At 37.8% G+C, this 58,430-nt stretch overlaps 2 protein-coding genes and 1 long non-coding RNA gene across 3 annotated transcripts; 1 reads left to right on the forward strand and 2 right to left on the reverse strand.

The window, feature by feature from the left end:
* Window positions 1–15,955: 15,955 nt before the first annotated feature.
* Window positions 15,956–16,651, forward strand: LOC132054593 (uncharacterized). The gene is made up of 2 exons (XR_009414330.1): window positions 15,956–16,093; window positions 16,190–16,651. It is a non-coding gene; the product is annotated as an uncharacterized LOC132054593 (long non-coding RNA).
* A 4,434-nt stretch (window positions 16,652–21,085) lies between these two features.
* Window positions 21,086–24,642, reverse strand: LOC132052304 (ethylene-responsive transcription factor ERF113-like). Its single transcript, XM_059443794.1, has 3 exons — window positions 24,123–24,642; window positions 22,950–23,370; window positions 21,086–21,483 (listed from the first exon to the last, which is right to left on the reverse strand). The coding sequence occupies exons 1-3, from the start codon at window positions 24,310–24,312 to the stop codon at window positions 21,288–21,290; spliced, it is 807 nt and encodes a 268-aa protein (XP_059299777.1). The 5' UTR covers window positions 24,313–24,642; the 3' UTR covers window positions 21,086–21,287.
* A 2,250-nt stretch (window positions 24,643–26,892) lies between these two features.
* On the reverse strand, window positions 26,893–44,926 carry LOC132053935 (uncharacterized). Its single transcript, XM_059446028.1, has 23 exons — window positions 44,401–44,926; window positions 43,625–43,738; window positions 43,289–43,516; window positions 42,915–43,151; window positions 41,495–41,608; window positions 40,899–41,386; window positions 40,114–40,549; window positions 38,479–38,790; window positions 34,787–34,834; window positions 33,734–33,882; window positions 33,604–33,652; window positions 32,357–32,413; window positions 31,710–31,898; window positions 31,490–31,624; window positions 30,749–30,810; window positions 30,561–30,663; window positions 30,368–30,482; window positions 29,764–29,840; window positions 29,545–29,682; window positions 29,268–29,432; window positions 27,606–27,719; window positions 27,426–27,519; window positions 26,893–27,292 (listed from the first exon to the last, which is right to left on the reverse strand). Exons 1-23 carry the CDS (start codon window positions 44,869–44,871, stop codon window positions 27,201–27,203), a joined length of 3,987 nt encoding a protein of 1,328 aa, XP_059302011.1. The 5' UTR covers window positions 44,872–44,926; the 3' UTR covers window positions 26,893–27,200.
* Window positions 44,927–58,430: the final 13,504 nt, after the last annotated feature.

A 58,430-nucleotide genomic window follows, 5' to 3' on the forward strand; every position in this document is an offset into this window, starting at 1 on the left:
TTCAACAAATGGTATAGAGATGAGTCAATTTTGACGCTTGCAGCTCCAACTCGAGGATTAACAATAGCAGATGCATAGTCCTCCTTCGGAATAAGATCAGCGAAAACATTCTCTTCATCTGATTCATTCGCCTGATTATTCAATCGATTCCCCTGGTTACCAGCATGTTGATTTTGCTGTTTTTGATTCATGTTCACTTGGTTTACAAGGAATAGCAAACAAGGTGTGATGGAATAAGCAAAAGACTTCAATCAAAGCAAACACTATTTAGTAATTTCAATACCGTATTCCCCGGCAATGGCGCCAAAATTTTATTCGCTAAAATTACACCTTTTAATGGCATAATGCGGACGTTATCAAATATAGTAACCCAACAAGGTTGGGATCGAATCCCAAAAAGGATGGTGAAAGTTCATATACGACATGAAAGGGTCATTGAACAAGAGTTGGCATACGAATGGAAAGCAGAATAATGTGGTAAGTGCCTCCAAATTGGGCATAATTGTGCAAACACACAGAAACCACAAGTGAGCAGACAACCACCACCTGCAAGGCTAACAAATAGAGAGCAGCAGGTCGACAAGAATGCTATGCAAAACAGAACACAGTACCAGAAGAATAAGCAATATGAAGGGAAGAATTATCCAAAGTACCAAAAGAGGAGAGGATAGAGATACTACAATAATAGAGGGACTAATACTCAACTGAGTGATTGGATAGCAGTAAGGGGAGGATCTCCAACCAAAGTCCCACCTAAAACACAGAGCAAAAAGCAAAGTGTGAATACAAGTAACTCCTTTCAAGTTTTAAATCCTGTTGGTTTGCAACTAATGGGTAGTCAAATTGGGCAAGGAAATAATACTACAGTAGAATTGGGTAGCACAAGTGGTAAAGAGTACCATGAAGAATTTCCCTCTCTCCCTAAATGAGAATTGTCACTTGGAATGTAAGGGGGATAAATAAGGTATATAAGCAAAAGGAGCTAAAGGAGTATATTAGAATAAATAAAGTGAGTATCCTGGCCATACTAGAGCACAAGACTCACGAAAATAAAGCAAAAAAAGTTATCTCAAAAATAGTCCCGAGGTGGGAGTGGATATCAAATGTAACACCAAGAATAAGAGGAAGAATTTGGGTAATATGGGACCCCAGACAAGTACAAGTCACAAAATTACAGAACCACACTCAGTTTATCCCGATAGAAGCTGCAAAATTGAATTAGGTAAAGGTGCAAATGGCTGCTATATATGGCTTACACACAATTCATGATAGACAGGACCTATGGGAAGAATTAAGAGAGATTGATAATAGAACCAATCAGCCATTACTCATAATGGGGGACTACAATGCAGTGTTAAATATTGATTATAGAAGTCAAGGCAGTGCAGTCCAAGATAGTGAGATAAAAGATTTCAGGGATTTCATACATGACACTGGCATGACAGAGCTTACATATGTGGAAAGGTAATACACATGGACTAACAACCATGTAAGAAGCAAGATTGATAGGGCACTAGTGAACACAACATGGATGATGAACATGCCATCTGTAATTGCTAAAGTCCTAGAACCCCTGTTCTCAGATCACTCATCACTGAGCATTGAAGTGGGGAATCCTGCTAAACACCACTCTAAACCTTTCAGGTTTCTAAACTGCCTAGCTGAGCATCCCAGGTTTGAGGAGATAGTGCAATAGAGACGGGGCCTTGTCACAACCCTTTGGGGATATGAAGACAATATGGAACAAACTTAAAGAGGCCAAACTGGATCTGAAAGCACTAAACAAGCAGGAATTCAAAGGAGTTACTGATAGAGTTAAAGACATTAGGAAGGAATTGCAGGAACTGCAAGAACAGATGAGAAGGATAGATCACACGAATGCCCTAGTTGATGCAGAGAGAGAACTGAAACAAAATCTAGAAAAATGGAGTAATATTGAAGAAAGCATCTATAGACAGAAGTCAAGTGTCCAGTGGCTGAAAGCAGGTGATTCAAACACAGCCTATTTCTTTGCTAATGTCAAAAATAGAGCAGCCCAAAACCATATACCTAGCCTGATAAAGAAAATGGCAGTATTGTACACCAGGAGGCTGATATTGAAGAAGAGATTTTGGGTTTCTACAAGACCTTACTTGGTACTAGCAGCCCAAACTTGCCAGCTATCCAACCAGCAATGCTGAACAAAGGCCCAAAGCTGAACAGAGAACAGCAGATGCAATTGATCAACCCTTTACAACTGATGATGTACTCTAAGCTCTGAAAGATATTGATGATATGAGAGAACCAGGGACAAATGGCCTCAACTCACATTTTTTCAAGAAGGCATGGGCAACAATAGGCCAAGAGGTAACTCACTCTATCTTATATTTTTTTGATACAAATGAAATGCATAAGGCCATAAACTGCACATCAGTCACTCTTAACCCCAAATTCAAAAATCCTACATCCATAAAACAATATAGACCAATCTCTTGTTGCACAACCATTTATAAAATCATTTCCAAGATGCTAACTTCTAGACTACAAAGGGTGATGGATAGTGTCACGACCCGTCTAGGGGCCGTGACGAGTACCCGATGCGGTACCGAGCACCCTTACCCGTCATTTTGCCTCTTAGCAAGTCGTGTGAACAAGGCCGTATTTTTTTTTGAACCGAACATTAACATTAGCGGCGTCATTATAAACATAGACAGCTTAGCTTCGCATTATCGCTTCATACAACAGCATTAAGATGCCAAAATACCACACACTTAACCGTACATAACCGATCGTACATATCCGTCTACGAGCCTCTAGACATAGTACACTTATACATAGAAAGGGCCGAAAGTACCGCCGTGCCCGAAAATATACACAAAAGAGTACCACGGAAGTGAGGCTCCGAACAACTAGAAGCGCTGTCACGTACGGCCGGTAGAGCTCCTAATGATCAAATCCGCCCTGTCCGCCGACCGCGCGCATGAAACGCGACCGTCCACAAGCAGGACGTCGGCACGAATAGTGTACCGAGTATGTAAGGCATGGATAGTAATATGCGAAGAACATAAATCATGTATAACGGTATAAAGAATTACTGAAGTACATGTCCCGGGATAGAAACATAACTCCGTACATATAAGTGCCCTTGGGCCGACGCCGTGCTTTCTTAGCTTTCCTTACTCATATATATATACATATATACATAAAAATAGAATATATTATATTGTCGAGCGTCGGCGCCCCCGATCCATTTAGCCATAAATATGCACATCCCGCGTCCGGGCATCCCGCGTCCGGGGACGATATCAAGTCATGTAATGCCAACCGATCGGGTGGATATGCGTATATAACGCTCGCCATTATCTCCATTTTCCCGTAAATATATGAAAATTTCATGTATAAATATCGGCGTCTATAGCGCCCTGGCTCTTTCATTATATACATATGCTCATATCGTATATATATATATATATATATATCAGCGTCTATAGCGCTCTGATTCTTCTGGTCACATGCACATACTTATATCATAGATATATATTTACCAGCGTCTATAGCGCTCTGATTCTGCTATCATATACATATACTTATCATGTTCATTTATCAGCGCGTATATAGCGCTCTAATTCAGTTATCATTATCGTCGTAGAAGTATTCTCATTAAAGTAGTTACAACACTTATCGTTTAATAATCAAGGCACTAAAGAAAATCCGGGAACCGTGGGCCCACCTCGAGTCAAATGAGGTGGCGTACACAACTTACATATAATACGTGTCATGACGTTACTTATGAAGATCTTAGGGTAATCGGGTCTCATCCTTGCAAGTTCTAGGATATGTAGACATTTCTTTCACAATTCAGGCACTTTTGGTTCAATCTTACTGAATGAATAGTAACTATTTTCATTCGCGGATTTCTAGAGTTAGGAAAGTCCCCGAGGCGCGAAATCAAGCCTATACGTCTAAGACATGCCAAGAAAGGAAGGGGAGCCTTACATACCTCGTTCCACTCCTTTTGCTATCCCAAATTCACGTCGCAATCTCGTCAAAATCGCAAATTGGTCATGTTTACCAAAACTCTTATTAGGATTCTTAGAGTTAGAATCTTAAGGAAACGCTTGGCCACCGAAATTTCGGCGAAGACTTCCTCCGTAAATATACCATCCTCAACATTCCATATAGCCAAATTTCTCATCAATCACAATCCGGGAATTCAAACCCGGCCAAACTATTAACCACAATTCCAACAACAATACTAACAATTCCATACTCAATCAATTTACTACTTCTTCCAAGACTTTCCAACTTCAATGAAAATAATAACAACCTCATAATCTACATTCCAACAACACCATACTAATCATATTGTCTTTCATGCATACAAGAACATTACACTCCATTCATATAACTTCTAAAACAAGTCTCCATTACTACAAATTCATTAAGGTTCCTAGACATTCATTAACAACATAGAGTCCACAACATAACGACAAGCAAAACACTAAATAAAATTGACTCATTTTCTTCCATATTTCACCACCACCACCACGGCCAACACCAACATGCACACTACAACCTCTCCAAATTCATTCAACTTTCATTATCAACATAGTATCCACAACAATAACAACCAAGCCCTAGATAAAATAAGTAAAACATAATTTCCACACACACATGTTTATACTACACCTCACGGCCACAACCAAAATTTTCCCCTTCCATGAGTTGCATCCATTTTTAACATGCTACAACACACAAACCATCCATAGGGGGGGAAAGTGAATTCTTACCCTTCTTCCTTAGTTCTTCAACTTGCTTGAATTTCCAACTTGCATGAACTTGTACTTTTCTTGCTCTAATGAACCCTCCACCTTGTTAAGCACCCTTTACTTGGTAGGAAATGATTTTTGAAAAATTTTTGCAAATTTTCTTGGAAATTTTCTCTGGCCGAATGGCCTTGGGAGTTTGCTCCTCTCTCTTGTTCTTGCTTTCTCTTGAAAATTCTAGAGAAATTATGAAAATTTGATGACTTTCTACATAAATATATACAAGTCTTCCACCAAATTTTTCCCATATTTATAAATAGGTCCTTCCACATAAAATTATAGCTACATGATCCCTTTCTTTCCTTTCTTGAAATTTCTAGAAAATCTATCAAATAAGATGACTTATTTGTCATCCATGCCCCTTTTTTCTTCACATGGCCAACATGGCCCCTTTGGAACTTTCATGAACTTTTCTGTAAAATTCCCGTTTTGCCCCTCGACTTTTCTTAATATTACCATCTTACCCCTAGCCTACCACATTATTTCCGCGGCCCCTTTTGCGACTTTCTCTCTTTGCCCTTAACCTTTCACAATATTTCCATACTAATAATAGTCATAAATAATTTTCAAAACCAACTTGTACATTAAAATAATTTTTGGAACTCAGTCTTGTCCTTAACTTCTCACCACTATCTCGCAATATCCGAACGTATGAAATACGGGCTATAACATCCTCCCCCCCTTTGGAACATTCGTCCTCGAATGTTAAACTGGCCTCATAACGTATCATTATACTTCGGGAGGTCTCCTTGTAGACATCTAGTATATTGTTTAACATATCCATCGTCGGAGCTTAGGTTGCCTTCAAGTCATAGGCCAATTGATTTAACTCCGAATGCTGGCCCTGCGTTAACAAGTCCCTCTTGTTGGTCCTTGAATCGTCATAGTCCATTTTTGGTCCAACATGTCCGCCCTTAGTCTAGTCCGTCTCCGCCTACATGACCTTATAGGATTCCTAACCACTCCACACACTGTAATTTACACTGGGCTACCTAATTTTACATTCGTCTCTTGTTCCCACATTTATGGAATTTTCAGCATATTTCCCAGGGGGTCACCCATCGTGAAATTGCTCTCACCCTAGCACGCTTAACCTTGAAACTTTAATGCATTTCAGCGTCTTAGCGTTAGTAATTTCGCTGTCGCTCCCTCGCACTACTTATGTCACATAATATGGGACGAGCCGGGGTCTTAGTAGTTTTCAAAACGCCCGCGTAACACATCTTCTCTTTTATTTACAATTCTACCCTCCGCAGTCTCTAATATTCCTTTGTTACCTGTACGTATGGTTACTTTTTGTCCTAATTTCCGAATTCTTAATATGGTCAGCATTACAAAAGACAGCGTAGGATAAGATGAAATCCGAATCAACTGACACGCATGTCATAGAAGGTCGAAAAAGTACTGTGGCCGCGTGCGGGAAGGCCGGGGGTCCCGTCGCCCGTCAATGCATATAGGCGGTGCGGAGGGCCTACCGAATTAGGTGTCCCTCCTACTACCTCGGACGCGTCCCGGCGGAGCTTGGGAAGTACGTCCCGGGACGGCGTACGGTTGACGATGAACCAACCGCGGACCTACGGCCGGGCTTGGTCTCCTCGTACCTCGTGGGCAATCACGCATCGGATGGCCAACCCGCCCCAAGTATAACAACCACACGTACCGCGCGACACTCTCCCGAGTGTGGCCTACCGCATCGCGCGCACCGTGGCGGGGGTGGCATCATTCTGCTAGAATCGGCTCGTCTCGGGACTGCAAGCTGTTAGCAAGGCGGGGGTGCGCTGTAGCCGCCGATTGACCTGAATACCTAGATTGCTCTGCGCTTTGTTCCCTCATACTCGACACAGCCGAAAAATGCGCCCTTTTTTCGGGAGCCCCTGTCTGGATGGGCTCTCTCTCCTCCCCGTAGCTGGTATTGTTCCTCCAGGTTTTGAGCATGAGCACCGGATACGGGCATAGTCATTCCATCCGGAGTGAAGTTGTCGGACATTTCTTAATTATATGTGGCCCCCAACCCACTCACAAATCGGTATACATGGTCCCCCATATCGGCTATCATGGCCGGGGCATACACGGTTAACGAGTTAAATCGAAGATCGTATTCTCGAACGCTCATATTTCACCCTGTTTAAGATTTAGGAACATGTCGGCCGAGCTCGTCGAACCTCCGGGTGGTAAGAAATGTCGCAAAAATGCCTCCGTAAACTGCGCCAAGCGGGGAGGGCATTTGCTCCCCTCGAAATTATCCAGCTATTATACCACAAAATCGCTACATCCCGCAATCTGTACGATGCCAATTCCACTGACTCCGTGTCCGAAGCATGTATAATCCTCAGTGTCCTCAGCGTCTCGTCTATGAAATTCTGCGGGTCCTCCTCTGGTTTTGACCCATAAAACTCCGGAGGTTTTAGAGCAATGAAGTCTCTGGCCCTTGCGCTTACCGTCTTATCTCCCGGGTCTGTATCTTGCCGCTGAACCTGTGCGGCAACTAGCTGGGTCAGTCTGGATGGCCTCTGCCACCCGCGGCCGGAGGCGCCGGGCGGTGGGGACCGGAGGTCTTTGCGGGGCGGGGGCCGGAACTTTCTTCCTGGCCGGGCGGGAGCTTCATTATGAGATTCCCCTTCTTCTAGCTCTCCCGTTCAACTCTCCTTCTAGCATTTGTCTCGCCCGCTTGGCCGGCCCCTCGCTTTCTTCTTCGGCGGCATTACCGAAACCATAACATAGAATCGGGAAAGGAATATGGGAACTCCGGTAGCATAGCTCTATCGCACGATCTTAGAATACAAAGAAGGTCATACTTCCTAAATGCCCTGTAGCCTCCTGTTTATAAGTGTGGCGCGCTACACACCCATAAACAAGACTCTCGGACACGGCTCGTAGACAAAACCCTAGGACCATTGCTCCGATACCACTGTCGCCGACCCGTCTAGGGGCCGTGACGAGTACTCGATACTGGTACCGAGCACCCCTTACCTGTCATTTTACCTGTACCTCTTAGCAAGTCGTGTGAACAGTGCCGTATTTTTTTTTGAACTGAACATTAACATTAGCGGCGTCATTATAAACATAGACTAGTTAGCTTCGCTTATCGCTTCATACAACAAAGACATTAAGATGCCAAAATACCACACACTTAATCGTACATAACCGTCGTACATATCTCGTCTACGAGCCTCTAGACATAGTACACTTATACATAGAAAGGGCCGAGTGCGCCGTGCCCGAAAATATACACAAAAGAGTACCACGGAAGTGAGGCTCGGAACAACTAGAGCGCCGTCACGTACGGCCGGTAGAGCTCCTAAGGATCAAATCCGCCCGTCCGCCGACACAACGCGGCATGAAACGCGAGCGTCCACAAGAAGGGACGTCGCATACGAATAGTGTACCGAGTATGTAAGGCATGGATAGTAATATGCGAAGAACATAAATCATGTATAACGGTATAAAGAATTACGGTACATGTCCCGGGATAGAAACATAACTTTGTACATATAAGTGCCCTTGGCCGACGCCGTGCTTTCTTAGCTTTCCTTACTCATATATATATACATATATACATAAAAATAGAATATATTATATTGCGAGGCGTCGGCGTACCGATCCATTTAGCCATAAATATGCACATCCCGCGTCCGGGCATCCCGCGTCCGGGACGATATCAAGTCATGTAATGCCAACTGATCAGGTGGATATGCGTATATAACGCTCTGCCATTATCTCCATTTTCCCCGTAAATATATGAAAATTTCATGTATAAATATCGGCGTCTATAGCGCCCTGGCTCTTTCATTATATACATATGCTCATATCGTATATATATATATATATATATATATATATATATATATATATATATCGTCGTCTATAGCGCTCGATTCTTCCGGTCACATGCACATACTTATATCATATATATATTTACCGTCCGTCTATAGCGTCGATTTCGCTTATCATATACATATACTTATATCATGTTCATTTATCGCCGCGTATATAGCGCTCGATTCTCGTTATCATTATCGTCGTAGAAGTATTCTCATTAAAGTAGTTACAACACTTATCGTTTAATAATCAAGGCACTAAAGAAAATCCGGGAACCGTGGGCCCACCTCGAGTCAAATGAGGTGGCGTACACAACTTACATATAATACGTGTCATGACGTTACTTATGAAGATCTTAGGGTAATCGGGTCTCATCCTTGCAAGTTCTAGGATATGTAGACATTTCTTTCACAATTCGCACTTTTGGTTCAATCTTACTGAATGAATAGTAACTATTTTCAATCGCGGATTTCTAGAGTTAGGAAAGTCCCCGAGGCGCGAAATCAAGCCTATACGTCTAAGACATGCCAAGAAAGGAAGGGGAAGCCTTACATACCTCGTTCCACTCCTTTTGCTATCCCAAATTCACGTCGCAATCTCGTCAAAATCTGCAAATTGGTCATGTTTACCAAAACTCTTATTAGGATTCTTAGAGTTAGAATCTTAAGGAAACGCTTGGCCACCGAAATTTCGGCAAAGACTTCCTCCGTAAATATACCATCCTCAACATTCCATATAGCCAAATTTCTCATCAATCACAATCCGGGAATTCAAACCCCGGCCAAACTATTAACCACAATTCCAACAACAATACTAACAATTCCATACTCAATCAATTTACTACTTCTTCCAAGACTTTCCAACTTCAATGAAAATAATAACAACCTCATAATCTACATTCCAACAACACCATACTAATCATATTGTCTTTCATGCATACAAGAACATTACACTCCATTCATATAACTTCTAAAACAAGTCTCCATTACTACAAATTCATTAAGGTTCCTAGACATTCATTAACAACATAGAGTCCACAACATAACGACAAGCAAAACACTAAATAAAATTGACTCATTTTCTTCCATATTTCACCACCACCACACTACCAACACCAAATACGCACACTACAACCTCTCCAAATTCATTCAACTTTCATTATCAACATAGTATCCACAACAATAACAACCAAGCACTAGATAAAATAAGTAAAACATAATTTCCACACACACATGTTTATACTACACCTCACGGCCACAACCAAAATTTTCCCTTCCATGAGTTGCATCCATTTTTAACATGCTACAACACACAAACCATCCATAGCATAAAAAGAAAGTGAATTCTTACCTTCTTCCTTAGTTCTTCAACTTGCTTGAATTTCCAACTTGCATGAACTTGTACTTTTCTTGCTCTAATGAACCCTCCACCTTGTTAAGCACCCTTTACTTGGTAGGAAATGATTTTTGAAAAATTTTTGCAAATTTTCTTGGAAATTTTCTCTGGCCGAATGGCCTTGGGAGTTTGCTCCTCTCTCTCTTGTTCTTGCTTTCTCTTGAAAATTCTAGAGAAATTATGAAAATTTGATGACTTTCTACATAAATATATACAAGTCTTCCACCAAATTTTTCCCATATTTATAAATAGGTCCTTCCACATAAAATTATAGCTACATGATCCCTTTCTCTTTCCTTTCTTGAAATTTCTAGAAAATCTATCAAATAAGATGACTTATTTGTCATCCATGCCCCTTTTTTTCTTCACATGGCCAACATGGCCCCTTTGGAACTTTCATGAACTTTTCTCAGTAAAATTCCGTTTTGCCCCTCGACTTTTCTTAATATTACCATCTTACCCCTAGCCTACCACATTATTTCCGCGGCCCTTTTGCGACTTTCTCTCTTTGCCCTTAACCTTTCACAATATTTCCATACTAATAATAGTCATAAATAATTTTCAAAACCAACTTGTACATTAAAATAATTTTTGGAACCCAGTCTTGTCCTTAACTTCTCACCACTATCTCGCAATATCCGAACGTATGAAATACGGGCTATAACAGATAGTCTCATAGATAGTGGAAAAGTAGCTTTTGTCCCAGGGATGGTCATACATGATAACATCATCCTTAGTCATGAACTAGTAAAAGGGTATGGGAGGAAAGGGGTATCACCTAGGTGCATGGTCAAAATTGACATGTAAAAAGCATATGAATCAGTAAAATGGGCTTTTTCAGAACAAATCCTAAATGGACTGCACTTCCCTAACACTTTTACCAATTGGATTATGTCATGTGTCAAAACAGTTTCCTATTCTATACTAGTCAATGGTAACCCAACTCCACCTTTTGAGGCAAAGAGAGGGGTAAGGCGGGGAGACCCTTTATCCCCCTTCTTATTTGTTCTTGCCATAGAGTATGACTAAGATCTTAAATAACTTAAAAAATAATCCTGATTTCAACTTCCACCCTAGGTGTGACAAACTTAACCTTATCCAACTAGGATTTGCAGATAACCTGCTCTTGTTCTGTAGAGGAGACCGAGGATCTGCTAGATTGTTATTTGATGCATTTCAGCTATTCTCTATGGCTTCTGGGTTGATTGCAAACCAAGGAAAGAGCTGTATATTTTTTTTTTTGGGGGGGGGGGGGGGGGAGGGGGGTAACACCAACTGACCAGCGTGAAATTACACAAGCCTTGGGGTTCAACACTGGCACCTTACCATTTAGATATTTAGGAGTGCCTCTGAGCTCCAAAAGATTGACTATTGGGCAATGGTAAACTCTCATGGACAAAATGATAAGCTAAATTGCTACACTGGCAAATTGCAACTGATAAAGAGTGTCTTAATAGCCATACTAAATTTTTGGTCCCAATCTTTGTCCTCCCTCAGAAAATTATCCAACAAATAGAAACTATATGCAGAAAATTCCAGTGGACTGGACGTGTGGAACCATCTAAAAGAGCACTGATTGCATGGGACACACTGTGCTTGCCCAAAATAGCTGGGGGACTCAATATAACTGATCTATATGTGTGGAATAGAGCTACAATACTTAAACATTTATGGAACCTGTGCAAGAAAAAAGATAAACACTGGATGTTGTGGGTGCACTCTTACTACATTACGGGGAATGGAATATGGGATACAGAGGCCAAGCAGGACTCATGGTTAATAAGGAAGATTCTCAAAGCAAGGAAGTACCTAGAAAAAGCTGGCATCACCAAAGAAACATTTATACAGACACAAGTGTACTCAATCAGAGAAATGTACAACAACCTGAAAGGAGAATATCCAAAGGCAAGATGGAAAAAGACTTTATGCAACAATCAGGGATGCCCAAGATAGGTATTCATACACTACTTAGCACTTCATGGCAGACTAGCGACTAAGGAGAGGCTGATCAAATAGAATATCAACTGCACCCCAACATGCCCTCTATGTGAAACTAACCTAGAGAACTTACAGCACCTGTTGTTTCAATGTCCAATAGCAAATATTGTTTTGGGGGAAACTCTTAAAATGGAAGAAAATTCATAGACAGATACTCAGTTGGGAGCAGGAGAAAAATTGGGCCACAAACCATGCTAATGGGAACAATGCAAAAGGCGAGATTTATAGAATGACTTTTCGGGCGCTATATATTACATTTGGCAAGAAAGAAATCAAAGGGACTTCGAACAAGAAAAGAACGACAAAATGTCACGCCCTAAATACGGAGCGGCGTGGCCAGGCACTCGGTGCCAAACAAGGCGAGCGAACCACTCAAATACGATACTCCGCTAGGGACTACTGCGCACGGATAATACCAACAATGGCGAGGTTGTAATCTAGATGGAATATATATATATATATATATATATATATATATATATATATATATATATATATATATATATATGAACATAAATCGCACGACTATCTCGTCGGCCCGGCCACGCGCACACACCCGAAATATACACATACACGGGCGAAGCGCGACGGGGGGGTGTATGGGTTGAACAACAAAACTAAAGCTCCCAACTACATCTGTTGTCCTACGGACACTCTTGGGAACACGAGTTGCGGAAAGGACGGAGACTCCGCTTGTCTTCCCCGCTATATATACACATGTCCAAATAACATACCAAAAAAGAGTGCCGCGACTCAAGACCAAGTAAACGCATTTGTACGCCAGAGCGAGTGAGCCCTGCGGGCGGATGGTACGTCTGCACACCGAACTGCGGGCGTGAACGCGGGCGCCCACAGACAAAGGGGGGACGTCGGTCCCCGAATAGTGTAATGCCCCGAATATGTGGGCAAGATAACAAGCGGAAATGAAATAACAAGCTATACGGATATTTCGAGAGTATCTAGAGGTACTACACCTAAGGGTTTGCCTTGCCTTTCATACGAGGCAAATAACATGACTCATAAATATAACCTAGTGTGCGAAGGTCGGCCATAAATAACTCAACGACTCATAGGTCGAGGTAATAACTCTATGGCTCATAGGCTAGGTATGTCATGGCTTATAGGCCGGGGTATAATCGGCTTTCAGCGACCGTAGGTCGGGGTAGCCTTTCTGTGGCTCGTAAGCCGGGTAATAACTACAGCGGCTCGGCGGCCGAGGTATAATCGCTCCATGACATTAGGTCGGTGTAAATATCCATAACCCGTAGGTGGGTATAATCAACTCGGCGGCCGTGGAGTCGGGCAATAACTCCATGGCTCATGGGCCAGGCCGCTGACTCCCGGCTCATGGGCCGAGCGTGTACAAACATATAATGATAACTTAAAGGCAACATAATAGCCTGTAAACAACATGTACACTAGTTATTCCTTTGTCGTTCTATCATCTTATATAACCCAACTAAAAGCTACAACTTTATCGGAGTGACGTAAGGTCGGTAACCTCCGATTTATGTTATGGAATAATCATCATCGCTATATTTCACCTCGAAGGAACAATTCATAAGGTGAGATCAACAACAATGAGCAATTCAAGAAAATCATAAAATAAACTCAATAATCTCATAATAGCATTAAAATCATAAGCTTTGGAATTTCTAGAAATGGAATCATCATCATCATCATTATCATCATGGAACATACTTATCTTTAGCATCATAAGAAACTCTAAGAATCATGAACTTCTAACTTTTGGGAATAAGAATGTTATGGAAAACATATATAGGTTCATAAGGAAGGAATCATGCCTTTAGAAAGAAAGAGTTTAGCCTTAACATACCTTTTTGGCCTCCTACTATTTATGTTTATTCTCCCGAGCTCATAAATCTACATTCAAGAGAATTCATACTATTGTTATTCTTATCGTTACATGCTTGTTTCAAGCCTTTAATTAAACGCTTTTAGAATGCGCGAAATTCAGAGCAAGATCTCCCGTTTATATACCTAGCCGAAATCATAATACGTGACCAACAACAATACCAATATCAACCACAATATTATCAATACCAATATATTTCCATAAAATATCCCACACGACATTTGTCCAATTTTTCCACCAACAAATCCACTATACAATTATTCAACAACTACCTTCCGTAAATAAACATATATCCATATCAATAAGGAGAGATTCATACCTTATTCTCGCTAGTACCATGATATCTCCAATATTTGCCTTGAATTCCAACCAAGATTCACCGCAATACGATAGTATAATCGCAACCACGCGCTGTCCGAACTTAAATCCGAAGATTATATTTAATTACGTTAAATTCTTTTAGGAAAGGTTCAGAGAATTTTCAGAGAGTTTTGGATAATTTGAGAGGTGTTTTTGGATGAAAAATGAGGGGTAGAACCTCTTTTATTAGGTCCCAAAGTCGGTGCACTCCAGAAAGGCTATTTAAAGAAATGCGAAGCGATCCTAAACTCGTAGCTCTGTGGGTACCGTAAAGACATTTATATTCTGTCGACCTAAATTGTAACGTCCATAATTCTCTACTCTGATGTCGTATCAACAAGCGGTTTATTATGTTGGAAACTAGACTCGACGAACTTCATTTTAGGATTTTGAAACACCTTAAAACTCCTAATACACTAGGAGATATACCCCTCCAAAGTTGACCCAAAATTCTGTCTAGCTTTTCTCAAATTTTTAACAAACTTATTTTCTTCGATTTGCTTGGTCCCGGAATCTTCCGAAACTCTCCATACATAATAGTTATCATTAATCATACTTGATAATGGCCATGTCCTTTGATTCCAAGGTTGTCCTTTCCGGTTACGACTTACAAGATCATAATTCATCATTTACTTAAACAATATACTTAATAATGCTTCGTTTCTCATAATCCAAAGTTGTTTCACCTAGCCATAGCTCGACATACTTACGTTCAAATTTAACAAGTGCTTCTCCGAAAGTACGGGGTGTAGCACAAAAACACTGGTGAAGTTGATCAGGGGCGGAACCAGAACATTTGATAAGGGGGTTCAAGAAAATTAAAAAAAGTGTCATTGCCGAGATTCGAGACCGACCGGGCTCAATCCTGCACCTCATCCACTGATCCGAAATCTCCATTTGTTAAGGGGATGCAAAAATAATATTTGTACATGAATAAAAAAATTCACCGTATATATATAGTGCAATTTTCCGACGAAGGGGGTTCGATTGCCACCCCTTGCACCCCTGTAGCTCCGCCCCTGAAGTTGATCATCCAAGATGTGCAGGAGGGAAGAAACCAAGACTGGCAAAAATACTTCAATTACTGAATTTCTACCCTTAGGTGATCTGTGTTTTAAGTTTGAGTGATAATGTACTGTAGCTAAGGTGTGTACTAGAAGTTGGGGCTTATGTCCAACTCTAGTTGGGATTATGATCCTAAAACTGATGTAAATTATATGAAATATTGATACCTACCCAAAAAAAAATAAAAAATTATAATAATAATAATAATAATAATAATAATATTGAGTGCAAATATTCAATGCCTTGGGCCAACAATGGATTTATAGAAAACATTAAATAATAATAATATTGAAGCAGTATTACCATGAATTACATCACGTGAAAATATTTGTCATTCACATTACCAAACTCTAATGATTAAGGAACAAACATTGGAAAGCACATCGCGGTCATGCAAACCGGTAGCAGATAGAGATAACTGCAAGTGAATTGAATAGTTTAAACCAAAAAGTACAGTAAAAGGAATATTTAAACCAGTTTGCCTCAAGTACATTTTGCCCTAGGCTAATAGCCAAGAACTAGGACTGATACATAGTTTGCAAATAATGATGGGCTTGCAAAATGATTTTAAATGTAGACGCGTCAAAAAATGGTGTCGCAACCTTGCTTGGGTTGATGATCAATTCATGCTTTGTTAATTGTAGACGCGTCAAAAAAAGGTGTTGCACAAGAAGCAGTACAGAACATTAAAAGTGCAGGCAAAAATATGACCGAGTCGGAGGCTAGGCAGATTCTTGGGGCTGCAGAGCATCCATCATGGGAAGAAGTGTTGCAGGTTTGTCACTGGTGATTTTGCGCGATTGTTTTCCCCATGGTTTTTAATGCATTGACATTTGAAGTGTTTAATATGTTTATTCATCATGCCGTGCAGAAATATGATAAGTTGTTTGAGAGTAACGCTAAAAATGGAAGTTTTTATCTTCAATCAAAACTTCATAGAGCGAAGGAATGTTTAGAATCACTTCACCAAAGTAAAGCAGAGGGCCCAAATTAGTTCTTTGAAGTTCCCCCAGCATTGCAGCCAGACATTCTGGGTTCTTTTAGGAGTATTTGAGCAGAAGAGAATTGCGCCTGAGCACCAGATGTTTCCTGCAATGTTACATTTGTATTCGATCCTTAATTTTGGTAATTATGGCCCGTGGGAGAGAAGCATTTTAATTTATCATTGGTGTAGTTAGCATAACTCTGATTTTGCTTAGAAGCGCGCTTCATGCGTTTGGTTCCCGCAATATGACGGAAGAGTAGCGTGAAATCAAAAATTTGGAATGCAAATTGCAATCTCCATGTCTTACGAAATGAAATAAATTGTGTGTAATTCGGCTGTGCTGTATAATTTTCTTCAGGCTGGGAAGTGGGAACTCCTCCACAGGCATAACTTCAATAGTCCCTCCGTTCCATTTTGTTTGTCATTCTTTACTTGATACCATGTTTAATGGAGAAAGGAAGCTGTTTCAAACCAACTTAAACTGATCTTCTCAAAGTATTCAATAATATCTGTGGGGCTATTCAAACAAATTTTTAAATTTGTGGTCTTAATTTTCTGTCTGTATGACATTATGAAAGCTTTTTTGTTAAGAAGATATTGAAATTATTTACATCTTCTTATGGATCAACGAGGAGAGATAAATAGTGTCAAAGTGTCAATAAATGGAATAGGGAAAGGTTGAATAATTTTTTGGTCAGTATGTCAATTGTCTGTCTCATACGGATGCATTAGAATTTATTTTATTCATTATGTCATATATTTTTTTAAAATTTTTTTACGTGACTTTAAAAAAATAAGTCTATTAAAAAAATGGTAAGACTTACTTTTTTAAAGCTAAGTGACATTTTTTAATAAAAAAACAAGCTAAGCGATTTTAAAAAAAAAAATCTGTAGGTAAAAAGGGTATATTACACCATCGACTCACAAAAAAAAATTACCACGTGACTTCAAAAAATAAGTCTACTAAAAAAATGGTAAGACTTATTTTTTTAAAAGCTACGTGACATTTTTTAATCAAAAAATAAGCTAAAAGATTTTTAAAAAATATTAAAAGCAGATATTTCCTTTAATATGCATATATACACCACTTTTTGAGGACATGAGAGGATATATTTCCTTTTTTTGCAAGGAATTAAAAAAAAAAAAATCACTTTATGGTGTTTGGCCATAAAATTTCAAATACAACTTCTATGTGAAAAACAATCAAAATCTTGTTTTTCACTTTTTTCATTTTTTGTTTTGGACCTTTACTTTTATTTTTCTGTTTTCAATTTTTAACCCAAAATTTTTTATGTTGCTCAATTTTTACCCCAAAAGTTCATACAACTTTTTTCACTAGTCAAGGGCAACTTATGTTGCTCTCCTCTCCAACAAACATTGAACATCATGTGCTAAAAAGCTTTAAAAGAAAAAAGCATGTGAGAATTTTGGCAATAAAGCAATAGTTAGAGATCTTATATTTTTACTCGTATCTCTTTGATGGAAAGAAGCTTTTGAGCACTCCATAACCAATTTCGGGTATAGTTGTTATATTTCGCACACGGTTATGTTTATTAATGCTTTGATAGCTTTTAAAAAGATAAAATCATATTTCATTTTTTTTTTTAAGAAAAAAATACATTTCAACAACCAAATATTATTTACAAAAACTATGATCAAACACAACTCTAACTTCAACTCCAAATTCAAAAATTCCAGAAAAAGTGATTTTTTTTTTATTTCTATGGCCAAACACCTACTTAATATGTTTAAAAAGTTACTTCTAGCTTTGGATGGTTTTGTTAGTTTTTTAGTAAAATGAGGAGGTACAAATTATATTTCATATTTTGAAAAAATATCTGGTTTTTTTTTTTTTTTTTTTTTTCAATCAAAACCAAATATTATTTATAAAAATTATGACCAATCACAACTTCAACTCCAACTCAAACTTCAAAAATTTCAAAAAAAGTGATTTTTTTTTTTTTTGTGGTTTCTATGGCCAAACGCCTACTTAATGAATGCGTCACACCCTTAAAAGTTACTTCTAGCTGTCTGGCGGGAATAATACTACCAAAAAAATGGCATTCGTTTTAAATTTGTAAAACCTGAGAACTGAGATTGTAAACTCTTAAGTCCTATTTTTTCCTTTTTGTAACAAGTGTACGTCTGATCTGTTTTTGTTAACAAAATTCAAAGAATTTCAAACTTAGTTTTTCTTTCTAAAATTTTCAAAAACTCCAAAAAAATTCGGCCGCTTTTGACTTTGCAAGTTCGTTCGTTTGTCACAAAAACTATCAACGTTGGTTGGTGGAAAAGCCGTAAAGTTTGACATGTTGCGGGGCTTTCTAGTTACCTCTAATCTTAGCGTGTGGACCTTCACTTCCATTATTCACATTTTCCGTTTTGTTTGTTTTTCGACACTGTTTAATCGAGCTTTGGCCTTTGGGACCATATACTATATGGGATTTGAGGCTTTAAAATGCCAGTTTAAAGAATATTACGTAGGAGTATTTATTTACTCGCAACTTGGTGCTGATATTGATATTACTATATTAGTTTTTCATGTTGATATTACTATATTAGTTTATCATGGTTAAGTATGTGATATATCAAGGTAAAATATATGTGTTAATTAAATAGTTTATTCATTAGATTAGCGTGAGCTAATAGTGTGTCTTATCAAGAAATGCATGTAGATCTTCTTACATGTAGAGTTAGTAAATTATGAGAAAGTGAAAGAAAGAAGTGATCGCCCACAATGTTAAGAAAAAGGAAAGAGGAAAGTCAAAGATTCATGAAGGGTCAACCGTAAACTTGGTACGTGTTTTGTCCAGTGGTGAATAGATGATAACTTTCTTCCAATATGAGGCAGGTGTGTTTGTATTTTTGCAAGTTGACATCGTCAATAAAAGCCGAATTCCATGACTCTAGATTTATATTAGCTCTAGACTAGAATCAATTCATTTCACATTTGCTCTCTGTCAATGCTTAATTTGGAGATTTAATGTCCAAAACTATAAATTACAAGCAAGCAAAAGCACAAGCCCTACTCATTCTAGTTCAGCTTTTGCACTAAAATATATTCCTCCAATCCTAATTATGTGTCTCATATTTTTCTTTTTAACTTTGTTTCAAAAAGATTATTATACTTCTTTATTCAAAAAATTTAACTTAAAACTTTTCATTTTATTAATAAAATGATTTAAATATCTATAGCTTGTTAGACCATATATAATTTTTTTTTTTAAAATCACGTCTTTGTTAAATCCGTGCTCAACAAACACTACCACATAAATTGGGACGATGGAAATAGCTAGTAACATGGATACAGCGTTTTCTCTGATAAAGCTAGCTTCTGATGATGCACGTTTACATGCTACAATTAAAGGCGAATTGCGCATTAGATCATCAGCCACATCAAACCTTGGAAGTGTCAAATTAAAGGTGAGCTCGAACTATATATATCTTCTCTTATATAAAAAGAAAGAACCACATCTTCTTGACAAAAGCAAATAGATAAATATGTGCATATATGATGACTGATGAGGTGTGTACTATGCAATAGTTTTAGTGATCGAGGGGTACTCTCCTCGATGAAGAACCTAGCGAAATGGGATACTTGGTGTCACCGTTTGAGGCTAATTATAACTGAAGCCATTAGGCGCCTATTTTGTATTAACATTCATTAGCCTTGAAAACTAGTATAGTAAAATTATATTTTTTTTTTTTTTTGATCAATTATATATCTCTCTATAATCTCTCTCCAGACAATGTACAAAATATTTATACTTCGGATTCTATAAAATAAGTTCTCTCTCTATTTAAATCTCTATGAGTGTGCCATAAGAAGAAATTAACCGATATTCTTTTTAATTTATGTATCTTACCATATGAATAGTTGCCTAAGCACAGTTTATTAATGATTATAGGTGGCAATATTTAATATAAGGTTTTAGACATAGCTCATTGAGACCTATCTCTTTTAAAGCTTAAGTTACTAGGGAAAACACACTTTCATTATTAAGTATTGTACTTCGTTTGATTTTTTTTTTTTTTTTTTTTTTTTGATTTTTTGGCATGAGGAAAATATATAAGGTGGCAAAGTCAAAATTCTTCGAGAACATCATATACAAATCAAGAATCATGATGATCTTGAGATTGTAGTTCCTGCCAATAAGTATATATAGGTTTGGGAGGGTTTAATAGATGTAACTTCATTATATAAAATGGTATATGTGTCAGCATGATTTTGTCAAAAGTTGTACTAGATTTAAATTCTATAAACTTATATAAAAAAAAAATTATAGGCAACAACGTCCTGGGCTTTTTTATGAGTGCTTATAAATCTTGATGTTCACATGAAAGGAAACGAAGGAACAGTACTTGTAGTCGTATATATACATATGTTCACAAGGAATCAAGCTTTAGCTACGAAAAATGGAGACGATACAGTACTCTTCCACAAGCTATATATAATGCTTCTAGTAGTTTAGGCAATTATGCGTTCAAATGTATATACCATCCAATTGCATTACTATATGGAATATTAACTTTAATTAAGTGATATACATGCACTTGCACAAAGGTTATATAAACATTGATTGGAATATTCGTATTAATTAGCTGTTAGGTAAAGTTATGTTGGCGGAGATAAATCATTTTTATACTCCTAGTTAAGATGACAGAAGAGAAAATTGGAAAATTGCAATATATAGGAGCTATCAATATTCGGACTTACATGACACTAGATAAATTGTGATTTCTTTAGTTCTTGAACTAAAGAGTTAAGGACATTTAACCACATGATAGTAATTTATTTTTCATAGGTAAATGACTATAGTTCCTGTCTAACCAACTGAATTTATTAATCGAACCAAGTAGTGCTATTAATTGCAAGACAAACGAGAAAGAAAAACCACTTTTAAAACCAAAAACTTGGAACTAAGAAAAAACTTATAATAACAGACATCCTCAAGAAATTACCTTCATGTTGTCGAAAGAATATTTACTTTGGATCGTCAAACTCCTCCAAACTACTTTCAATAGGCCCTGAGCTTGAAGAAGTCCCCAAATGGGATGAAAATCTCGGAATATTTTCATCTTCTTTGTGATAACTTGGCGCTTGTTGTACCAAAGATGTGATTGATGATGATTCCGAAATGAAAGTAGGTTCGGCAAAATTCAGTGCTTTAGAGACGAACCCCATATATGTGCGAAAATAGGTATAGATAAAATTAGATATTGTTGAAGACAACTAAGTAGAAATAAAAATGTGTTGATCTCTCTAACGGCTTAAGTTTTTAGATGAGACGATCACACACTTCAACATGGTATTAAAGTAACAGAGGTCCTAGATGCTAATCGTAAAAATTAGGTTGGATGGTCTGTTACCATTTGAAATATAATTGAGAAATAGCCTTTTTTAAGGCAAAAAAAATATTTGGACAAACTACTCCTAACTAAAATACGAAACAACTTCAACACAAAATGCTAGAGTTTGAAGCTATGACAATAAAATGTGTTGGGATTAATTTGAAGAATTCTTGGAGTTTCAAATGCAATTCAAACTTCAGAAAAAATTCCTGTAACACCGGAAATTTTTCATGGAGTTTGACATAGATAAATTATGTTAAAAAAAAAAAAATTATTAATGGTATATCTTCGAACTCCATGACACCTTTTAGGATTTTCAATTTTTACAAATGGAATTCTTGGAGAGTGTCCTAAAGCTCAAACAATGCAGCACTTAAAATTTCTGGATTTCAAACTCCACAACAAATTCTGGAGTTTAAATTGATAAATGTTCAAACTCTAGTAGAAATTTCTTGAGTGTTTTCGTTGTTTTGGTAGGAGTATTTTATCCAAACATCTTTTTGTTTTAAAGAGTGGTTAAATGTTAATTAGTTTTGAGATACAAATTTAATTAATCTCCGAAAAGTGACTAAAGTTGTACAAACCATTGGAACCCTTGGAGAGTGTGAATCCTCTGAAAAAAGTTAGGTAAAAAACAAGGCAAAATAGGATTCTCCACTTTACGGACAAGCATATCAAAGCAATGGAAAATGAGAAATTTTCAAAAAAGTCAGATAAAACACTTTATTACCAACTACATAAAAAGTAGGAATCTAGAGTGAACATCACGTTCTAATTGAGAAAAAGCTCACCAAACTCTAGTTGGGAGATAATTATCTTGAGTTTAGCATCTGGAAATTGTTTGATGATGATGATTCAGTAGTAATATATGTCCCAAATTCAGTTTTGCATTCAACCCTTTCTGTCCAAACATCTTTTTTGCTGTCATTTTAAATCCACATAGTTAAGCCATGTTCATTAGTTTTAAGATAGTGATTAAATCTTAGTGTGAATGGTCTTTGATTCTCCTTCACACATGAATACACTATAACAACAAATGGTTTATTTTTGCACCATTTATGGAACCATGGTTAAATATTAAAAAATCAAAAGTGACTATTTTTTTTGGCCCCAACCATTGAAAATAGTTTACTTGGTTATCCATGTGAGTTAGGAGCATGTCGAAGGCAAAGTTAAATAAATAAAAAAATAGTACCCTCCGTCCCAACTTATGTGATATGTTTCACTTTTTGAGAGTCAATTTGACTAAACTTTAAACCCTATAGTGTCTAAATTTAGGACCCTCTATACTTTACCTGAAGGTTGATCAACTCTTGGTGAGACTCCAAAGTTCAAATCAGCATTATTATTACCGCTACTGCGAAGTAGCTGGGCGTTGTGGTGAATATCATGTTCTAATTGAGAGAAAGTCCCCAAAGAAGTTGGAAGATCATTATTGGAGCTAGCAGCTGGAAATTGTTCTTGATGATGATGATGATCAGTAGTAATGTATGTCCCAAATTCAGTTTTGCATTCAACCCTTTCTGGGAAGTTTAGTTTAGCTTTGTTTCCTTTAAATTTAAGAGCAGCTTCATCATATGCAATAGCAGCATCCACATCAGTGTGAAAAGTCCCAAGCCATACTCTAGCAGCTTTTTTAGGGTCACGGATTTCGGCCGCCCACTTACCCCAAGGTCTTTGCCTCACACCTCTGTAGTGTCTTCTTCTTTGATTCCCTTCACACATGAATACACGTAAAACAAAAATGGTTTAATATACGACAAGAAACACGTCAGTTTATATGTCCATTTATGGAAGGTGGACGGAGATCTTTTTATTATAAGCAAAATCAACAATACTATAAGTGGTAACTTTTTGAAGAAGATGCTTAATTAGGTTATTTTGCTTTTGGAATCCCAGAAGTGATAAGCTTCCACTTGAAGAAGTCATTCCTTTCGTCCCAATTTATATGTGATGGTGTTTGATTATGCATGAAAATTAAGAAGGAAAGAAAGACTTTTGAAATTTATGATTTAAAACAAATCATATATATATATTTGTATGGCAAATCATCTTATTCAGAATAAAGTAAGAAGTTTAAAATTAAAATGTTTCTAAATAAAAAAGTATACCATGCTTTCTGGGACAGATTAAAAAAAAAATACGTGACACATAGATTGGGATAGGGGAGTAGTAATAACGATCTCAAGCACAAGCTAAGAAGGATCAGATAATAAGATATCTCTGACAGTGTATTGATATCTTAAACCATCAAATAAAATTAACCTAGCTCTTCATGTATCAAGCTTGATATGGTAATTAATCTGAAAGTAAGAACATGTAAAAATCATTACACTAATAGCATGTATCATTTAAATCCATCTTATAATTAATTAGTCATAGTCAGGAAAACCCTAACAAAATTTGGTTGATCATGATGAGGATCATCAAAAGTTGCAAATATACATTCTTTATATATAATATATACCTTGTTGTTGATTGGGCTGAGGTTGGTTTTGCATAGACTGACTTAGGGTTAATGGCGTATTATGCACAGAGGAAGCTGAAGAAGAATTGGTATTATTAATGGTGTTTCCAGCAGTGGTGTTCCCAATAACTTGAGAGAGGACACCAACCATAGTAGACATGTCATGTTGAGATCGAGCTGCTGAGTACATATTGGGACATATGTCTTGTTGATTAGTAATATGATTTTCTTCTTCTTTCTCCGATGATTCATATGGCCTCTTCCCATCCACTTTTGCTGCCTTTTTTCTTTCTTTCAATTATTTCAAGAATAAGAGCTATATATGATCATTCATTCACAGTATAGCTAATCAATTAGTAGCTCTAACTTTGTGTTAACTACTGAAAGGAAAACACATGAAGAAGTTGTAAACCAAGAGATTAACTGAAGAATGCATAAAAAAGGAGAAGAAAATGCTAGGGTTTACAATTGTGTAGCTTTGTAGACTTTATGTGAACTAGTATCTAGCTGGATGAATGTAGAAGTTAGAATATTTGTTGGTCATACAGTAATAATTTGTCGTTATATTGCTCAATTTTTAAAGGGCAAAGGGTCAAATATACCCCTCTACTTGGTTAAATATACCCTCCATTAATCAAAGTACCCTCCATTTAACTTAAAAAAAACATGCCCCATAATTTTAACCCAACCTGACCCACAAATTCAAGAATGTTGTTTCAATCAAGAATTCAATCAAAATTAACCTGACCAATGTTCTTAGGGAACCATTCGATGCGGATCAAGCTTACCTTCACCTTAAATCCATTCCCCAAAACGTCAACCCTCGCAGGACGCAAAATCCCATCTTTAAATTACCCTTCTTTTTGTGCAAAGAAAATTTAAAAAAAAAAAAAAAAAAATTCTTCTTGATTAATCAAATTTCCCATGTGTTCAATTGTTAAAAAGTATATATGTCTTTATTGTTTTCAGTGCTAAATATATGAAGAATCAGAACTTGCTTGAAAGATTGTACATAAATGGGATGAAGGTAATATTTATTTCAAGAATCTCCTTCTAGTATTTCCTTTTCGTCTGAATATACTTTAGAATGTATGATTTACATTAATATATGTTTAAATACTTTTAGTGGATTCTTGAGGGCTCAAAAGTAGTAAAATTTGTGGGTCGGGTCGGGTTAAAATTATGGGGTATGTTTTTTTTTTTTTAAGTTAAATGGTTAATTTTGTAGAGGGGTTATTTAACAACTTTGGCTAGCGAGAGGGTATTTAAAGTAAAGTAGAGGGGTATATTTTAAAAATTATCTTTCAATGGAGTGGACTACAAACTTGAGTCCTAGTCGAGAATGGAGGCTGTCCCACAATGGATATAAAACAAAACTTCATAGAGTTTACAAAAAATAAAATAAAAATTACTTCAGAAGCTCCTTTTGGTAGACAAAATTGAGACCCATTTTTCCCTGCTTTCTTCTTTAAATATATACTACTACTATTTTTTCTTTCTTTAAGATGGACGAAGAACTAAATTTTTAAGTGTTGCTTGCATAGTATCATGCCACTAGTTGTTTTGTGGTCCGTTACAATTCGTTGTATATTTTTATCTTAAATCTTTCAAGAGACTTTTATTTTACACGTATCGAAAAATAGAATACAAGAAATTTTTGCATCATCATTTACTTTTATTCAAATTGCATGTTGCACAAATTCCTCTATATGTCTCATTCTCCGTGTAATATTATAAATTACAAAATCTATATGATTATTTAGAAATGTATTCGTTAGATGTTTATCCTCATATTTCATATATTTTCTTCTTTTTTGGTTGGGTATGGGGGTGTGGGGGAGGGAGATGCTCTGGAGTCTGGATGATTTAAATAGAATATTTAGGGCAAAGAAAGAAAATTGAGTGTAAGTAAACCAGTGATAGCTCGATTATTGATGTTACAGGTCAAGTCAATACTTGTCCAACTAGGGATGGGAAAATTAAGATATTGAAAGAAAAAAGGCGGAGGACTTGGTCAGCAGACACAAATACTTCAACTTATTTGATTTTTTGTTCTTATTGTCACCATCAAGTTATCAACCTCCCGTGGAACAAAACTTAATATACCCCTTTTTTGGAAAAAAAAAAATTATTTTCTTGTTTTATTTTGAAAACGAAAATTCTACTCAAACATTGTCCATGCATGTGCTGTTTGGTTATCTTATTAAATGTATTAATAATGTTCAATATTTTTCACTAATATTTTTCACTTTTTAGGAAAATTTCTAAGAAAGAGATGATCATGATAAGACTATAAAATTAAAGTGAAAGAACACCAAAATTGAGGTACAAGTTTTAACCTGAGAACTTTTAACAAATTCATTTATAGCAAGGAATCAGAGTCCAGAGAAAGGGAGAGTATACAAAATGTCAGCCAGCCTTTAAAACTTTAAATAAAAAGAGAGAAATGTTAATCGAAGTAAAATGCATGGTCCAACTATTTGATTTTGCATTTGAGAATAAGACAAGCTAAAATAGAACATTTGATTTTGTCAACGTAATGACTATCTTTGCTTAGACTTGACAAAGTAGACTGACAATGTGTTACTAGAAGAAACCAGACTAACCTGGCCCCTCTTGAAGATTTTTCTATGCGAGAAACTCTATTTTGTGCCTCTCACAAGTCACAACTAACACAAGTTGTGTAAGGCTTCTATTTGTTTCACCAATTTACCACTTTTACGATCTAAACCCAGCATGTTCGAGTGGCAAGCTCCTTAACTAGTTGGGATGAAATGGCAAAGTAATCTATAGATACTCACAAAAGGGAGGAATTGCTGCATCCTCTCATCCTGACTAATTACATTTACTCAATCAGTACAAAGATAATAACGAGCTTCGTTGAATTTTTATCAACAAAATAAATAACATGATTATGAAGAATTATAATAAGTACAAGCTTCTGGGAAATATGAAGTAAAAGATGTAACCAGACATCGAAAAGCAAAACTTTTGACAGCATTGGGAAACAAACTTGAAAATGACGATTTTAACAGGGCAATACACGAATCAACATTTGTATGTACAATTCTTGTATGATCATGAAGTTGGCTGGATCCTTTTGAGCCGCATGTATTCCAAAAACTGGGAAGGTAATTCTGCTAAAAGTGACTGAAGGACTGAGTCTCCACCTACAAATCAATTCAAAGGAATCAGGTCGCATACAGAGAAAGCCTACTCACACTAGTGTCGTTCTTAGAGAAAGACATTTGATCTATCCTCCTCAATAAGAGATAGCTCGTGTTAAGTGTTAAAATAACCTACTTTGTACATCCCGGTAGGGAACAAATTGGACTATGTCACGCACTGCAACACGTCCACGTGTTGATTCAAGCCTCTGTTTATCAGCATCTAAAATCTGTGGACATACAAAATAGGAATTGTCTTTACGCCACTAGATGATTTGATACCAATGCTGCATGTGGATAAAGAGTAAATACACACCTCCATTTCCTTGTAATCAGCTCCTCCCACCCCAACAATAAGAATTGACAATGGCAAATCCGTAGCATGAACAATGGCATCCATTGTTTCTTGGAGATCTGTTATCACTCCGTCCTGGGATTTTTGTAATAATGTAATCAGCATATCGAAATAACCATATGAAATTTACTCACAAATGGGCATAATGAAATTCAGCCTCGGCCAGAATTAGATAAAGAGCTTCACTCCAAGTGAAATTCAAGTTAAAGGTTTTCTACACCATTTTTATGCGATTCAGTGGAATATTTACATACAAAAATGACATACCCAGTATAATCACACAAGGTGGGGTCTGGGGGGGAAGAGTGTACGCAGACCTTACCCCTATCTTGGGAGGTAGGGAGGTTGTTTCCAATAGACCCTCGGCTCAAGAGAAGGTGCCAAGACAACAATAATAATAGGCAGTAATAGCAACATATAATAAGATAAATGAAGTTAAAAGGAAAAGAAACAATCAATTTTTATTTTTTTTTAATAAGAAAAGAAACAATTAAGCTATATTAGAGATCTAAAAAATAAGGGAATGAGCAAAGATAATAAGACTTCTAGTACGGAAAAAAAATCCTCGCGGCCCCCTACTAGCACTCTACCCCTACCCTGATACTCGACCTCCACACCCTCCTATCAAGGGTCATGTCCTCGGTAAGCTGAAGCTGCGCCATATTCTGCCGAATCATCTCTCCCCAGGACTTCTTCAGCCTACCCCTCCCTCTTCTCATGCCCGTGGCGGAACCATCTCACTTCCTTCCCGCGTCTTGTCCGCATCGGGCACCCCCGCATGGTTAAGCCACCGTTCGAATCATATCTCTCTTCCCGCATCTTATCCACCACGGCGGCCACACCTACCTTGTCATGAATCACTTCATTCCGAATCATACCTCTCCTAGTATGCCCGTACATCTATCTACGTATCTGTATCTCTTCTAGACACGAGCTTTCATTTCATCCATCCCGCTCCAATATGATGTCTGACATCATCATCAATCTCACTATTCTTTTTGATGATCGACCCCAGGTACTTGAAACTTTCTTTCTTAGGGATGACCTGAGTATCAAGTCGCACGTCCTCGTCCTCTACCGGTATCACGTCACTGAACTTGCTCTCCAAGTACTCTGTCTTAGTCCTGCTCAACTTGAAACCTTTCGACTCCAGGGTCTGTCTCCAAACCTCCAGCCTCGCGTCTCGTCAATAAGCACAATGTCATCTACAAATAACATGCAGCACGGCACCTATCCTTGAATGTGACGCATCAGTGCGTCCATCGCCAAAGCAACAGAGGAATATTTACATGTACATAAATATTTATGTCTATATATCAGTACCATTTGCCTAGCTTAACTGCAAGGCTTGATGGTAACTCAGGTTCATGCTACCAATCAAGGTTCAAACTTTGCTCATTCGTTGAATAGAAAGCACAGCTCCCACTTAAAAGCCAAAAAGATCACATGTTTGAAAAGAGATCAATTGGCTAGAACTCTAATCAATGAAAGCCAACATGCTAGTACATGATGGTTAGCATTTTACTTGACCTAAAAACCACGACCATCAGTAAATAAGGTGAAAGTACAGTGGTCATCGCGAATTGAAAAAGAGATGATCTATGTTTACAAACTGAGATGTACCGTGATTATTAACAAAACGAAGTACTTCCGCTCGCCCTTCATCAAAGACTGATTTGCTATATTGGCAGCTGACGTAACAACTGGTCCAAATATAGTTGGTCCTGCAAGCGAAACATTAAAAAGGGCACCCATGTATGCTGTCATGATACCCTGGATTCCTTCCACCTAGAATAAGAAAATACTGATTAATAAAATAAAGTGAAATAAACAGAAATTATGGAGGTCACAACATTAATATATGGTAACAAAATCACATTTAATGCTCTTTTGGATATACCTCACAGTAGTCACTGCTGCCATTTAGATTGAAGCAATGAGAAACAGGGCCATCAATGGGCCGCACTCCGAAACCCCAAGCAGGGTAACGTCGGTCTTTATCGTAGAACTGCAATACTTCTCCAGCATCCAAGATTGCCTGAAATTTGAATCCGATTCGATGAAGTTATTCATATGAAGGAAACACATAATATCATTATGTACAAGACCAGTTTCTCACTCTTTGATAATCATTTGGCCGTCCTGAAGGATCGATATAATGCAATGAATCAGGTAAGCGTGGATTTCCATTAGAAGCTGACAAACACAACTCGTGTGAGAGAACAAATGCATGCTGAGATGAAAAATAAGAAATATCCAACATCCATAGCAGAAGAAAGGTAAGAAAAGCAAATAAATGTAGGTGAACTAATAGAATCGACATAACATATCATTTTGAAGGGGCCAACCAAACTTTGTCATACTATTACATCTTTCAGTTAATCCAAGCAATTCTTATTGTAATGACACTGAAGAGTTCCTGCGGATGTGGAGTAAAGTGCCACAAATTAGCTATATTCAAGATGATATAGCTACAGTCACACAAACAATCAGAGCATACAGAACCTTAGGCATTCCAAGAATAAGAACTTCAAGCCCCTATGGTGGCTCAATCTAACCCCTCCAATGCCAAAAATAAATAAGGGGTCAGAGATAATGATCATAAGATTGGTGAAGGCAACACAATATGCCCATGCATAGCTACAGAAATATAAGCAACCTTGCTCAAACCTGATATCATGAAGGAGAAAGAGTACAAAACATATACACAGACCAATACATACCAGTAAAGTCGATGGCCACCATGAAGTTAAGTTCATAGCCCCCTGCCAAGTAATCGAGGAATGTATGCTGGGTTTTCTCAAAAAAGCTTTCCACAAAAAGCTGGCTCTTTAGGACCTGGTAAAATTTGTGACCTCGATGAAATGCAGAAAGTTTAAAGTAGAAGTATCTTTTCCTGACAACAGAGATTTTTACCTTGTTTTGCAAATTTTGTCCCACAGCAGCTGGTATGAAAAGATTTGCACTCGAACCAGTCGAATGCAACACTTTTAAATCTGCTAGTGATTTCTGAACCTTTCTGACAATTGGCAAGGAAGAAAGACTGTCAGTTTACAGCCTGTAGACGTCAGAAATGACAGAAAGATGAAAGAAAGGTCATTTACCCAATTAAATCATGCTTTCCGTTTGAATTGAAGTCATAACATTCAATAGTCAATGGACTGTCCTGCATTTGTTCAGATGTTATTGATACCATATAGTTTCCTGACATACTTGAAGAGTATTGTTTAGAAGATACATCCCCATCAATTTAGTGAAACTATTGTCCGTACAGGCCCTCAATTTCAAAGCTATAGACGACTAGTATAAGATGAGAAACCTTTGGCTGTATTCCACAATGGACAATGCATCAAATACTTCTGAAGAATCCCGACAATAAAATTATTTAACTAGCTAATAAAATCAGGAAATTTCATGTTACATTCAAGAGCAAATACATGGAAATTCTTCTCAGTGAGAGCATACAATCTGCCAAAATTCAGTAGTACAAATTGTACGGTCATCCCTCAACTCATCGATGTGTAAAAGATAATTAGCTACACTTAAAATCCAAATATCTACCATTGAGTTAGAAACCCGCAAAAAATATGGCTAATGACTACATGAAAATAATTTCTTTTTCACCAAATTCAAAATTCATAAAATTCTAACAATTTCACACTTGCTCATACCAACATCTGATTCACATGGAATAGCATATAGTCCCATAGAAAGTGGCACTCTAGCTCATAGCAACATATGTCTCGCAAGGTTTCCTGTTTGGTCCCTTCCAAGATTTACATTTTTTTGGGGAGGGTCTCAGAAATACTTTTTAGGAAGCACATGGAGGAACATTTCTTTTGTACCTTACTTCCAACTTGTTGAATACTTATGGAAACTGGTTTCCAAATTGGACTATGATCATCTTTTATAACTTCTGTTTTGCAAATTGGAACCACCATTCCACTCTCTATAGTTTTAGATATCACCAAAAATGGATCCTGCCACAATCAATGAGATAGTTAACTTATATCCATTACACAATTCAAAATGACAAAAGATAAAACTATTTTGATGAGTTCTTACACTTTTTGAGAACAAATCCTTGGACACCAACTCTGAACATCTCAATTTCAACTCTACAGTAGTCTTTGAGGCAACACTTTCTTCAGCACAAACAGTAAGCTTACCAGATTTTTGTTCATGCGTTGGACCAGAAGATTGTTCTCCACGTATAAGGTCTAAGGTCAGGGACCCATTTGACTTTGTGACGATCTACAAGGAAATTCAATAATCATTGGATTAATAAGAAAAAGTAACTTCATACATAGAACTATATTGATTATGAAATCATTGGTTGGAAAAAAATAGCTGCATGCAAGAACTTAAACAAGAGAAATATATCAAACAGGCTTAAAGCAGGCATCAAATGTGGCTATTATCTTGCTGGTAACATCTGGATAATCAAGCAGAATAAGATGACTGTCAAGCAAATCCACAATGTTTTAGCTACCAGCCGACACACAAGACAACCAGTGGTGGGATATGCATAACCGAGTTACACAAAGTATAGAGCCTTAAATGTGAAATGTGTCTTCTCTTAGCACTTCAGTTCACATACCAATTACAGCCTCAATATCGAGTCATGCCCTTGTCTCTTACACCATAAGTAAGAAAACTACGGTGACACTATAATTTCAAAAATAAATATTGGATTGACAAGTGATCCGCACCTCAGATAATGTGCAACTAGCCTCTCCAAGAAAGTCCTGCTCCTCCAGTTTAAGCATCTGCATAAGTTATGCAGACTTCATGTATTAATCGTGAGCCATGATTATATATGTTCGTATCCTTTAATATTGCTTGGAAAATTAAAATGGTCTAATCATTTGCCCAAAGACAGTAAATGATGGAACAAATAAATGAATTGCTAGGCACATGAAATGTACCCATCAGGTAAGAAAGGAAACTTATTGTCCAACAGCCTGTACAGATGACAAAGCAGAGTGAAGAAAATGGAAGCAGAAACGCTTAGCTTTACATGCTTCTCTAACTACTTCTCTACGGCGAGTCCAGGTGAATCAGGAGAAGTTCATGGCTAAATTTTAGGTATCAGCGGATACAAGGATTACATAAACTACCATATGCAAGACTCCATGAACTTGAAGTTGTCTTACAAATCTTATCTAGAATCTCACGCTCTAGACAAAGAGCATGTTTCGCCAACTTTCTAAATCTGCTTATTTTGAAAAGTATTTTTTGTCAAATGGGGTTTCAGCAAAAAAGTACATTCGAATACTAGCAGTTTGTGATGGGCCAATCTAGTGTCAAATTTTCAAAGAGGCCATGTAAAAGATCACTTTATAATCAGTATCATCTAAATCGATAAATGATAAATGTTTATTATGAGAAACTTTAATAAAGCTTTGCAATTTCATTTGAATAAAATGTAATAAATTAATATGTTCGGTGGAAATCACATGTTATACTATATTTCAATAAACAGCTCTCCATGTTATGATACAAGTCCACTGAAAGAAATATGACTCCGTTATTCTTCTCCTCTATGTTGTTTGTGGAATCCAGATATACCACTCAAAAGAACATAACATGGAAGAATCTCAAGAGAAATAAAAGATTCAATGATCTAATCAAATAATAGTACTACGGTTCGAGAGAAAGTAGCAGCATCTACTCGGACACTTCAGAAGCACTTATTTATTAGTTTTAAATATAGCAGACAGAATTCCATTGGTCTAATTTGGGAGCTTAGGATAGATTTTGACTCTATCTGACAAACATATCAGATAAAATCACAAAACAAAGAATAAGCATGTTTTTGAGACTTTACTCATAGATGTATTGCCGACTATGCATAAAGTTAGTATTTGTTCATAATTTTGGGGTAGTTTGGTAAACATAAATTTTTGCTAACGGTATTTTTGACCTTTGAAATCCTTAAAAGAGCACACAAAAATACCTTGACATCTTGATTATGAAATTGAGTGTCAATATCACAGACACGGAACCTGAGATAAAAAGAATCTTGTAAGACAGAAAAGAGGTATCTAATTGACAGAAACATCAGATTCTGAAATGTCAAGACTCACACCAAATTCTGCACTGTCTCAAAATGATAGGCAATAGTATACTTTGTAATCCACTTGGGATTCAATGAGTTTGGAACTACTTCAGTACGGGCAAGCTCTTGCAATGAACCATCTCTTCCTTTTGAATAAACTACTACCATAGGGTCACTCTGTAAATAATAAAAAATTTAGACAGAGTCTGATAACTTGGTAAAGTCAAATGCATCTTTAGGTCAAGAAATGGGCAATAATGCTAGCAAATAAAACGCATTGTAGATTAACGACGGAACCATTCATGTCAGAAAAGAAAGGAACAGAAAGGGAGGGGATGCATCTACCAACATACAAGAAAATAGGCTCCTACGAGTTTTAGAAGAAAAATACACTAAGTACGTCATTTAATTATCTAGTGTAACGAAATAGTATACTTCTTAGTTAGGTTACTACTTCGTTCAACATCATAGAAATACATAGACCATAAACCCCACAGAAGTCAGTAAGTTTCAAAAATGCCAGTTCAGACAGGCAAGTTTATTAAAAGAACTTGTGATACATGCTATAGAACGATAGTTAATAACTTTCTAAAACGAACTCTGGAGTGAGTATGATAATTTGACATTTTCCACCATACCATATTTCTAAAGCTAGCCATAGAAAACCAGAAATAAATGGAAGATACCAGATAAAGCAGCAACTACTATTCATATCACATGAACAACAACCGGTATGATTGATACCCAAGTTCTGGAAGTATAGTTCCGTCAACCTTTCACTACACTAGTTTGTCTCTAGAAGCTAGATTTGGAGGATATCCTATGTAAAGAATGGCCTTCTCCGTCTACACCTTAAGCATTAACACTAAAACTGGATCCTTAAAATGATAGCTCTAATGAAATACACATAATTCTGAGTGCAAATATTCAATGCCTTGGGCCAACTATGGAAATGAAGTTACAGAAATTGTATATAGAAAACATTAAGTAATAATACTATTGAAGCAGTATTACCATGAATCACATCACATGGAAATATTTGTCATTCACAATACCAAACTCTAATGATTAAGGAACAAACCTTAGAAAGCACATCGCGATCACGCAAACCGGTAGCAGATAGAGATAACTGCAAGTGAATAGAATAGTTTAAACCAAAAAGTACAGTAAAAGGAATATTTCAATATTCACAGTTAATCCTCAATGCTTAATTTTGCCACAGGCTAATAGCCAAGAACTAGAACTGATACATAGTTTGCAAATAATGATGGGCATGCAAAATGATTTTAAGCAGCAAAATGCTCAATAAGAAGCTCACATAATCTGATATAGCACAGCATCAGAATACTTACGCCGCCGGAAACCAAAAGTTGGAGATTTTGTCATCAATTTGAAATGCCTAATACTTTATCTTCCTTTTCAGAGCATTATAAATATTATTAAAATAACAGTAGGCCAATTACTTCTATGCAACTTGGCAACCTTCAAATTTATATTTGATCTGTTGTCCACTGGGACCTTCACAGGAAAACTGTAAAAGGATGCAAAAGATATCCAGTTACAAAATTGACCGAGCAACAGCTCGAGCACTCCTTGAGAACACCTTTGGCTAGAAGTCTAATCTTTTTGGATTTCAATGAATAACTACTTCATACCTAAACTTGGTGACCTTTTAGTTTATATAAGGCAATTAAGTTGTGTAGCATAAATGTTTTGAAATATTCCTTTTACTGTACTTTGCAGTCAAACTTGATCGATTTAAGTCATGATAATTGGGAAGTGTCAAAGTAAAAGTAAATTTTCAGAAGCGGGAATCCCAATCCTGTTAATTAAAGTATAGATCACGTTCATACTGTACATTAATCATATACATAGAGTGAGTGCCTTATTAAGCTGCAGCATACTACCGCTAGATTCTACTTGCGATCCACTCCAAAGTCAACTAACATTTCCTCTTCTGACTTCTCCCTCATATATTTTTGTCTTCTCTTCAATGACCGAGAAATTGAAACATGGATAAGGTACACACTTATATTATTTGCATTACATTCTCCAAAACCTTGTAAGAGCCGGGGATGAATACTGAAATTGAAAAGATAAGGAGAATTGCTGGCATTGAAATGTGAAGGAAAAGGAGGATTAATTAAGCCTATTTTGCTGCAATATTGTGGTGTGAGACAGAGAAGCAAACAGAAACTGTTGGAGGCATCTTTCAAATTAAAGGGTAAATTTTCTTACTTGCAGTTTCCTTAAGCTTATCCTCCGTGTGTATGTAATTCATTTGGATACTAAAGGAAGTATTGCCGACAATGATCCGATATGATTTAGACTTATGCACATATTTGGCATAATCTGGTGTTAAAAGAAAGAAATAAATGAGTAAATCATATGAATCGGTCGATGTTGGAAGATTATACACTGGCCGAATTATCTGCCGCATAGGTAAATATAATTCGACGAATTGAGAGTCAAACCTGAAACCCCGAGGGTTGGGTATTCTAATTTAGTTATGAGTTAGCCTAAATAAAGGAATTAACATGAGATCGATATGATGTGATCATAGATTGATCGAAGAAGTCGAACGGATAACTCGAGGTGACGAGTTTGGTATTTCGACGAATACTGTAAGTAGTAACTGCACCGGAAATTGTGTTTCCATAACTTGCATGATTTAAAGATGATTTTTAAAGAGAGTGTTCAAATATTTTGAATTTGCATGTGGGACAAGTCTTTTACTTGATAGATAATATGATACTAAACCGTTTACTTGAGATATTTACCGCTTATTTGAAATGCTTTCACCATTCCTAGACTTGTTTTACCATTACTTGAAAAATTGTTATCTTGACAAGTTTGTTTGTTAAAGTTTGACATAATGCCTGATTTGATAAGAACTAAAAATGCCCTGTTTGTTTTGAAAATGTTTATACGAGTACTTTACTGGTTATAAAGAAAGTATAGTTTGGGAGTAGACCTTGATGGATCTCGTAGCTAGTGGCGGGTTCGTTAGATCTGGTGCACCTTGTAATTACAGATTACCGTTACAGCCCTCGCTAGTGGAAAGGTAGAACTAGCATACCGTTACTGATTTCTCTCGCAGAGGGACCTACCATTGTATTTGACTCCTTTACGAGGGGTCCACAGTTATTGGCTCAAGGTAGGGAACAACACCCATTTCATGATTCCTTCTTGGAAATCTACCAAACATACATATTTTATATGACACAGTGTTTACCGAATTGTTAATTGATTATGTTTACAAGAAACACATGAGACTGATTATTGTTTCCATTTCTGAAAGGGCATTGTTATGATATCTCTAATCATTATACTAGCTATGTTTCTCACTTGTCCCCATTAAAAACAGTTGTGGTTAGGTGCTATTACTTACTAAGCTAGTGACTCATAACCGCTATTTTTTTTACTGAGACACCAGTTGACGCCAGCGAGGATTTCATTAACTAAGCATACGAGTTGACAGTTTCTGGTGAACCCCCAATTGCTTCGCGTGGGCAAGAAGTTTATTTCTTTGCTATCGTCCTTTTCTTTTAAAACTCTTAGAGTCGCTCCGTCAGTCATAATTATTAGTTCCATGAGTATTCTTTTATTATAGACTAGTGACTAGTATTACATGTTCTTCCCATATTTTGGAGATGGTTTTTGTATGATTATGTTGAAAAACGGTTGATTGAGGATGACTTTGGATAGTCCTAAAAATAGGGGAAACTCTGTCCGATTTTCTGTAAAATACCGATGAGGCTTGCTTGGGGCACTAACCTTAAGCGTCAGTCACAGTCCTAAATTGGGTCGTGACATTCTCGCACCCTCCCCCGCCCTCAATTCCATCGACTTGGAATGAACAAATTACTTTAAAATCTTTGTTGTGATACACCTATAGTATCCTCTCCAACCAATAGACTTCAGTTTAGTAACATAATACACTCTTTCTTTGTTATGGACAAGCATCCTATCCCTTAGCATAGATATAGAACAAAGTCAACTAGTCAGCACAAGTTCCTAATCAAACAATTTTGATCTAAGGTGTCTATATCAACTTCTTTATCCCAGCAAAAACGTGTAGGGAGACATCCAAGCAAGCTCGGTTCGGCAATCACATAATAAGGCACTTTCTGGAATGTTCTACCCACATTCAATGTCAATTCAACTTGCAATCCAATCTGATAGATGTCAAGAGATTGCACTACATATCCTCACCTAACACGAATTCTCCATCAAAGTTCTTAATCAACCTCAATGATCCAACAAAACTCTAACGAAATCACGCTAAAACGTGGAGGATACATCTACTCATGCTATCAGTTCAGAAATGGCATAATAACTAATAAGGCAGTTTTTGAATTACTCCTTTTGTCTCAATTTATGTGATACAGTTCGGATTTCGAGAGTCAAACTTCTTTATTTTGACCGTGAATTCGGACCCACAATCTTTAAGTTTTTTGAAGAAAAAAAATTAAAGGTAATACGAATAAATCATCGTCAAAGATTTTCTTGTTTTGACTCTCGAAATCCAAACTGAATCACATAAATTAAGACAGAGGGTGTATCTTCTTAGGGTCATAGCTAAGTCAACTTCTAGTCCAATCTAATAAAATGTCAAAATCCAGCAACATTTACTCATCTAATAGGAATAGTCTCACTAAAAAGATATCAATTCAACCACAACAGGTCCAATTAAATTATCCCACACAATTAATAAAAGCTAATGATTTGATACCAATACACTTTGTATGATATGAGTAAAATGTAAAAAACCTGGACATGAGAGTAGAGGCCTTGGTAACCACGAGACTTAAGGAGAGCATCGACAGCTTCGTTATGACCACCACCACCACCGTTATTGTTTTGATTTGCCACGTAAGCACCGTTACCACCAACTGCCGAATGTCCACCCTTCTCTTCAGAGCAACAATTACCCATCCCGCAAATATCTACTACTACTATGTGTGTGTGTGTTTGTGTAACTTTATTGAAGTTGCAATATGTAATGTAATGAGCGTTGAATATGGAACTGACAGAGAATGGGAACAAGGGACAAACGGACCCACTAGTAAGAGTAGTATTATATAATCAAATAAAAACGCGTTTATTTCCGATAAAATTCTAAGGATGGAAATATATGTTGAAATTACTACTTGTTGTGCTAAAGTTCGAATATTAATGATGCTTATTCCGTATTCTATTTCGAGATTAGTTGGAGATAAGAAAAGAGTTGGAAAGAGGTTATCCTCCTTTTGTTATAGGGGTAAGCCCTGCTTTAACTAATGGAAGATTCCTTAAATAAAGTTTGTGTCTGTAGAGGAAGCTTCTTTGGAGGAAACATTATGTACATAATATATTAATCTTGTATAAAATGTATAAGCTGGAAATTGGCACAAGATCTGGAGCAACAACATTTTACTTTCTAATTTAGGCGTCTTTTTACTTTCCTTCTGTTATTTCCTAGAATAGTGCTTGTTTATTTGTTTTGTTGCAAGACTCCTCTACTGATTATTTAATAAAATAGCGCATAGGGCCGTGATTTTTTTTATAAAAAAAAAGGTGCTTTATACACAAATATGAGCTAAATCGGGTGTGTATACACAAAGTATGAGCTACGTATAGTGTAATTTTCTCATAAAAACTCCTATTTTATATCGTGTTAGGTATGTTATAGTTGTACGGAAATTCACTCTATAATATCTATACGTTCATATAAGTTTTTATAGTGGAAAAAGAAAAACCTTAACTAGCGTTTGCTGACCCCCATAGAATGATAATTATATCACTCACTGTTGAGACTTTTTTGTGTAACAACTTGGTATCCCATTCGGGTCATTCCCCAAGTACACACAGTTTTATTAGCCACCCTGTATGTAGTTTCAGTTGACTTGATATAAGTAGTGTTTCTTTCAGACCCAAAAAAATATTCAGTTCTCAATACTTTTTTCTTGATTGTAACTAATGTCCACTTAGCTGTTACGCAATCAAATCTGCACCTATCAGTGTCTTCCTATATGTGCTTAACAGAGTAGCATGACCACATATTCTAACACTTTGTGTTGCCACGGAAAGTCCTTAGTTTGTGGTCAATGATATGGCAAGCAAGAGAGGTCAACCACTAGAGACTCGTATGACCATTTACCAGATAGATAGTGGAGCACAAACAGATTTACAGATAGGATGTGAGACATACGTTTAACAACACCAGCCTCAAATGACACCAAAAGATCCTAATTTCACCACTAGTAACCAAAATTAGATAGGATTAGCTTAGATTTAGACACAGAACTTGCTTCCTAAAACGAATCTACATTTGCCTCCAGGGCACAACAGATGTCTTCGGTTAGCATGTAACATGTTTTTTTACATTTCTATCATTCCATTAACAACCCGATCATCAAAAGTCTACCCAAGACGCCTTACAACTGAATACTCGAATGACATGGAAGAAGTCCTTTCTTGTATTACAGCTTCTGAAGCATATTGCTGCGGAACTAGAGGAGGAACGTAAGGAGCTGAACGGCCAGAGCAGTAGTCGTGTGTACTTGTGTGTATTACAGCTTCTGAAGCATATTGCTGCGGAACTGGAGGGGGAACATAAGAAGCTGAAGGGCCAGAGTAGTAATCGTGTGTAGTTGTGTGTATTACAGCTTCTGAAGCATATTGCTGCGGAAATGGAGGAGGAACGTAAGGAGCTGAAGGGCCAGAGTAGTAGTTGTGTGTGACAATACTCTCCTGTGGTTGCAGCATTCCTTCCTCTACCTGCGAATACGATTGGTAATTCCTGTCATTTAGCCCCATGAGATACTGCTGTGACGGGACCACGTCTTGTGCTGAATTATACCTGTCAAAGTGACAACTTAAGATCACCCTTCTATATTTATCAAGTTTGAAAATGGACTGACAAAAGAAAGAAGGGGAAACAGCGGAGCAATTTGTTCACTTGGAATACTTAAACTCTCAAACATAGGGCTACCAGTTCTGAGTTCAACTTAATACATGCTAGAACATCGTCACTGAATTGCAAATATAAGTACACCCAACGGCTGACGGTAAGAAGAATTACCATACTTAATAAAGCAAGCAATCAAAAACCTCGCTTCTTCTGTCCCCTACCTCACAGCTTCCAGAACTGAAGGGAGAAATAAATCCTCACAGAATAAAGAAAAGAAAGAAAGCAAAGGACACAGCACCTAAGATATGGGTTCGGTATATCGGGGGAAATGCCTTGAGTGACATATGGTTGATGAGAATATGCATGACTGGGAGCAGTCAATTGTTTATGCTCCGTAACCGTAAGAGCAGTCTCCACGAAGTTCGTGGTTCTAAGCCACCCATGCTGAGCACTTTGGAGTTCATAGACTTGTTGAGACTCCACAATCGGTGGAGGATGAACATGCTGTATTCTGACCATATATGGATCCTCTGCAGAAGTGGGCATCGAGGAATTCTTAACCATATCCAAAGCAGGAATTGTATTTGGCGGTGGAACATTGGCCAATGACGAACCCACTTTTGGCTGGGGATAAGACAGCACCTTAGCCTGATCTTCCATAGCCAAGGCGGGCATAATCTTTGGCATGTCAACATTAGCAAAAGACTGGCCCACTTTAGCCAGTGGATGGGGTGCCGCTGTTGCTGATGTTGGCAGGGGATGAAATAAAGATAACAAGTCCCTCACCTGTATTTTTCAAAGGCCCTTAATGAACAGCAAGCAGTAAAGCATATGCAAGACACCAACTAGTGCTAAATATATTCGCACTCCATATCTAAGAAAGAAACGCCTCACCTGTCGATCATTTAGTTCTGGTTCAAACTTGGTGTGGCGCCAAAAGTCCTTTATAGATTGTCTGAAAGAAGCTTCTGGCAGGGGAAGACACTCCTTAAAAATTCGAAATTTCACCTGAATGAGAGCGATAGTAACATGAATCTTCTTAACTAGTTGCACAATGTTGGATTTTTTAAAAGATGGTGCAGCAAAAAGGTTGAAAGTATTGATTGAAAATGCGTGTCAATTTTTATTAAGCATAGAAGGGCTTTAAATAGCCAACTTAATAAGAGAAAATATGCATAAAATCTGCAGGATAATTTCAAATCCCAAAATATCTCAACTAGACTAATCTACTTGATAAAAAAATTAAAATTCAAAAGTAGATTCATCCTAATCCTAACCAACTTATTTCTAAAAAGAAAGTTACTGCAGTAACTGTAAGCAATTTTCAACACTTGTCCTTTGCTTCAATTGCTGCGTTTTAAAAGAGTTGCTCCTCAATTTCTGCTTCTACTGTTTGTGCTTGAGGATTGTTTTTAAACTTGCACACTTTCGTGGCATGGCCTGTTTGTTTGCAAGTTCCACATATTGCGTCAGGTCTCCACCAACAAAGAATTTCCAAGTGTGTTTTCTTTTTGCAGTATTTAAAAAAAACACCCTCAATAACATTATCTTGTCTGAAGGCTCTTCTTTGCTCCTGCGCTTGAAGAGCACTTATTAGTTCTTCACCAGAGATGGTAGAGAGATCTTCAGAGATGAAATTTTAGACTCGAATCTCTCTGGAATTTTCACAAGAATTTTTCTATTATTTTGTCAACCTAAGTTCAATTGTCAAATACAATATAGGTGTTTGTTGGTCCACGACACTAAATTATCTAGATTTTTTTCAGGGAGTAAAATTCAGAAACAAACTAGAATTAAGAACGCATAATCATGAATAAGTTGAGCCATAGCCAATAGGTTTGAGATGTAACAATTTAGAAAATATCGGTTATAACTCTCCCTCTGACTAACAATAACATGCTACACACTTACACTGAAGACACATAAGAGCATACAGAAGGATGTGGAATAAATTAGCAATGACTTTCTACTGATAGTGACGACATCATGTGGAATAGAGCCAAAAAAAGGGAAGATAAAGTATGGCTCAGAGCTTCTTCCTTTTATCTTTGGTATTATTCAGATCGAAACCTAAGTACTTGCCCAATGACTTGGAAAGATTGGTGAAGAAAAATTCTTAATAATAAACATTACATGCTATGCTTGAGGCTTAAGAACGAAGCAAATCAAAAATTCAAGCAGGATGAACTTAAATCACATACAACAAGAGAGTTCCAAACCCATTTCTTACTATCATCATGCATTTTTTAAATCAAGACCAATCAAGTTCAAGAAGCAGCCAGAATTTTAAATAAATGACAATAAACTTATTTACCTGTACTGGAAATTTGCCTGCAAAAGCAAGTGGTTCCAAGTCTATTATTCCAGTGGATGTTGCTTCATATACACCATACAGAAGCTTCAACTCGAAATCAAACAGGAAAAGCTTTGTTCCTGGCTTAATCTTTTTTATCTTTTCCTTTCTGTTTAATGGAAGCCCAAAAACACGGAATCTGTAACAATCAGGTTTTGTATTTCCACAGCACAAAAAAATAAAACCAGAAAGGACATCCTGCAAGACCAAAAAGAACACATTTCAGAAACTAAGAAGTAGAACAGACTGATCAAATGTATGCTTTTGATTGCCACAATGATGCCGATAAAAAGATAACATGCTGTTATTGTGACAGAAGGATAAATGGATAATGCCTTAGCAAAAGCAGGATTATTATTTGGTGGGCCAACATTGGCCATGGATGGACCCACTTCCTGAGGATATGGCAGCAACTTAACCTGATCTTCCACAGCCAAGGCAGGCATAATCTTTGGCACGCCAACATTAGCCAATGACGGGCCCTCTTTTGCTAGTGGATGGGATACAGCTGCTGCTGTTGCTAATGCAGGCAGGGGACGAAACAGGGATAATAGATTCCTCACCTGTATATTTCAAATTCTCTTTAAAGAACAGAAAGTGGTAAAGCATTTGTAAGACAACTACTTGTGTGAAATATGCCAGCACTCCATATCTAAGGAAAAAAACCTTACCTGATGACCATTTAGTTCGGGTTCAAACTTTCTGCCATGATAATTGTCCTTTATGGCGTCTCTCAGAGAAGATTCTCGCAGGGGAAGACATTCCTTAATTTTGTGATATTTCACCTGAATGGAAAGAGAGCAACAGAAACATGACGCTAGTATCTACTCTCGCAAACCAATTAGGTGGCGAAAGTGATTTTCATCAACCCAAATAACTTGAACACCACACCAAATGTGTCACGATTAAGCTCCTGGAAAGAGTGTTTTGGCGATTTATTCTACCATATCAAAAAGGAAGAAGAAGAAGAAGAAGAAGAAGAAGAAGACATGTACAATATGAAACGAACACCCACGGACAAAACAAAGGCAGCAGCCATGTACAATAAATTAGCAATGGCTTTCTACAGTGGATAGTTTTATGAAATAGTGACAACTTCACAGAAATAAACGCATCACACGGGCTAGAGCCAAGTGAAGGAACATAATTATCCCTCCGAACTTCCTCCTACCGGGACAAGATAACATCCACATCGAGGCCTAAGCACTTGCCTCCAATAACTTGGAAAGATTGGTGAAGGAAGCTCTTGCATAATACACATACATGCCAAGCCTCTGGGCTTAAAAGTCAAGCAAATCATAAATGCAAGCAGGATCAGTTCAAACCACATTAAACCAGAGGGTCCCAATCCCATTACCTAAGACATCATGCATCTTTTAAATTAAGACTAACAAACAGTTTGGACGGAAGTTTAAATAACTGACAGCAAAGTGCAAACATGACTTACCTGTGCTCGAAATTTGCCTCCAAAAGCATGTGGTTCCAAGTCTAATTTTCCAGTGGATGTTGCCTCATACACACCATACAAGAGCTTCATATCAACATCAAACAGGAAGAGCTTTGTTCCAGGTTTAATCTTTTCTACAGTTTCCTTTTTACTTGCACGAAGCCCAAAAACACGATATGTGAAACAATCGAGTTTTGTCCCTGCACTGCACAAAAATATAAAACCAGAAAGGTCCTTGAAAGCTTCCTTGTCTTTCTCTTTATCTCGTGAGGCAGATCTACCAAGACTAGAAGCAGGAGCTGGAGAAGCAGCAGGAGCTGAGACTCCTGCTGAGTCAATAATAGGGAGAAAAGCTTGATCTATCACATTACTTGGCTTAACCTTTGCAGCCTCCTCCTTTTTCTTCAAAAGTATCTTTTTATTTAATTGATTGAAACTTTTCCCCTTCTTTTTCCACCTCTTGCCTTTCATCCCGACTATGAGTGAAGTTAGTTGCTGATTTGCAAAGGAAAAGAGCACTCCTTAGCTACACGGGTACCACAATGAGGAAACAGAGTCAAGTTGAAGAAGCGCGAATGTATACAAAGAACCAATGAGTTTGCAAAGAACAGTAATGATGAACCATATGCTGGTATCAAAGAAACATGACAAGAGTAAAACCTGCAATCTTGAAAAACAAATGTGGACAGAGAAAACGTGGAGCATGTGTTGGGCCTACTGCTTAAGAAAGTAAGTACGTCCCAGACACTTTTCTGTTATCTGATTTAGGAACATTTCTCAGACTTTTTCTTTCTTTGGGATCAGTAAGAAAAACGACCATTTCTATGATTTGAAGATCTCACTTCTAACAATCGATGTAGGAAAGACAATTCCTTCTGAGAATATATTATTAATCTTTTAGCACAAAGTTTGTGCTGAAGACATATTTACCTTTTCAAAAAAAAATACATCAAACATAATCCTTCTTCTTCTTACAAGGACTCTACAACGTCTAGTAAGGACTCTACATCTTCTAGGAGTTCCTTTAAAAAAATGAAATAAAAGAAGACAATTCATCTTTATTTTCTGTATAGAGCTGCTTCTAGGAAAGACAGTTCTTATTAACCAATTTATTCTGGCATCAAATACACATCATCTAATGTCCTTGCGATGTTAAAATAGGCCAAGATTATCTTTTGTGCACTTGTTCTCTGAAATTGGAAAATGTCATCAGTCTATGTTTAAAGTAAGTGGCTCATTGGCTCACTTATCATTTGAAAAGTACCTTTTAGTAATCCCTTTCCAGCAACAGGCTTATTAAGGATAAACCATAAATAAGGAAGAAAGCTTTTTTTTTTTTTTTTTTTTTTTCTATTTCTTCTTCCAATCGCCAACATTTGAAGAACCCAAGTACCATAACTAAAATTAAGGAGAGTGAGGCAGTTGGTGTAACTCAATTGTGAAGCTTGTCAAAATATTTTACAAACAACATACCCAGTGTAATCCCACAAGTGGGTCTCCCTCTACGCAGACTTTACCTCTACCTTGGCAGGTAGAGAGGCTGTTTCCAATAGACCCTCGGCTCGGCTCAAGTAACACAAAAACAACATCAGAGTAGCAAGAAGACTAAAGCAGAAAAGACAACAAGTAGCAATAGAAAACTAAGAATAAGAAATATGTGAATACTAAAATAAAATGTGTGAAAATATTTTACCAATAACATTAATAAAGCTACCCTATTAGCAAGAATAAAAAGGAAATCAAAAGCTTCTCTTTCACAGATAGAAAGAGTAGCAACACAAAAAACCAGTCCCATCATATGGTGCCTCAAAGAGAAATAGGAACCACCAATGTCAAGGAAAAATCCGAGTAATTCTTTCTCCAAAGAGAAAAATAGCAAATGTTCACGCATCAGGATACGCTTAACAACCCAAGAAAGCTATCAAAATCAGAACTTTGTCAAATATAATCACTACCCACAATGCTTAACAACCCAAGAAAGCAATCAAAATCAAAACTAAACCCAAGAAAGCTATCAAAATCAAAACTTTGTCAAACATAATCACTACCCACAATGCATAACAACCCAAGAAAGTTATCAAAATCAAAACTTTGTCAAGTATAATCACTACCCACAATCCTTAACAACTCAAGCCAAGAAACAGAAAAACCTATCTAAATTCCAAACTCAGTTATACTTAAAGACTAGCGCCAAAAAACCGAGAACCCCGAATAAGAAAGTTACAGTCCACAATGAAAAATCCTAGCAACTCTATTATATATAACCAAACGTTCATGCATAAAAAAATAAACAGAAATCTTTATAAAAAATAAAAAAGGAAAACCCATTTAAGGTAGTGGCAGAGTGCATACCAACGTGTAGCGAGCAATGCTTCTGCGAGTGAGAGTGAACGGTCCCCTGCACCTTTTTTTCCTTTTGATTTTCCTAAGTTTTTCTTTTATATGCCTGTAGAGTGGGGTTTGGTAGGGGAAAAATGGGAAAAATGTTTTTCTTTTCTTTTTTTTTTTTTTAATTCGGTAGAGAAAGTAAAGAATATTTATATACAATTATTTAGACAAACAAAAATGACCATTTATGTTTGAGGGTAGGTTCAAAATAGTCTCTTAGGCCTGGAATAGTTTTGGTCTGTTAAGTTTGTCAAAAGCTAACATTTTTAATTTTTGTAAAATGTATTTTTTATGTTTGTTAGATTTAATAGAAACTATGAAAAAAGGGAAGGAATTCTTAGAGGTACAATTTTTGTAATTTATGCTATTTTAGTGTCTGGTGCATTTTTTTGTGTCGCATGTTTTGAGATTTTTATGGTTAAATCTTTTTCTCCAATATTTCCATCAAATCTAGCGAACATAAAATTTTAAATACTTGATTGAGACTAATAGTGCTAACTTTTGATAAATTCAAAAAATCAAATTTGTTCAGTGCATATTTAACGACTTATTTTGAACATACCCTTAAACACGAGGGACCATTTTTGTCAATTTCTCATTTGAAATGTGAGGCGATCAGGGATGGGATGGAGTCAAGGTAAGGAATGGGGTTTGGGGCGACGGTAGTGATAAGGGTGTGGGTATGGATGGGTTAGGAGGGCGGGGCTTGACGGTCAAGTTTCCTTCTACTTCCGTCGTAAATACGCCTTGAATGAGCACAGTGATGTATCTGGAAACACTTTTGTTTTCAACCGCTATATGGTAAAGGACGGGTGGGAGGGGGGATAGGAGTTTCAAAGTGGATGCGAGGATCGAGGTTAGGGGTGGAGTGGGGTGTGGCCGTGTCACACCCTAACAATGGTAGGGCATGACGGGCACCCGACTCTCATCAAAGTCGAGCGAACCCTTAGACATTCGCTCTATCAAAACCTGTCATTTCAAGAACTTTTAAAAACATGAAACTTTTCTAAATAGAAATCGTTATCTTTATGACGATTATGAAAACTTTCAATCAAATAAGTACTTTAAACCAATTGAAATCATCTAAAATACATACTCTTTTAAAATCCACAAATGACTCGGCGACGTCACTTTGTCGACATCTCGACAAATATACACGGCACGTCTGCGCGAAGTCTCAGAAGTGAATTGAATATTATGAGTCGGGACGGGGCCACGACATACCCATAATTATGCATATCTATACATGACTCGGCCCGGCTCTGAATAAGGTGGAACTTGCCAATCCCAAACGACGTCCCAACATTCTAGCTATACACTTACACCGCTAAACAATGCGGGGGCTTTAGGGCATGAACGCGGCGTCCCGAGCAAAAGGACGTCGGTACGGACAATGTGCGAGTATGCAAGGTGGTAACAAATCATAATCATAATTTGATTTAGGAGAGAAAAATCACAATCTAACTCGATATACACTGCGACGCCCGGCGGAAGAAACATAAATGTGCACACGAAATCTCAAAACAATCTTTAAGTAAATAATGCAATCCAACACGCGTACGCTTCCGACATGTTAACGAATGGTCCCGCCGGACAACCGCTTCCGGCTAGTATCGCAATAGTCCGCCGGACGGCCGCTGCAAGATAATAATGATGGCCCCGCTTGGTGACCGCATCCGGCTTAATATCACAATCATGTCAACACAAACTCAATCCACAAGTATCAATTTCAATTCATATCATAAGTCACTAATCAATTCATCACAATCAGTTATTAGCCTTAGTTTTTCATAAGAAGTTATCAAATTTGTATCTCACTAGACTCGGGAGGACATCTTCCGGGTTTGAGGGTAGAATTGTTATGAAATTCTTACTACCTATATTCTACTTAATTTCATCTTATGGCCTTACCCAAAGAATAAATGATCATGTCAATACAAAAGGATGATACTATGGAATGTAAACATAAATCGTAAATGAAATGAAGTAGTAAAATCTCGCACCCCCTTCGGAGTGATTTTGAAAATCAAACTTTGTGATTTCTTTAGTATAAAACTCATTTTCTCGAAATCATTAGCGAAACCATATACACAACTCAACGTGGCACCTTATGGGTGTTCCCTTCGGAACAGAATAGGAGTACAATATCAATAAGACATCACAAGAAACATTTAGACCTTACTCGTCTAAGAATGGAATCATATGGAGTATATATAGAACGAATAACAACAAGAATCATGCCAAAAGAAGAAAGGTTTGCCTTACATACCTTGTCGCTTACGTGATTAGCTTAACTTATGCTTCCAAACACCGGCCAATATACAATCAAGGTAAAGGAAACCGTAGACAACTTGAAAGAGGTTCATATACTTCTCTAAGCTCGTAATTAACTTCCGTAAATTCGGGTAGCATTTTCCCTGAAATCTTCGTTTCCCTCTAATTCCAATTCAATTTAACAACGCAAATAGCAACCAACAACAACAACAACCATCTCATATAAGCCTCTTTAAACTCAAAGCATCAACTCCCAAAGATATACACCAAAACAACCCAGTATACGCTTTGTATACGATATCTACATTCACTTTATTCTCCAACTCTTTGAATTGAAGGAGTGGAATTGGGAATTAGCTTGCTGCTCTTACTGGAAATTCAAGAACACCAACTTATCAACAACATTAACAACAATATCAACAATCATTTTATATCAATATCCAACTAATTCTATCCATTTAATCATACCAAAACAGACCCCAACTTATTTGATATCCAAAAATGATAACCGAACTTTTAACGTCATTTTCTCTATTGTAACCCGTCAAATCTATCAATGATCATGATAAGAACATCATTAACATCTTAAAAATACCTTATATGAGCATCCACCACGAAACCAACATCCCCCAAGTTCAACTTTTAGCTTAAAACGATGACGACAACTCGTACTACACTTTATCCTTCACGAGCCTCGCGATTCGGGGCCTCGAACTTGATCAATTCTCCACTTTCTCTCTCTAACTCTCCTCTCTCCCTCTCTAAAAGTTTGTGGACTGCTTGATGTATATATGAATGAATTTTTATGACTTTATCCTTTATATATGGGTCTTGGGTCGGTTCCCACCGACCTTGAGTCGAGTTGGGCCGAGCCCACTGCCCAGCATTACCTTTCTGTCTTAAAATATCTATAACTTTTTATCCCTATGTCACATGCAGGACCACGACCTATGGTTGGAAAGGTATTTCAATTATCTACAACTTTCAATTTTGGAGTTTTTCCAAATTCCCAAATAATGATGGGGTTATGGCCTCCGAAGTCAAATCACCGAAAACGTAACTTAAAAACATCTTTTTGGAGGGCTTCCACTTGGATTTGGCTCGAGGATCCTTCTTGAGTTGTGTTTAACTTCACATGTATTATCCATATAACTTGTCATATGTCCTTTATAAAATCTCGACATGTGGACTGTCGCCTCGAACCATGGCACAGGCGAAACACGGCACTCGGTGCCATCGCATGTGACCGAGCGAACCACATGCTTCTTTGAATCATCATGAGGCATACATGAGCGGAAATATAGCATGAACGTGATGAGCTTTTATAAAACATGAGATGTCATATTAATTTAATGAAATACTTGTTTAAATCACAAATGCGGAAATAACATAAGTTGAGCCAAAGATGAATAAACACCTTGCATGTCTAACATAACTAAGCTGACTAGTCTATGAAACCTCTAATCGTGAATCCTGACTGGAAAACATATGTCACGACCCAGCCCCGTAGGTCGTGACTAGTGCCCGAGCTGGGCACTCATACCCTTTACAAATCATAACCCGTTCATAGTAACTTATTAGGAACTTATATTTACATAAAACAACCACGGTGATACATATACATAACTATATATATATACAGACCATACATACGATGCTGGGAATAACACAAGATAACCGAACGTGCTACCCACAACCCACGTACATGTCTACGGGCCTCTAAGAGTTATAGCGAGAATCATATGACGGGACGGGGCCCCGCGTACCCGAGAATAAATATGCGCAATATATATATATAACGAAGGGGTTTATACCAAATGTGGGCTCGGACAAAGGAGCACTCAAAAGTAGGCGAACGAGTCCTAAGCCGACGGCTCACCCAATCGAGTACTGTGCACGCGCGGCATGAAACGCGGCCCCGAAGACGGGGGGTCGGTGCGGAATATGTGCGAGTATGTAAAACGGGAAATACATTAAACAGAATCAAAATCGGAATGAGGGGTACAGAAATAAGTATAAAAACCAGAAAAACATAATTTGTCCTTTAAACCGCTTGTCATGCATATACAGATGTCGGTAAACCAAATCACATCACGATCAGATCATCGTATCATCGTACATACGTACCGTACCCGGCCCTCTAGTGAGGGACTCGGTGAGATATCATGTACATCATACGCATATCACTACTGGAAATCATATACGAAGCACGAAAAACAAGTATAATAATCAGAGGGTCAGCATGCTTACTTTATGAACATAAATCTTATATATCAAAAACATATATCATATGTGGTCCATAATGGGACCCGGAGGACGGAACGTGGTCTCCCCTCCTGCCTTGGGCGCCACAACTCATCATACTTCGGAAGTTTTGTATATCTCCGATCACATCCTCCGTATCATATCACAACTCAGAATCATATCATATGTCAGAATCATATCAGAACTCATCATACTTCGTATCATATCATATATCAGAATCTGATCATATTTCAGACGCTCATCATACTTCGGAGTCTCATCATACTTCGGATTGTGTGCACGATAATAACCGGCCCGGGACTCGACGAAGGAAGTAACAATAACATGCACGAGCAGAATCGTAGGAATCATATACAATGTACAAAATTCATAAATCATATGCAGCATAAACATTTACCAAAATTTAGTAAATTAATCAGAACAAACCATTATTTACAGATTAGGGTCATAGTCCAATCAAATTTTCTTTTGAATGCCATTCGGGAACATATCAAACGAACTTTGGAAATCATAATTACATATCAAAGTCACATGCGTAACAATCCTTATTTAAAAGGCATCTAATTCAAAATTCTAAACTTACCAAATAAATAGGGGGATCCATGCTCGGAGACCAAGGTGAAAATAATACTAAGTCTTTCTTAAAAGTCATTAAGGAGGATCATAGAATCGCCGCGGGCCCCACGGACGGGTGCCGACCCCATCCGAGCCCGACTACGAGAGTTAGGGGAATGTTATGTCTTATGAAGCTACCCATTATGTCTTGGGGCGTTCCGAGCTCGTATGCAAAAGTTACGGGCGTTTGAAGTTCGGGACCCTTTTAGTAGTCAAAGTTCTTTATAAGCCTTTTGAAATTCAATCATGTAAAACATAAGAATCTTAGTTTGGCTACCTTAAGGAGTGGGTCTTTGGGAACGAATAAAGCACGTATCTAAGCTCGGATTCTAAGAGTGAAATTTCTAGGCTCGGGTCATAGCCTAGTAGCACTAAGACATGCCAAAAATGAAATTACGCCTTACATACCTTGTCCGCTCGCAAGCTAAGTCAAGTATCAACTCTCGGCAACTCCAAGATCTACATAACGCCAAATATATTAACATTAACCATAAACCTATAGGCATTTAATTCCAAACGAACATTAAATTCTACAAAAATTTCGGCGGCATTTCCCCTATAACAAATACCCCGAGATTTCAACTCGGCCAAATTCAACAACAACCAACCCAACAACCAAGCTACAACATCAAGAATCAATTCCAAATACATTCTAACATTAATAGCTCCTTTTCTACATAATCCAACAACATTCATAATATTCCAATAACTCACCTCAACTACTTACATTCAATCTAATATCCGTGTTTATACATTCGATTACTACTCAAGATCATTCCAATACAATTCGGAAGCATTTCATATCATTCTATAAAATATTTACAAATTATACAAAGATTCCACCAAAACCATAATTCATCCGAAACTTCTAATTTTTGGCATAAATATTCATAACACATTTTCATCTTCCAATTTCATTAACAATAATCATAACTCGCACCTTAACACTTTCATTTTTCATCATTTCATAAATCCACCATAAAATCACAAAACTTCCCATAACAACTTACCAACCAATCTTTCATGCCAATACGGATTAGCATCCTTCCAAATTCACCAACTAACATAATAATTCACATTTAGAACTCCATTTCCATAATTACATAAAACTACATTAAAATCACATAATTCCCTATAATCATTTCCAACAATTTTTCCATGCCAACTTGAACCATTTTCTTCCATTTCCATCACAAGGCTTCAACAACACAATTAATCATACAAATAAGATTTTAATCATCCCTATCCATGCATACCATTTTCGGCCATGCACATACATGTCTATAACACAAAATTTTCATACCCTATATTCCTTTCCACATTCTACAACACATATATATATTTCTTCTAAGACAAAAGGAATGAAATCTTACCTTTTTCTCCTTAGCTTCTTCACTTGTCAAATATGCTAAATCAACGAAACAAGCGTCCTATCTTCCGAAACAATTACACCACGTTGTAGAGGACCCTTGAATTAGTAGGAATACCACAAGAAAACAATTTTGGAAGCAAGATTTCAAGGGGGTGAATTTGGGGTGCTTGGCCGAATGGTTAAGCTTGTTCCTCTTCTCCTCCTTCTTTTTTTGGCTCTTCTTTTTCTTTATTTCTCTTGAAACTTCTATTAATACAACATTTTAATCACATGGAAAATTAATTAAAGCATGGGCTTGGGCCAAGGCTTGGCCGGCCACCCCTCTCTTTTGGGCCAAATTTTTTCTTATTTTTTTTTAAGCCCAATTTGCTTTGGTTCATATTTCGCAATTTACGAAACTAATTCCCTAAATTCCAATTTTTACCCTTAGCCTCCCTCAACACTTCCGCATCAACATTTTCATGAACAACATATTTATTGGCTAAAATCAAAATATTGTTCTACCTCATACAAGTCGCACTTATTTCAATTTATTCGAATGTTCAAAATTACGGGATATAACATCCTTCCCCCCTTTAGAACATTCGTCCTCGAATGTTCAACTAGTCTTATAAAGTCGGATAAGTATCTCGGGGGTTTCCTCTTCTACCATGGTACACAATCTCACTTACCGATGGTATTTCTCCTTTATTTCCTCATTAGCTTCTCAAGTCATCTTCTTTTTTTTCCCCGGTCTAGTCCGCCCGGCCTACGCGACCTCTTTAAAATTTTCGTCTACTCAGTATATTCTAAGTCCCTTCAGACTACTCTAGCCTCCCATTTACTTCTTTTGCTGAAATCGTAAGACTTCCAGAAACTTCCCCGGGGGTCACCCATCACGGAATTTCCTCGCTCTAAAGACGCTTAACCCGGAACTTCGGTGAAATACGATGCTCTAACACGGGCATAATCGCATCCCTCACCGCATGACCTTCGTCACATAATTTGGAGTAAAGTAAAGTCTTGGCGTGTTTCGGACGCCCTCATGACATAATTACTATTTTACCTCTCTCGATTTCACATATTCACCGTCACCTATGGGTACAACCATTCTTCGTCTCGCCTCGGGTCCTTAATAGCGACGGACACACCTTGACCGCCGTTACTTATACATACTCCGTTATCGACTTCTAAATTTCTACCTATCGCTGTTTAATAACATTCACACAGTAATTGCACATATATAAAAATATTATAATAAAAGCTCATATACCTGTATCCACATCTGGTTTCGCCTCCTGGTCCTGTCGGCTAGTCAGAGCATATATGCGGTTTGAAGGACCGCTAGATCGGAGAGGCTCGCCACGACCTCCCCCCGCCGCGGCCGGCCGGTGCATATCGCCCCGTGGGGCGCATCGCTACCGAAGGAAAAGATGGACCCAAACAGCGACTCGTGTGGCTAGCCGCACCCCCCCGGCCCACCTCCGTACGGACAATCCCGATAACATGGCCCGACGGCCACAAGCAAAACAAGCACCGGTAGCACGGTAGCACTCTCCGATGATATCCCCGCGGTGAGAACACCGAGGTATAGGTGGCCTCGGCGGCGGAACCCTCGTCCCTACGACCCTGAAGCTCTGGAGCTCTGACCAGCTCCCGAATACCCTGTACTAGCCGGCCTCCTATCCACGAACCGTAGGGGTGTACTCTGGGCTGACCGGGAAGAATATCATTGCCAGCCGCCGAGGCCTGTCCGCCTCGAGAATCCCTGGGCACGGCCGACCTAGCCTCTCGGGGTCGGCGCCGTCATAACTCATGTCGGCCGGCGCCCTGCCGTGCCGCTCCTCCATGCCCCCGGGCGTATGCTCGCGCTCGTGCAATGTCCATGCCAGGCTGAGAAGCCATCGACATACAGCTGTCAATCAAATAATCATCCAGCCCCATAACAAACTGGTGTACCCTGTCATCCATATCCGCCACAACATGAGGAGCGTATCTGGCTAAAGAATCGAACTCCAGGTTGTCCTTGGAATGTCTACAGGCCGTGTCTAGTAGAGTCTTGTTTATCGGTGTGTTGTGCACCACATCTATAAACAGGAGGCTACAGGACATTTAGGATGTTACCTTTCCTTCTGATCTTAGATCGTGCGATAGAGCGGTATTATCAGGATGACTCCTCCACGGATCGTTATGTTTTCGCCGATGCCTCCGAGAAAGGCGACAGGCCCGGCGGGCAAGTCCACCGCCGGGGAGAGACTAGTCGGGGCCTGAAGTTATCGTGGCCCGGCCACGCCCCGGCCGGAGGTTGTGCCCCGACGGCCGCCCGCCACCCCATCACCTTCGTAGGGGCATAGAGCGGCAGCGAGCCTGCGGGAGAGGAGCGAGCTCCACCGCCCGCCCCTGAGGTCCGAGTGCCCGAGCCTTCAGCTCCTTAGCCAGGGGCGGAGGACAGGGCAATTAGTAGGAATACCACAAGAAAACAATTTTGGAAGCAAGATTTCAAGGGGGTGAATTTGTGGTGCTTGGCCGAATGGTTAAGCTTGTTCCTCTTCTTCTCCTTTTTTTTTTTTGGCTCTTCTTTTTCTTTATTTCTCTTGAAACTTCTATTAATACAACATTTTAATCACATGAAAAATTAATTAAAGCATGGGCTTGGGCCAAGGCTTGGCCGGCCACCCCTCTCTTTTGGGCCAAATTTTTTCTTATTTGTTTTTAGCCCAATTTGCTTTGGTTCATATTTCGCAATTTACGAAACTAATTCCCTAAATTCCAATTTTTACCCTTAGCCTCCCTCAACACTTCCGCATCAACATTTTCATGAACAACATATTTATTGGCTAAAATCAAAATATTGTTCTACCTCATACAAGTCGCACTTATTTCAATTTATTCGAATGTTCAAAATTACGGGATATAACAACATACTTGCTGGGACAAGGCCCCCAGTATACCTTTAGATGCAGACTAATTAAAGAATGACAATGTCTAAACCCCGAATGAGATGGGGCTCACCAATAAGGTGGCACGTGCGGATCCTGCGGCGAGAGACGTCGTCTGTCTCAGAACTGCACTGCATCGTGAAACGCAGCCCGAGCTGATAAAGGGGACGTCGGACATTGAATAATCGGTATATAAAGCAACTGAAAGAAATAACATGGGACATGGAATAACATGATAAGAACTGAAACTGAAAACCTGGACATGAACATGAGCATGAGCATGAGCATGAATACATATATATATATATATAGCATACGTAAAACATGATAAGTAGGGAGAGCATTTCATAAACCGACCATGTGATATCACCACGTGGGTACGTGGAGTCTGGTCCTCGCCGCGCCGCAGAGAGCCCCCCACTCTTGCCGGGGTATAAGATGGCACCGTGCCACGATGGATCCATTCGGTGTAAAATTAAGGTATCGTCCTATCGGGCGGAGCGATCCTGTCCTACGGTGGCTACGTAGTTTCAAAGTTTATCCGAGCCTTCTCGATGATTCGTGCAACTCCCAAAAAACATGAACATAATATAGTCAAGCAAGAAGCCCATGATTTTCGTGAAATAACTTGTAACTAACTTGTAATCATGATTTCACGAAATAACTTGTAACATGGTTTCATGAAATATCTTGTAATATGGTCTCATGAGATAACTTGTCATAGTATTGCAAACATGTTCTTGATTTATGAGTAATAACAATAGTTCATAATTATATATATAATTGACTTGAAAACATGCTTGTAACTTACTACATAAAATCATAAAAGTTCATATAAACATAATGAGAACACATAAGGAAGAATTCATGATTCATGGATTAAGCTAGGGTTCCTAATAACCATAATGGAAGATTAGGAATACAATAACGAATATAGATACAAAATGCATATTCATAAATACATAACTACGGGCTACCAATATGTCGGGTTTAATGCCCTAGGGTTTGAACTTCATGGATATCAAGAAACGAAGCATGGGGAAGAACGTAGAGATTCCCATGTGGATGGAAGTTCTACATACCTTAATTGCTCAAAATCTTGAATTAAAGACTTGAATTTTGGAGAAGATTTCCTAATTCTTGATTTCTTGAACCTTCGAGATTGGTTTTCTTGAAAACCCTAGTTTAGGAACAATGGATTTTTGCTTAGATTATTAGAATATATGTTAGAATTGAGTTGGAAGGGTTTGGATTGACTTACCTTGATGTTTTGGATTGTTGCTGGGCTTGGAACGAATGAATAATGAAATAGAAGAACTCAAGACTTGGATTTATACAAAAATGAGGCGGAGGTTATATGGACATATTATACGGTCCGTATAATATGACCATATTTATCATGGTTCAACAGAACATCGGTTTTGAGCGCTCAAGATACGGACGAGTTATACGGTCCGTATAAAATTATATGGGCGGTATAATGTGTTCGTATAACATGATCGGTGAACGATTGCCTTTGCGTCTCTTCAGTAAAATAGCCATAACTTTTGCACGATGTCCGTTTGACCCCATAATATACCGTTGGAAAGGTAATTCAAGGGCTAGAACTTTCATTCAGGAAGTTTTCCCTAAATTCCTAATTAATAAAGGGCTTATGGTCATTGGAAGTAAGACCTTCTAAAAACTCACTTGCAAAACACGCCGTAGAGTGGCTTCCAACTTTGCTTTGCCCAAAGACATTTCTTGTGACTTGATTAGTTTTCAAAACACTTCCTATAACCCTCATATTGGTTTCATTATGTTATCATCTTATGAGTCAAACCTTGGCCTTAAGCTACGAGGTGTTACAGGACCCCACCTCAGCTTACGATTACGAGGGCTATATATCTTTTAACGTATCATTCCAATCATACTTTGTCATTTCTAATTCCAAATATCATACTCATTATCCTCATGCTAATATAGTAGAATTTCATCCTTTATACTTGTAATATTTGCTCCTCCTTGAGCTCACATTAAGCCGTCTGCAGCCTTAGTAACGTGAAATTTTCTGGGGTGTAACAGGCCGTGTGGTACAAAGACTTTTTTTTTATTAAACTTTGGCCGCTTGCGCCATGTACAGAAACACTAAGCATGCAATGTTATATGTAAAATTTGTTTACGTTACTTCTATTAGAGAAATTATTTTCCTAAATTTA

The sequence above is a fragment of the Lycium ferocissimum genome, chromosome 4, assembly GCF_029784015.1.
Source record: "Lycium ferocissimum isolate CSIRO_LF1 chromosome 4, AGI_CSIRO_Lferr_CH_V1, whole genome shotgun sequence".
NCBI lineage: Eukaryota > Viridiplantae > Streptophyta > Magnoliopsida > Solanales > Solanaceae > Lycium > Lycium ferocissimum.

Excerpts from the sequence above, each read along its gene's own strand:
- LOC132052304 (XM_059443794.1), bottom strand. The coding sequence starts at position 24,312 with ATGTACTCAGCAGCTCGATCTCAACATGACATGTCTACTATGGTTGGT. Across the intron at positions 23,371-24,122 it reads TCAGCCCAATCAACAACAAG|GGAATCAAAGAAGAAGACAC; the intron begins GTATATATTATA and ends TCATGTGTGAAG. Across the intron at positions 21,484-22,949 it reads AGAGTTGATCAACCTTCAGG|GTTCGTCTCTAAAGCACTGA; the intron begins TAAAGTATAGAG and ends CACATATATGGG.
- LOC132053935 (XM_059446028.1), bottom strand. The coding sequence starts at position 44,871 with ATGAAAGGCAAGAGGTGGAAAAAGAAGGGGAAAAGTTTCAATCAATTA. Across the intron at positions 41,609-42,914 it reads CAGGCAAATTTCCAGTACAG|GTGAAATTTCGAATTTTTAA; the intron begins GTAAATAAGTTT and ends GCTCTCATTCAG. Across the intron at positions 33,653-33,733 it reads GAGACAGTGCAGAATTTGGT|GTTCCGTGTCTGTGATATTG; the intron begins GTGAGTCTTGAC and ends TTTTTATCTCAG.